The 72,089-nt window shown below is 37.9% G+C and overlaps 2 protein-coding genes across 2 annotated transcripts; one reads left to right on the top strand and one right to left on the bottom strand.

Annotated features, from left to right (window-relative positions):
* Positions 1-31,934: 31,934 nt before the first annotated feature.
* LOC113275463 (putative 1-phosphatidylinositol-3-phosphate 5-kinase FAB1C) lies at positions 31,935-41,019 on the top strand. The gene is made up of 11 exons (XM_026524969.1): positions 31,935-33,601; positions 33,764-34,546; positions 34,642-34,795; positions 34,886-35,230; positions 36,463-37,290; positions 37,384-37,715; positions 37,834-37,960; positions 38,124-38,288; positions 38,448-40,067; positions 40,151-40,417; positions 40,579-41,019. Exons 1-11 carry the CDS (start codon positions 33,039-33,041, stop codon positions 40,831-40,833), a joined length of 5,439 nt encoding a protein of 1,812 aa, XP_026380754.1. The 5' UTR covers positions 31,935-33,038; the 3' UTR covers positions 40,834-41,019.
* A 1,013-nt stretch (positions 41,020-42,032) lies between these two features.
* Positions 42,033-44,398, bottom strand: LOC113275462 (uncharacterized protein At1g66480-like). Its single transcript, XM_026524968.1, has 2 exons — positions 43,422-44,398; positions 42,033-42,349 (listed from the first exon to the last, which is right to left on the bottom strand). The coding sequence occupies exons 1-2, from the start codon at positions 44,220-44,222 to the stop codon at positions 42,293-42,295; spliced, it is 858 nt and encodes a 285-aa protein (XP_026380753.1). The 5' UTR covers positions 44,223-44,398; the 3' UTR covers positions 42,033-42,292.
* Between the last annotated feature and the right edge of the window lie 27,691 nt (positions 44,399-72,089).

Below are 72,089 nucleotides of genomic sequence, written 5' to 3'. Positions count from 1 at the left end.
CATGATCAAAGATCTTTATCTTTCCAACCAATGTATTTCTAGAAAGATTATCAAGGTTATTTCCCTCAATGATGGCATGCTTCTTAGACTCGTATCTAGATGGCAGGGATCTGAGAATTTTCATCACAATGTCCTTTTCAGGAATAGTCTTACCCAATGCAAAAGAAGCATTAACAATTTCAGACACTCTGTGATTAAACTCATCAAACGTATCTTCATCTGCCATACGAAGGTTCCCCTAATCGGAATTAAGATTTTGAAGTCTAGCTTCCTTTTCACTCGAGTTACCTTCAAATACGGTTTCTAAGATATCCCAAGCATCTTTAGACCTTGTGCAATTTGACACATGGTGCTGAAGATTGGGGGTAATGGCATGTATGATTGCATTCAAACCGTCGGAATTTTTATTTGCAGCAAGTATCTCGGTAGGACTGTATTCACCAATATTCTTGGGAACGTTTACATCTCCATCTGCCACAACGGGAGAAACATAGCCATTAACAACATATACCCATGATTGAAAATCACGTGCTCGAAGAAAAGCTCGCAGTAATTAGAGTCATCGAAGACTGGTGGTACGTTAATAGAGATAGCACCTCTGTCCATAGAGTCAGATCGCTAAAAACACAGACCTGTAAGGTCTAGAACGTGTTTGCCTGCTCTGATACCAATTGAAAAAGAGGGGGTCTAACAACACCATCCAATATTTCGCTTAGAAATCTGTATAGACTAACTCCAATATACTTTGCTAGAGAATCAACTAGACAGTCAGACTCAATCTAGACTAAAGTATATAGAGGAGTTAATATCTCTCTCTTGTTTTGATTTACTAAAACTAATAGAAATCAGCGAGTCTTTAATCAAACACAAGGAATAACTTGGATGGTACCAAATACCAATATCCAAGGATCAATCAATGACAATCAACAACTAAAGGTTGGATTACTCTAATTGATGATCTAATGCACAACCTGTATTATTTCAATTATAAACATAAAACAATATAATGCGGAAATTGAAATAACACAGACACCAGAAATTTTGTTAACGAGGAAACCGCAAATGCAGAAAAACCCCGGGACCTAGTCCATATTGAACACACACTGTATTAAGCCGCTACAGACACTAGCCTACTACAAGCTAACTTCGGACTGGACTATAGTTAAACCCCAATCAATCTCCCACTGATCCAAGGTACAGTTATGCTCCTACGCCTCTGATCCCAGCATGATACTGCGCACTTGATTCCCTTAGACGATCTCACCCACAACTAAGAGTTGCTACGATCCAAAATCGCAGGCTTTGACAACAAACAAATCTGTCTCACACAGACAAGTCTATCAAAGGATCAATTTGTCTCCCACAGATAAACCCTAAAGGTTTTGTTCCGTCTATTGATAATAACCAAGGTGAACAGGAAAAAATTGGTAATCCGGTCTTATATTCCCGAAGAACAACCTAGAGTTATCAATCACCTCACAACAATCTTAATCGTATGGCAGCGAAACAAGATGTTGCGGAATCAAAAACGATGAGACGAAGATGTTTGTGATTACTTTTTATATCTTTCCTATCGAAGATATCAATCTCAAGCCAATCAATCTGATTGTACTCGTACGATAGAAGATGCAATATCAGATCACACAACTACAATAAAAGTAGTATCGGTCTGGCTTCACAATCCCAATGAAGTCTTTAAGTCGTTAACCTGGTTTTAGAAGAAGAAAACCAAAGGTTAAAGGAGCATCGACTCTAGTATGCAAACTAGTATCACACGTAAGTTATGGGGATTAGTTTTGCACAATACTAGATGTCTCCTTTATATAGTCTTTCAAATCAGGGTTTACAATCAATGTAGCTTAGTAACAAAGCATTCAATATTCACCGTTATATGAAAACCTGATTTAGATTCAAGCTAATATTTCTCAACCGTTAGATCGAAAACTTAGCTTGTTATACACACTTAACAATGCACGCTTCTAGGTTTGTTAACCGTACCCAAACGTATGCACTTGTTGGTTCAACAATAGTTAACCAAAAGGTTAGCCATATGAGCATTTCATATCAACCATGTTCTTCTTCACCATAACTAGTTCAAATGACTTCAAATGAACTAGTTAAAGAGTTGTTCAATTGCAAGGAAATCTTAGGTACTACACAAGACAAAATTGAAGCAAAGATGATTTGATTCACTTGAATCAGTTCATGAACTTTTATAGCCACGGTTTGCAAACTGCATTCCTTAGTCTTTTTAAGTTTAAGTTTAGAAATCATCTTCAGATATATAAGCTTCTCAAGTTCGCAGACTAGGTTCGCGGTCTTAGGTTACCGGGCGGAATTTACAAACTCCAGCAGAAAATATCGGCAAAAGACCTTCCGCCGGTTCGCGGACTGGGTTCGCGTACTGGTACTTACGCAACTAGTTTGTCAACTCCAGCAGAATTTCTCGGGATGAGAAGTTCGACAGTTCGCGGACTTGGCAACAAGCCTTTCTTCCAGTTTCTCTTGATCAATAAAGTTCAACTTTGGTTCAAGGAATAGGACTTATACATAAATGTGTTTCCACAAAAACACTTATGTCCACCATTGGTTATGTAATCTAAACTCTCACTTCAATCATTGAAACATTCTTAGAGGACGTTATATAGTTGTTACACCATTCTCGTCAAAGAAATTTTCAAAACATATCATGACTTTCGTCACTAGGTAAAGATAAACTTGATCGAAGCGAAAAGCTTACCAACACATATTTCGATATATATATAGGCGAGGTATACTCGGCTCGAAATACCAAATGTATATAATCCAAGTCTACATATATAGCATTCGACTTCATGTCTCAAAGAGTAGGAGATAGAGTAGATAGACTTTTGAGTGATAGATAAGTTCAAGTCTTCACATACCTTTTTGTCGATAAGTTCCACCGGTTCCTGAGTAGTTCTTCTGCTTGTATGATGAATCGCCATGAAGTCCTTGAGCTCAACTACACTTTCTATCCTAGTCCGAGACTTAGCTATAATAGACAAGAAATCAAGACTTATAGTTTTGATCACTAACATTGACAAACATGCTTGAGATACCAACGCATGCGAGGTTGACCGAGCAATACTCTAACTAAAGCAATCATCTGTTCAAAACCCATTTGAAAACACTAGAAATGGAAAAATGTAAGCCGGGTATTTGGAAGAGAGAACTGAAATATGGGAATCTAGAGAAATCTAATTATTCAAAGGATTCGGGAAAAGAAAGTGAGATGGGGATTCAATCTTCTCAGAAGGAAATCGTGAACATAACCCAAAGAAATCCAAAAGCAAGGAAGTAATGGAGAAATAAGAGGTGAATAAATCTGAGAGTACAACTATCATGACCCGGAAAATCAAATTGGTCTTAACTCAATGGTGGAGGTTAGTATTACTACCATTAATTATATCAAAATCAGTAATTTACATTTTTTAGGTTTTCTTCTAATTACAATCCCCTCAATTAGAGAGCATGCTGAGAAACTAGGATTCCATAACAAATTTTATATTTGTATAGTCTTAGTGAAATTTAGCTATCCTGTGATTTCTTACTTCTGGAAGTTTATTAGTCTAATATCCGGGAACTGCCATGGATTAGGTAAATATGACACCCAAAACAGCTTGGTGGACACTCTAAACAAAGAGAATCCCGATGTTCTCTTCTTGTCGTAAACCACGCAACAAAACAAGGAAATGATTTCCATACTAAAACGCATGAATGTCTATAATTATCACCTTGTTTCTCCTAGAGGAAGCACATGAGGTCTATGTATCTTATGGAAAAGTAATGTAGACTTACAGATTAAAGACTCTGCCTTTAACAATATAAATGCTATGATCACAAACCATCAAAATGATAGTACCTGGACTCTCACCTGTTTTTATGGGAGTCCATATAGACCACATAAACTGAAATCTTGGAAAATTATTGAAGACATGTCTGTTAATATGATAATCCATGGATAGTCATTGGAGATTTGAATGTAGTTCTTCACGAAGAAGAAAAAAATAGAAACTATCCGTTTAAAAGAAACGAGGCTAGAATATTTAATAAGTTTATAAACAAATGTGAGTAAGTAAACCTGGGTTTCTCTGGTTACACGTATACTTGGAACAATCATAGGGATGGTATGGAAAACATAGAACAGAGACTCGATAGGGCTTTAGTAAACTCGATGTGGAATACAAAATTCCCAAATTCAAGCATAAAACATATAGGCTCATTGGCCTCGGATGTACCAATTAGATTAAACACCTACGACCATTGGGATGAAGGGGCTACTCCTTTCAGATACTTCAGATAGTGGATGAAACACGAGGATTGTAAACCTCTGATTCAGGAGAATTGGGATATTAATGTGTAGGGTTCTCCGGCACATAAAATAAACAGAAATCTTGTTTCTGTTAAACACATTCTAAAGCTTTAGAATAAACTTACTTTTGGTAACATTCATACCAATATTGAGAATATTAAGAAAGAATCAGATAAAACTAATAAAAGGATTGGTTATCCCAACAAAGTTACTGACTTATGTAAACTTAGAAACGAATTAACAACATGGTATGTCATAAAAGAAAAATTCTGGAAAGATAAAAGTAGGGATCAAAACATAGCTCTAGAGGATATAAACACGAAGTATTTCCATAGTAAGGATAAACAAAGGTTTCGAAGAAACAAAATTGAAATCCTTAAGTCTGAAACCAATGAGTGGCTATACAACAGAACTGAAATTGTAGATTGTATAATAAAACATTTTCAACAAATAGCTACAACTTTTAAACCTGACATAGATCAAAATATGATAAATTTTATCCCTTCTTGTATAAATCAGAGTGATAACGATATTTTAAGCATTACTCCTATGGAGCCTGAAATAAAACAAGTTATATTTTCGATGGATCCTGACAAAAGTCCAGGCCTGAATGGATTCCCGCCAAATTTTTTCCAACAAAATTAGGACATCGTTGGGACTGACCTAGTCAAAATGATCCAAACTTTCTTCGTTTCTGGGAACATCTCTAAGAAGATGAATGCCTCTTTCATCCCCTTAATTCCAAAAACTCTAAATCCTACTACTCCGGCAGAGTTCAGACCTATAGCCTTGGCTAATACTACTTACAAAATAATCTCTAAACTCATGGAAGGGAGAATAAAAAGGCTTCTTGATCAAATGATTTCGCCTTATCAATCTGCCTTCATTCTTGGAAGGCAGATTTCTGAAAACAAATCTATAGCGCACAAAATTATTCAAAAGATGCAAAACTCCAAATCAAAAAAAGGCTTTATGGGTTTAAAAATTGATATGTCGAAGGCATTCGATAGAGTCGAATGGACCTTCTTGCTTCAAATAATGACTACGTTATCTTTTCTCGGCTTCAATGAGAAGTGGTGTAATCTGATACACCAATGGATCTCAACAACTACATTATCTGTTCTCATCAATGGGTCTCCCACTAAGTTTTTTTAAACCCACTAGGGGATTGAGACAGGGATATCCTATCTCCCCTTACTTATTCTTGTTCCGTATGGAGTCTCTCTCCAGAAAAATTACGCATGCTGAAAATTCTGGCTTGATAAAAGGTATCAAAATTGTTCACAAAGCACCTTCTGTTAGCCACTTATTGTTTGCTGACGACTGCTTACTTTTCTGTAAGGTCAGTGAGAACACTTTTCATAATTTGGTTAAATTGTTTGAATATTTTGGTTTAGCTTCGGGACAACTAGTAAACCTAAATAAATCAGGGGTTTTCTTTAGTCCGAAAACTGAAACAGGTATTAGACAAAAGGTAAAACAGATATTGGGAGTAAAGGCTATACCACTAAATGATAAATATTTAGGATCGCCTCTATTTACAAATAGATCTAAGATCACTTGTTTTGAACCACTGGTTGAAAAGATGAAACATAGAGTCCAAAGCTGGAATTGGCACTAATCTGAATAATGCGCGCAAAACAGTGATGATAAAGAATTTAACTTCATCGTTATATGTCTATCAAATGAACTATTTTAAGATACCGTTAAAAATATGCAACAACTTAACAAGAATTCAAAGAAACTTTTGGTGGGGGGAAATGAAAAAGGACTAAATGATCAAGGTAAGAAATGGGTCTTTCTTAAAAATTGGGATTGTATTTCTAAATTACTTGAAGAAGGGGGGTTGGGGATAAAAAATATTAAACATTTTAACTTAGCTATGATAGCTAAAATAGGATGAGGTTAGAAGAACAACCAGACTCTCTTTGCGCTACCATTCTTAAAGCAAAATATTATCCTGACAAGGATATTCTTCACATAAACATCATCCCTAATAGAAGGGATATTTAGATTTGGAAAGGATGGTTGACTGGTATTCAACAAATTAAAACTCATAGCTTTTGGGAGCTAGGAAATGGCACAAATATAGACATATGGGAGGATTTTTGGATTCCAGACGTCAAACCCCCATACCACAAACCAACCTTGATGACTGAAAATTTGGTTAAAGTAAGCGATCTCCTCACTCCTTCTAAAGAGTGAGATGTATCCAAGTTAAAAAAGTGTTTCGAAAACAGTTTAGTTGAAAATATCAAAAAAGATAAGAATTCCAACTGTGGACAGAAACGACACCCCACTTTGGAACCTTAATAGAACATGCGTATTCACAGTTAAATCGCTTTACAACCATATCAACTCAACAGGAAATCCAATCCAAGATTGGGACAACATTTGGAGAATAAACATTACACCTTCAGTTAAGACTTATATTTGGAAACCAGCGCACTCGATACTTTCCAATAGTATGAGAGTCGCAGCCGTAATCCCAAACATAAATACAATCTGCAACTTGTGTAACAATAGACAAGAAACCTTAACCCACTTATTTATGGAATGTAATTTTATTGTCCAGGTGTGGATGCACTTTAATTTCGATATGCAGTTTATACGTAATGGCACTGCTACTTTTCATGAATGGATAAATAATTGTTTTGAAAACCCGTATAGAGGAGGCTATGGTGTATAATTGCAGGTGTTATGTAGTGTCACTATTTGGCATATTTGGAAGGCGAGATGCAAAATAACTTTTAAAAAAGAAAGACAAAACAGTGTTACTATAGCCAATAACATTGTAAAATATTTGAATAACTACTCGACAGTGAACAATCATGGGTATAACATAATGCAAACTCTCTTTTATAACCCTCTAAACGATGAAACGTTGAAAGTGACCAAGATGGAGAACACGCCAAGACAAATGGATATACAAATCAACATTGCTCTAACAATGATGAATTGTGGTGCTAAATCGGGAATTGGGCTGACTTTGTGTGATTATACAGGAAATACCAAAGAAGAAAGGGGGATGTATTCCACAGCAACAACAACAGAGCAACTTGAGATAGAAGGTGCTGAAGCAGCTTTCAAATGGGCCACAGAGTGGAGTGGACATATGATTACCTTCAGAAGTAATTCGGAACCTACTCTTTTGTTGATCGTAGGAAAGTATGCAAAGGAAATACATATGATTACCTTCAGAAGTAATTTGGGCAGCTAATATATCATCTTTTTGTAACAAATTCTCAATCAATCATGCTTGGACAGGCTATGCCTTATGGGCAAATTTAACTTTTTTGAAAATTCAGAATTGGAACCAATATGTAATGGTTCATAGAACCTTCAACTATGGAAATCATAGAACTTTATCTTATGTAACATGAGGGAAACCTCTTTTTCTATAAAAAAAATAAAGGCTTAAGACAAGGTGATTCTTTCTCACATTATCTGTTCTTGTTGGTGATAAAAGTTATTTCTAAATTGATCAATGATGTTGTGGTTAAAGGTCAACTTAACGGTTTTCCGGTGGTGGATAATGGGACTATGATTTCTCATTTACAGTTTGATGATGACACTCTAATCTTTATTGATGCTAATGTATATGAAGTTAGAAGATTGTTCATCATCTTAACTTTTTTTGAAACTCTCACTGGTTTGAAATTAAATATAGAGAAGAACACTATGATTAGTGTAGGAGCTGAGGAGGTGGTTAGTGTTTTAGAAAAGGAACTTGGTTGAAAATCAGAAAAGTTACCTTTCACTTATCTTAGAATGCCAATTGGTGCTCACTGGAGAAGTACAACTGTTTAGGAACATGTAATTCTTAGAATGCAACAAAAATTAGCTTCTTGGAAGAAGAGGAAGCTGAACAAAGCTGGGAGATTAGTTCTTATTAAGAGCTGCCTAGCCAGTGTACCCATTTACTATCTTTCTTTATCATTTACCAGTAAGCATTGAGAAAAGAATGATTAGAATAATGAGGAATTTCTTGTGGGGGGTAGTAGATGGTAAGAAGAAATTGGTTTGAGTTGGTTGGCCAAAGATTTGTCAGCCAAAGGTTAACGGTGGTTTGGGGGTGAGAAGCCTTAGAAAAACTAACCAAGTTTTGCTGGTTAAGTGGATATGGAGATACGAAAAGAATAAAGACAGCTTATGAAGGAAGATAGTTTACAAGAAGTTTAAGAAAAAAGTAGTGATGTGCTCATACCTGATGTAGATAATCATCCCCAATGCAAAATCTTGTGGAAAAATATAGTGAATATGGTTCCAACTATTCAACAGTTTGCTCATTTTACTATGAGGAACGAAAGAGGGATTCGATTTTGGAAGGACGAGTGATTGGATAGAGGGACTTTGAAAGATCTATTTCTTGTGATCTTGAAAGTGGTTGAAGATAAGGATGCAACTATAGCTGAGGTGTTGGGATCTAATGGTTGGAGTTGTACTTTTAAAAAGCAGTTGAATGCTAATGAATAGCTTGCATATGACTTACTCAGAATGGACCTTGCAGCTGTGCCGAATCTGGTTGAAGAAGATTAAGAACTGAAGATCATGGAAAATTTCAGCTCTCACAGATGCTATGAATTTCTAGCATGTGAGTGTGATTTTTGCAGTTTTGAGAAACATCTCTAGAAGACTTATATTCCCCACAAATTAAGCTTATGCTATGGGCTAGCTTCCATAACTCTCTCCCTACTAGAGATATGTTGAGACACAGAGGTGTTGATATTGAATCAGATTAATATGTTCTCTGTAACGCTGAGAGAGAATCGATCACATGTTCTTGCGCTGCTCTTTCTCTATTGTGGTATGGGATTATTTTATTAAAGATTTTGAGATATCCTGGTCGATGCTTATCTCTCTGTACAACTTTTTGAAGTTTGGGAGACTAATGTCTTGCATGGAAGAGGAGGAGAAGTCTGGAAAATGATAGACTGCGCGATTTGTTGGACTCTTTGGAATGAAAAAAATGATCGTGTTTTTGGTGCAAGGAAGAAAAGTGAAACAGAGGTGATAGATCATGTGAAGTACCTTGTTGTGTTATAGTCCTTTGATGCTGAAAATTTTAAGTTTATTAACCTCGGTTACATTTGGAATGGCTTAGGAGCTTCTTATGACAGTCACGCATTTGGTCTGTAATCCACGGATTTAACCGGGACCAACCGTTTATTTGTGGATGGATGTCCGGACCGTTCGTTAATGGGTTGGATGCGGATGAATGCCCGAACCGTTCGTTAATGGGTTGGATGCGGATGGAAATTTTGAAATCCAACGGACAACGGATCGGGTCCGTTTCCAACTTTGAAAATCCGTTGGATATCCATATCCATTAAAATAAGGGCATTTATATAGTTCTAGAAAATACTATGGATCATTTAGGAATTTTTAAGATGTTTGCTTTGTACATGACATTTTTATATTTGTATACAATGTATAGGGTACGTAGGTTTTATAAGGAGTCATTTGTGTTAATTACTATGATTTTTAACTAAAACAAATGCATTGGATTATCCGCATCCAATCTGTCTATCCGTGCATCCATCGGATATGGATTGGATGCGGATGCCAAATTTGAAATCCGTAGTGCAATGGATTGGATGCGGATGAGGGGAAAACCGGCCCATGCTCACCCTTAAGTGTAACGATCTTGATGGTCTTGTAGTGGCCTTTATGATCTTGTTCTGACCTTTTCTCTTTGTAAGTGGTCTCTTTTTCGTTTAGTATAAGTTTCTCTTTTGGAAAAAAAATAAAATACAGATTCTAGCTCAGCCTCTAATGGGCTTTGCTAATTTTCTCAAAATGACGTCCACATTTGTTATATGACAACGCCCCACCGTTACATTTAGTGATGATTGTTGCCACATTTGTAATTGTTCATAAGATGTCAAGGATCAAGAGAGATGGGGATGCACTTCTGCGAGATAGTCTTGGACAGGACACATGTTACCTAATCACATGATTCATAGCTTATGCCCGACACCATCTTTGGCCTCTTGGATTCAATCCAGATTCTAGAGTACCATTAGTTATCTATGTATCAAAAAGAAATAAAACCCATGTGGTTTAAAAAGGCAGATAAACCGCTATACAAAAACCATTAAACGACTGTCAAATTCCTCTTGTCGAATATCTTAAACATGGTGTGCTATCAGTTAATGTGATTGTTAGTGACGGATAAAGATGGGACTTTTGTATTTAGATAGATTCTTATGATATAAAACCTCGCGTTTTTAGGGGCCATCCGAAGGGATTTAGGAGCCATCAATTTATACCCAGCCAAAGACTCTAGTTAAGGGGTACCCTATATGATATTGAAGTTACATAAATGCCGTTCTGGTAAAACTGTATAAAAACCAAATCAAAAAAAATTCTACTCATTTCAACTCTTCTTCTTCCAGTTTCATATTATCTTCCGATTGTGGAAGAAAAAAAAACTTTCCCTCATTCTTGTGTTCAACCGAAACATCGCCGTGAATCGTAAAATCAAAACATCGTCGATTCGTTTATAAAACAATGGATAAGGGAAATGAAAGCCACAGACCTAGAACCAAAAACGTTGCTCGGGGTATCGATCCAAAGATCGGGATTTTAGCAAGAAATAAAGAAATTGTTGCTGCAAATGAAGAAGAACGCGAAGAACGCGAAGAAGAAGTACCCGTCGATGTAGTCGGTGGTTGCGATTCCGATAGTCAAACACTTCGTCAACTTCAAATGGCCCCAATTAGGTAAGAATCTATCATTTTTGGGGTTTATTTCGCTTTAATTCGACGAATCGAGAAAAAATTTTCTAGGGTTTTCGGTTATTTATCCAGATTCGGGCGATACTCATGCTTATTTACTTCCGAATGTAGTCGTGTTCTTCATTTCTCAAGAACATCGACAGTATTCGGGAGAAATATTTGATGGTTATCGGCCGAATATTGTTGGCTATATCTTCCTGGATACAAACTGGTAATAATCGGTAGTTTAATGAATTTTTTGGCTCCTGAATATATTTAAGTAGACACACAGTATTCGGAAGTACACTCACTACCGAATATATATATATATATATATATATATATATATATATATATATATATATATATATTGAAAAAATCTCAAAATTTCTGATATAGGAAAAATCCCATGTTGGGGCCAGTATTTATTCGGAAGACAATATAATGTTTTATACCTCAGATTGTGTAGGATAAAAGTTTAGAGTTTCTGAACTCCAGTTGATGAATATTCGATTGTAAACATGTTTAGTTATATTCCGATTGTTTTTCATTCGGGAAAAATATGTGTCTTCTTACTTCCGAATTTGTTTATTCGGGTTATAGTTTTGTACTTTTTCTTCCGATTGTGTAGGATGAAAAATTTAGAGCTTCTGAACTCCAATTGATGCATATTCGGTTGTAAATATGTTTAGTTAGCTTTCGATTGTTTTGTATTCGGGAACAGTATGTGTCTTTTTACGTCCGAATGTGTACATTCGGGTTATATTTCCATACTTTGTCTTCTGATTGTATAGTTTGTAAATATTGTTCCTTTCTTTGTTGTTTAGACAAAGTCGAGAAAGGAGGAAGAAAGTGACAGCTAGTGCTATGAGGGAAAGGAGTGCCAAAGATAATTCAAGTGCTCAACAAAGCTTACAAGAACAAAGCAGTCAACAAGGAGTGCAACCAAGTGCTGAACAAAGTGTAGAACAACAAGGCAGTGAACAAGGGGTGCAACCAAGTGTTGAACAAGCCGCTCAACAAAGTGCAGAACCAACTGCTCCACAAGTTACACCCCACCATGAAATTGAACCAGTTGATCCAGTGCCAAGAGTAGAAGAAGAAGGACAACCAAGTGGTACCCAAAAAGCCAAAAAAGGAAAAGATGGTGTAAAGAAGGATATTGCTAAGAAAGCATCACATCTTGTACCTCAGCACTTGAAGAAGAAGGGTATTCCAGCAGGCACAATCCTTGGGCTACCGGCGGATGGAGGAAAATTGTTATTTGGATACAAAGACTCATGGGCCAGAGAAATATACGAAACCGAGGTAATAAAATTACTATTTTTTATTAATGTATTGTCTATGTGTTATATCGTAATATTTGTATTAAGGATTTTTTTATGTACTTTAATAGGATCATCAAGATGCGGTCCGTCTACTCAAACCTACCGCCGCACCAACAAAAATGCTTGCGTGGCCTTTATCCGGTGAATGTGAAAGGTTCAAGTCAATTGTTGCCAACTCGGGGTTAGCTAATGCCGCCGAGAATTCATTGTTGGAACATGATCGTGTGGCCATATCGGCGTTCGTGGAGAGAATGTATCCTGAGACCGATACTTTCCATATGCCGTTTGGGGAGATGACGATTACTCCGGATGATGTTGTGCAGATTCTTAACCTTCCCGACCAAGGCACAGCTGTGAAGTTTAACTACACAAAGCAGTTAAGTTGGGCACAACTTTATGCTCTAACTAAAAAGTGCTTAGGTTGGGATGAAGAGACAACAACAACAGAGTTTAGGAGGCATGCAAGTTACAGAACAAGACAGATCAACATTACAGCTTTGATGAATATGTTCCGAGGCACCTTGGAGAAGGAAAAGAATGGAACGTTAACTGATGAGCAAGTGAACCACGCTGCCACCGCATATCTCCTTTGTGTATTGGGATGTGTCATATTCCCCAATACTTCTGGCAACCGGATCGACGCCAACCTTATACAACTTTTGGATCCTCTCCATGAAGTCGGTGACTATTCTTGGGGCACGCATGCCTAGCATTCTTGATGGAAGAGTTGAGAAAGGCTTCGAGGCTAGGAACCTGCCAAGTTGCCGGGAACGTGGCTCTATTGCAGGTTTTTTCTTTAACTATAACTCACTCTATAGTTATTCGGTAGACAATACATATGATGCATATTCATAACTCCAAATGACGCATATTCGGTAGGAAATGATCCATCTCTTTTTCCGAATGTTGGTTATTCGGTGGCTAGGTACTTATTTTGTTTTCCGATTATATATAATCGGAAATATTCTTTTGATATTAGAACCGAATATACAGGCCAAAAACTATAGGTTACTGAACTCCAAATGACGCATATTCGGTAGGAAATGATCCATCTTTTTCCGAATGTTGGTTATTCGGTGGCTAGGTACTTAGTTTATTTCCGATATATAATCGGAAATATTCTTTTGATATTACTACCGAATATACAGGCCAGAAAAACTATAGGTTACTGAACTCCAAATGACGCATATTCGTTAGGAAATGATCCATATCTATTTCCGAATGTTGGGTATTCGGTGGATAGGTACTCAGTTTTATTTCCGATTATATATAATCGGAAATAATGTTTGGAAATTACTACCGAATATACACAATCTATTTACTAAAACTTGGTTTCTTATGTATATAGGCATGGATCTATGACCACTTCCCTATCCTGAAGTTGGCCGGAGAGAACCCGGGGTGGTGCAAAGGTACTCCTAGAGGAACAAAGTATATATTTGAAGACAACCGTTCTAGGACAAAAGAGCAGCAGTTGATTCGCATGAGGGAGATTTTGGACCAATTGAAGGCCTCGGACGTATGCTTTGATCCATACAAGGAAGATCGAGCCAGTGGGCATATAAATGTTCGGTCGGACTTGTCCCTTTATTTTGGACCATTGTGGCACCCCACAGGATATGTGATGTATAACCCCTCTAGGGTGATGCGACAACACGGGTATATACAACATCAACCTGTGGAGAAAATGGGGGATTACTACAAATTGGAGTTGGAGTTGTGCTCTTCTAGTGGTGATAATCTCACGATTGTTCACACAGGCCCACCTACTGTTCTTGATAACTGGGATAAGAGGAATGACTTCATTATCGACACTGGTAGACGAACCACCCGAGGTGATGAAAATTCTCCAGACTATATGAGTTGGTATAACAACGTATCACATCCTTTGGTTATCCGTGAAATCAAATCCAACAATACTGCGGCGGGTTCAAGTTATAATTGTATCATCAAAGACAAACCAGCTGGTTATGATAGACTGGTGCGTGTTCTTATATTTTTGTTCATTTTATATTATTCCTATAAATCTTAGGTAATTACCGTTTGATGTTATGTCATTACGTATAAAAAACAAGTGAATAGGTTCAAGCGTGTTTCCAAAATATTAACTGCATGCCTGAAGAGCGGAGATCCCATGCCAGCTGAGAAGATCAAAGAGGCTAGAGACCTAGTTGATAATATGGATAACGAAGATTATGCTGCCCAGTTTGGGGATAAAATCACGAAGAGGCATCCTCCCAAGGTGGCAATATCAAAGACGGGTAAAAGAACTCGAGCTTCATCGAGCGCTGAAGGTGCTCCAACTGAAGGTGCTCAAACCCGTGGTCGTGCAGGACTGGGAGGTAGTCACGGTCGTAAATTAAAGAAGAGCAGATAAATGACAATGATTTGTGTTGTACATTCGGAAGTTTGGGTAACTAAGTTTACTTCCGATTATTGCAAGTTCAAAATTTGAAAAGTATCAGTTTTTCCCAAATTCTGATTTTTGGGTCATTGTACATTCGATACTTTACAAAAAAAAATTATCCTCCGAATATTACAAGTTCAAAACAAACCATGCAGGTTAGACAACCCATATTCGGAAGTTTGGGTAATTAAGTTTACTTCCGATTATTGCAAGTTCAAAATTTGAAAAGTATCAGTTTTTCCCAAATTCTGATTTTTGGGCCATCGTACATTCGGGACTTTACAAAAAAAATATTATCCTCCGAATATTACAAGTTCAAAACAAACCATTCCATGGCTCTAGGTGGTTCCAAGGGCCAATATAGAAGGTTAGACAACCCATATTCGGAAGTTTGGGTAACTAAGTTTACTTCCGATTATTGCAAGTTCAAAATTTGAAAAGTATCACTTTTTCCCAAATTCTGATTTTTGGGCCATCGTACATTCGGGACTTTACAAAAAAAAATTATCCTCCGAATATTACAAGTTCAAAACAAACCATGCCATGGCTCTAGGTGGTTCCAAGGGCAATATAGAAGGTTAGACAACCCATATTCGGAAGTTTGGGTTGCAAGTTCAAAATTTGAAAAGTATCAGTTTTTCCCAAATTCTGATTTTTGGGCCATCGTACATTCGGGACTTTACAAAAAAAAAATTATCCTCCGAATATTACAAGTTCAAAACAAACCATGCCATGGCTCTAGGTGGTTCCAAGGGCCAATATAGAAGGTTAGACAACCCATATTCAGAAGTTTGAGTAACTAAGTTTACTTCCGATTATTGCAAGTTCAAAATTTGAAAAGTATCAGTTTTTCCCAAATTCTGATTTTTGGGCCATCGTACATTCGGGACTTTACAAAAAAAAAAATTATCCTCCGAATATTACAAGTTCAAAACAATTCATGCCATGGCTCTAGGTGGTTCCAAGGGCCAATATAGAAGGTTAGACAACCCATATTCGGAAGTTTGGGTAACTAAGTTTACTTCCGATTATTGCAATTTCAAAATTTGAAAAGTATAAGTTTTTCCCAAATTCCGATTTTTGGGCCATCGTACATTCGGGACTTTACAAAAAAAATTATCCTCCGAATATTACAAGTTCAAAACAAACCATGCCATGGCTCTAGGTGGTTCCAAGGGCCAATATAGAAGGTTAGACAACCCATATTCGGAAGTTTGGGTAACTAAGTTTACTTCCGATTATTGCAAGTTCAAAATTTGAAAAGTATCAGTTTTTCCCAAATTCTGATTTTTGGGTCATCGTACATTCGGGACTTTACAAAAAAAAAAAATTATCCTCCGAATAATATAGTCGTGTTTAGAAATACCAACCTAATCGGTAGATAAAAATTTAAGTTCGCTACTGAATGTCTTATTCGGAGGGAATACGTGTATCGTTAGCAACCGATTGTAGTGCATCATTGATACGAAACCTCACGGCCATATTTTCAGAAACCTCAACGGCCATATTTTCAAAAATTAGAGTCGTTGGAACTCTAATCTATATAAGGAGGGTAACTGGTGGAGTATTCATGGGATGAAAATATGCTTGGATATTTTCATTATTATTTAATATATTTTAATTATCTAGAAAGATATATTGTAATTAATTAAGATGTTTTCATTTATTAATAATATTTTAGAAATATAATTGTTTATTTAGGGATTTTATATATTAGTTTAGAAATCTCGTATTTTAAGGAATAAGTATTTTGATTATTTGTCTGGAAGTTATCTATATAAAGAGCTCCATGTTTTCATATTAGAGAAGAAGATTTTGATTAATAAAAAGTAGTGTTTTTCCTTGAGAGTGGTATCTCGGAAACATGTTGTTTTGGATTTAATACTATTCGACGCTTCCGCCCTGCATCAGTTGGTTCAGAGACAGGCAACGCTCCTGCATCATGTTTCGAGGAAGAAATTATGATGTTGTTCGAAGAGCCGCTCTCAGCGATGAGAAAGAGCAAGCGGTAATAGATGATCTAGAACGGAAGGTTAAGGCACTCACCCTCCAATTGGCTGAAATGCATCATCAGCAAGAGCCCCATCATGGTCCTAGCATACAGCGAGTGGAGGAAGTGACCGGTGATGAACAAAAAAACTTCCTTGACGACAAGGAAGAAGGATTTCAAGGAGTTGCACATCATCCACGATATTCGTTGGAATCCGGATTAAAGCTTGAAATCCCAAGGTTTGATGGCATTTTTTCTTTTTCTGTGGTTGAGAAAAATAATATTGCCGTGGATTGGAATCTACCACCAATTTATGATATTTATCCTGATGATGAGATCATATTATGTTCTAGTTATATTGATTCATACTCTCTAAAAGCTTTATGTAGTCAGGTGGATCAACGACATCAACTTCACATTTTCAAAGCGCAAATATTTTTGAGTCCAATAGCAATTATGCTAAGATTATTTAAGTCGACGGATTATAAATATTTTCATCGACGAATTATTTATACAAGAACTAATACTGGCAAAATTCGAGGGCGATTTTTTTCTGAGAAGGGGAGAATGGTGGAGTATTCATGGGATGAAAATATGCTTGGATATTTTCATTATTATTTAATATATTTTAATTATCTAGAAAGATATATTGTAATTAATTAAGATGTTTTCATTTTATAATATTTTAGAAATATAATTGTTTATTTAGGGATTTTATATATTAGTTTAGAAATCTCGTATTTTAAGGAATAAGTATTTTGATTATTTGTCTGGAAGTTCTATACTATATAAAGAGCTCCATGTTTTCATATTAGAGAAGAAGATTTTGATTAATAAAAGTAGTGTTTTTCCTTGAGAGTGGTATCTCGGAAACATGTTGTTTTGGATTTAATACTATTCGACGCTTCCGCCCTGCATCAGTTGGTTCAGAGACAGGCAACGCTCCTGCATCATGTTTCGAGGAAGAAATTATGATGTTGTTCGAAGAGCCGCTCTCAGCGATGAGAAAGAGCAAGCGGTAATAGATGATCTAGAACGGAAGGTTAAGGCGCTCACCCTCCAATTGGCTGAAATGCATCATCAGCAAGAGCCCCATCATGGTCCTAGCATACAGCGAGTGGAGGAAGTGACCGGTGATGAACAAAAAAACTTCCTTGACGACAAGGAAGAAGGATTTCAAGGAGTTGCACATCATCCACGAGATTCGTTGGAATCCGGATTAAAGCTTGAAATCCCAAGGTTTGATGGCATTTTTTCTTTTTCTGTGGTTGAGAAAAATAATATTGCCGTGGATTGGAATCTACCACCAATTTATGATATTTATCCTGATGATGAGATCATATTATGTTCTAGTTATGTTGATTCATACTCTCTAAAAGCTTTATGTAGTCAGGTGGATCAACGACATCAACTTCACATTTTCAAAGCGCAAATATTTTTGAGTCCAATAGCAATTATGCTAAGATTATTTAAGTCGACGGATTATAAATATTTTCATCGACGAATTATTTATACAAGAACTAATACTGGCAAAATTCGAGGGCGATTTTTTTCTGAGAAGGGGAGAATGGTGGAGTATTCATGGGATGAAAATATGCTTGGATATTTTCATTATTATTTAATATATTTTAATTATCTAGAAAGATATATTGTAATTAATTAAGATGTTTTCATTTATTAATAATATTTTAGAAATATAATTGTTTATTTAGGGATTTTATATATTAGTTTAGAAATCTCGTATTTTAAGGAATAAGTATTTTGATTATTTGTCTGGAAGTTATCTATATAAAGAGCTCCATGTTTTCATATTAGAGGAGAAGATTTTGATTAATAAAAAGTAGTGTTTTTCCTTGAGAGTGGTATCTCGGAAACATGTTGTTTTGGATTTAATACTATTCAACGCTTCCGCCCTGCATCAGTAACCCCTCTCAGTTATTATTGAGTAAAAAATCAGAATGAAAAACCTTTTCAATGGCAAGTCCATCATCAATCGACAACATACTTCGAAGATGCAAGAGAACAACTGCATCAATTGCAGCAATGGAAGAAGAAATACAAAAAGGAAACAAACAACCCAAAAAAATTAAACCATCGTTAGTGGAAACGAAGGAGGAGGAAGAGGAAATCAAGGCTAAGAAGCGAGGTCAAGAACAATTCCATCATAGAGAAAGATTAAAACAAGTTGAGGAAGAGACCGAATGGATAAAAAATTATTACATTGTGAAAGATCTACCCAAAGAACAGCAGGACGATCGTATATTTTGGATTAACGTTTCATTGGGTCCTTTTGTTGGTAAGTACAAGAAGCCACGCCACAATTATGAACCATCCCATGTTTCTTCAAGGGTGCACCATGTTATAAAATTGTGCACCGAGTACAACCATATTCTTGCTAGGCACAGAGACGACAGGTTTGCGGCACAAGATGCTTATTCCAAGTGGAGAGGAGAGTCGTTTCTACATTTCGAAGCCGCGTTGATTGTTGCATCTCGGACTGGGGAAAAAGAATAACATGTGATGTTTGAGTGCTGTAAATTCAAATTTTTAATATTAATCGGCGGTTTGATAAAATGTGGAATTCCCGAATATGATTATCCGGATTGAAGTGTTATAATACTGTTGTTCCGATTACATAGTTTCAAAAAAAATTATAGCCGTGCCTCGAAATACCCACCAAATCGGTAGATAGATATTTAAGAGTTATACCAATTATAATATTCAGAATCAAAACGTGTATCATTACCAACCGATTATAATATTCAGAATCAAAACGTGTATCAAAGAGCCAGATTCCTACATTCGGGAGACAACATTGTATTATTTGCGACCGATTAAATCATATATCTTCACAAAAAAGTTTCCAAAAAACTTGTACAAATTACATGTTCGAAAAAAAAACGATCAAACATCGTCATCATCCGAGGGGATCAATTCGAGTAACTCAGCGGGAAAGTTGTTGTCCATAACGCGATCCCAATCAACCATGTTGGACTCATATTGTTTCACCCAATCCTTGCAATGGTTCATCGGGAAGTAATCGTGCCACTTACTCAACGGAGGTAACGGACAATCTTTCTTTACTCTTAAACCGATAAAATGCATTTCATTCACAAATGCCATTACGATTCTTCTATCTTTAACCGACTCATCGCAAGCCGTTCTTGTGGGTGCAAACGTCATGCTAAGTCCATACATAGGAGGAAAAAAAAATGTACCACGCAATTCAAAACGTCCACTAGGAGATATCCAAATTTAGGCATTGTCATCCAATACTTGGATCCGATTGTCTTCAATCCCTTTCGGCACTTCACACGCGCAACTAAGTCTTTGAACTCTTGTTCTTTGTCGTATCTATCTCCTCGCCTCATCATCTCCATATAAAAACCCTTGTCCTTCACTAGTTGTACCGCCATCTTATTTCTTAAATATTGGCATTGGGTGACATCTCCGATATCCGCCTCTCTAAAGTAACCCATTTGTTCCGTAGCAACGTGAAACCCACAATTTCCATCCCCATCAACCTCGTCGTTCGACAAAACAAATGGAATGATAAGTGGAGGGAGTTGTTCCAAATACTCTTTGTATATTGTATATGTGGATCGATTTGGTCTTCCATTAAGATCTCTAGGGCAACGAAGAGTACCTTTGTCCTCTTTTATAGTAAGAATTTCCATTGGTTGAGTTTGTTGCGAGGCGTTCATTTGCTCAACAACTTCTTCGACAACATTGGGTTGACTTACTTGAGAAGGCTCTGTAGAGATCTCTGGCCTTACTTGTCGGGTGGTTGGTCCACTTTGATCATTCTTGGACGACCTCTTTTCTTAGGTTCCGGATCATCTTCAAATTCGGCTTCCGAACGCTCGTGCCTAGACAATATTCTTTTATTAGACAAATACTCCTTCAACTCTTTTCTTTGGATGGTCCTCGACACTTTGGTGTTCGGCCTACCGGTGTTCTTTTGCTTAATAGGTTCATCAACCTCCATTAAACAAGGGTGAAGGGCTTCCTCCAAATTATGCATCAATATTTGCTTTTTGGTGCCGTTTGATGTAGCGTAACGCTCGGCTATTCGTGCACACAATTCCGACTCCAAGAAAGACGGACCATCAACTACCGGGGTGTTCGGAGTGAAACTTAATTGCTTCCAAAATGGATGAATATCATTGATGTCAATCACTTCAACATACCTACCCAACTTATGACGACACAGGAGTCCAATACCTATCATATCCTTGCAAACACAAACCGTATTCTCGTCATCATAAGTTTTATATAACTTCAATTGTTTCATCATGCGATTTATTGCCCATCTTGAACTTTATGAACAACTCCCCTTAGAAGCAATTTTTCCTTAATATGTTCCATCGGAATTGGTGTACACTAAATTGCATACATTTCCTAATCTTTACGAGATCACGATTGGTGAATTCATGGATTGCTTCTTGGATCGACACAACTCCATTTTGACTACCAATTAGTATTTTCTTTAGTCGACCATGAGACCCTCCGCAATGCTTGTCGCCTCGTTCTTGAAGTTACGATATTCATATGTCCACAACACACAACCTCTCCTTAATCGTTAACCATTGTTTTTTACAATACTCAACCGGTTTTGGGTAGTCCGTGCCGTATTCATCCTCAAATTTCTTCAATTACATTCGTAAATTTCCTCGGTCATCGACCAAACGATTTTGTCCCATGCTTTCATGAACATTTTCCAAATAATTCCATCCTCCTTCCACTTTTCTTCATAACCTATCCTCTTCCTTACGTTCTTCCACGGTTAATTTACTAATGCGCTCATCCTCTTCCTTTGACTCTTGGTACCCTTCCTTGGTCTTTTAGCTTGGAAATGATGATGGCAATTGGTTTTGAGATTGCATTGAATGTGCCACGTACATTGCAAGTTTTGGGCTTCCGGAAACACTACCGCTATTGCATGCATTAAGGCTTGATCGTTATCCGTTACAATAACCCTTGGAAAATTATCACCATTGTAAATGGACCTCAACGTCTCCAACATCCAAATGAAACTCACATTGTTCATGATCCATTAAACCCCATGCAATCGTAAACGTGTTTTTGTCCGAAGTATGGCAAGCAATGTTCAACAACGGCATGTTATACTTGTTTTCTTATAAGTAGCATCTATCAACAAAATTTGATGAAAGCATTGAGCCAATTGGATCATTTCGGGATGTGCCAAGAAAATACGAACCACTATACCATCCTTTTCTTCCCTTCTCAAGGTGTAGCCGTGTAACTCCGCTAACCACTCCGATTGTTGCATGACCGTTCTACCATCCCATTCAGTCCTTTTGATCGTAGCTAGGGCCGACTTAATTGTAGACAAAGAAGACAAGTTTTGGTGGTCGTCGTCCGCCTTTATTTTACTTAAGATCGCACTCGCTTTTTGGATCCGCATAGACCTCACCGTCTGCATTTGATGTGGTTTTAACTTGGCAACCATTACATGTCCAATTAAATCCAACGGATCATCATGGTTGTGACAACCGTTATCAACTTTATACATTTTATACTCTTTACCTTTAATACCATCGGGCTTATAGAAGACAATCTTAAATGGGCATCCTATCTTCTTGGTATTGCTTCGGTATTTCCTATTCGTCTTCCGTACGTACTTACTATTCTTTCCCTCGTGACTCTTTCGCGTCCCACCTCGCTCACAAATCATTTCAAATCGAGTGTCACTAACATGATTATTTTGAACTACCCACGCACATGTTATCTTTTGCCTTGTTCATAAGCCATTCCTTTGCCTCCTTCTTACTTCAAATGTCTAAACGTGCATAAAACAAAACAAATCTAATAAGCATAACCATTTAACATATAAATTTTGAAAAAAAAGAAAAGTAGTAATGAGTATACCAAATCGTTTGCATAGTATAGGGAAGTGTCGGGCCTCAAATAGAAATCATCAACAAACTCTTCAACGGCCTGCATATGAAAGCAACAAATTATTATACAATAATCGGAGGTTATTAAATAAGTCAAACTGCCGAATATACTATATTCGGAATCTTATCGGTTACCCAAAACACCCGATTTATGCAAATGAATGTACACAGTTTACTGAGTGCAAAAAATGATATAATCGGAATCTAAAATATATAGTAAAACAACCGAATATAAATAACTGGGAGATAACTTTAATCGATAAACATCCGATTTTCAAGTTTTCGGAAATTTTATTTTGAGGCCACTGTTATATTCGGCAGTCAAATAATGTTAAACTATTACCGATTGTAAAGGATAAGAATACTGAGTTTTGAAATTTTTTGAGGAATTCGTTTTTGGGGCCATTCGGAGGTAAATAACTCTACATAACTACCGAATGTAGATTTTTTTGGAAAACCAGTTTGGGTTTTTTTCCCATATTCGGCAGTAAACTACTATCTTGGAACTACCGGATATACATATTTGGTACTCAGTGTGTTATATTCGTAAGTTTATTCGAGAAATTATCTATCTAATCTGAGTAGTTCATGGCATTCAATGCATGCAATAATCGGTTTTTCTTGTTTACAAAAGCACACAAACGCATGCAAATCGAGTATTTTAGTTTCTTAACACAATACCTGTGTTTTACATGCATCGTTAGCTTCAATATCAGGCGATTCTCCATTTTCTTCCATGAAAGGGTCGTCTAGGTTTTCCTCTCCACAAAAGTTTGGATCATTCAACATATACCCCAAATCGTCTTCGCCATGATTCTCACCTTCTTCTTCATATCCATCCATTTTTGTAGTGATAAAATGGGTTTTCCCTTTTTTCCTTCACCTTCTTCTCTATAACTCTAACAACTCAAAAATGAAAAAGAAATGGAAAAAATGAAACAGAAATCACTCTAATACTGCACCGACTACAATCAGAAGTCTGGGTAAATTTTTGTCTTCCGATTGAAATCGGAGGATAAAAATGTTATCATATCCTCCGAATATATAAGGGTAATTTTGCCATTACGAATTACGCGAGATAAGGGCTGGCTACATTTTCCCTTTGGGTGACCTTTTTTGTTTTATTGTTGTCCCCTAAATCCTTTTGAGTGGCCCCTAAAAACGGGAAGATATAAAACCCCACAAACAGTGTGCCTACAATATTAGATTAGATGATACAAAAATACAAAGTGATAAAGCTTTTCAATCAGTATTGCATGGAATCTTGTCACAACGATGGCGAAGCTTTACCCACCATTCAAGTTATTGAAGTCTAAAGAATTGTCTTTTGTTATGATTCATGAATAAGAAAAACTAAACCGAATGAATGAGAAAAATGCATACAAAAACGGTCATTGAATAATCCTGTCATTGTCATTTATACACATTTGATATTTGTACACAGCTGATCCAGAAAGTTACCAAATCTTTTATTACGATACAGATAACCCTTTGTAGAATTCAGCAATCCCTCGTAACAACCTTGAGCTTACACCAATAAGTTTAAGCCTTTCCAAAGTAGTAGTTCCTCGGTTACTAAAAGGTTAAAGCTAGAAAAAACCTACATTCCACGAAACTGCGTACCACAAATATTAAGGTTTCGATATTTATTTATTTTTAGGTGCGGTCGTATTATCACAACCAAAAAGATTTCAACACCGTCCCTTTACAAAAGCTTGAGAAAGTCTAACAACTCTACCTAATTGTATATTCTTCCCTTTATATATATATAGTTCCTAGCCTAATTTTATTATCAAAAACATAGGCTTGCGGATAAGATTTTCGCAAAACTATGTCCTCGAAATCCGACTAGCCATTCGTCATCCTTATTTTTGTCTAAGACTATAGCTAGCTTCTAGTACATGAGATTATGAACCACAGAATATGATGCATGAAACATGGTTACAATTCTCTGATTAATTTCTAACCGAAAGTAACGGTCTGTAGGGGGTCATCAGAAGCTAATTATATATGTGAAATATTGTCAACATATGCAGAGCAGATCCTTTTGTTAAAAAGTAAAGATTAAACGTGTAGATGAGTCATGAAATGTACAGGGGCGGCACTAAGTGTTAGGTTTTACATCTCGATCTTACTGTACTAGCTTTGATTCTTTTCCTTTAGCGTTTCGTTTGGATTATATGCTTTTCTTCTTTATTATATACTGGGGATTAACCCGTGCCGTAACGGCACGGGCATATTTCTTTTTTATGTAGTTATGCATTTTACGACATATGAATATTAAATATAATATTCATTAGTATCAAGTTTACCCTTCTTATCATTACAAAAGTAAATGAAAGCCCGATAGATCTTTTTATTCTCCACTCCACAAATTCTTTCTAGTTTGTTTCACCTTGACATTCTTCCATACTATCCCTCTCCTTTCTCGAATTGTATCCTCAAGCCAGCCATGAAGGAATTAATTTTTACATATTCCCCCCCCCCCCCCAGAAAAAACATTATTCGATATGTTTTTTAGTTTACAAAGATATCTTATCGATCATTTGAAATGGTATTACTTTTCTGCATTTTCCTTATTTCACTGAACAATATTAGGATCTTCATGGACCATAGGAACCTAGTATGGGACCGACCACATAGCACCAATGTTGTCTCTACTTGACCACCTTGGGATAAGAGGTGTGCGGTTTTAATCTAAAAGGTCTCGGTGCTACGTAAGGAGATTCCCAAGCTTATTAAGCTCATCATGTACTCTTCTTTCCTTCAGGTGGGACTATCCCAAGATATACATACGCCAACAATCTCCACTTTGGCGAGATTAAACCACTTCATCAGTACAATCAGACTCCACGATTACTATCTGTATATGCTACACATCGATCATGATTATTATCACTATGCACCTTGGAATCCTACTCCCCGTTGAGTCAATGAGAATGTAAGCACTAACTCCACCTTGAGCATTTTCTTGCCCACCTAGAACCATGATCCACTTGAGAGTTAATGTGTGAGACACTAACTCCACCTTGAACGCCAATTCAACCTTGAGCATTGCCATGCCAATCTAGAACCCTGCTCCACCTGAGTTGATGGGTGAGACACTAACTCCACCTTGACATCCAGTTCAACTTTGGACCTTGCCTGCTCCACCTTGGGTCTGACTCCACTTGCGCCTTAAATTGGGTGACATCCACAACCACTTCTACATTCGGACAGTCGCCCCAACCATGAGCTTTGATACCAATTGTTAGAATCTTCAAGGACCATCAGACACTACTCAGGGGACAACCACATAACCTCGAACCCTACTTGACCACATTGGAATAAGAGGTGTGGGATTTTTAACTAAAAGGCCTCGGTGCTATGTATGGAGATGCCCAAGCTTATTAACCTCTACATGTATTCCTCTTTATTCCATGAGGGACTATCCCTAGCTATACACATTTGGTTTATCGTGCCACATAATCCAACAACCGAGCGGAACCAAAAAATTAAACTATGTAAGTTGTAACAAAATTACAACACCTGAACCCATTCGTCTCAGGAATAATTGTGTAGATATTAACAGTGTTCGGATCGTTGTTTCCTTTTTGCCCTTTAAGAATAGTCTATAAAGAGTAAAACTCAGAATTGACTCAACAATACATATCGTATTATATGTTCTTATTATTTCAATGACATAATGAAAAGCTAATTATATTTTAAAGTATTAAGTCATTTTCGATGGCAACCATTTACTCACATACGATGTAGGAAGAGTTCACCAAATGGAACATAGGTAATGACTTGTCTTTTCGTAATATCTTTTCAACATAGTTGGATCCAGAGTTGGTAAAAAACACTGTATTTATACGTTCTCGAGCGAAAGTAATCTAGGGATGAGCTACCTCCCAGAAAATTGTTGATTAATGACCGCATTAGTGTTAGTTGAAAATCCCACACCGTCGTACAACCGTAGTGACTAAGTGGGGACAATATTGACAGAGGACCAGGTCCTTACAAATGGTATTAGAGTCGACCACGGGTTACCTGTCAAGAGTGAAAGAGTATGCTTGATGGATTGTGTCGGGAAAGGGTCTCATGAGTGAGAAAAAAATGCCAAAGTCTAGGATTGAAGATATTCCGGAGCCGAGGACGGCTCCAAATTAAATTGATGGTATTATAGTACTCCGAATCGGCAGGTGGGATTCGTCAAATGGTATATAGGTAATGGTTTGTTCTTTCCTAACACCGAGACCTTTTCAGCATAATTGGCCTTATAGTTGGCGAAAAATCTCTATAGTTCAGCATGTTTGGTATTGAGTAATCCTGAGATGGGTGTCCTCCTGAGAAGCTGTTGTTGGATGACCGCAACGGTGACCATTGAGAACCCCATACTCTCAGATGACCGCAGTGGCTAAGTGAGGAAATTATCGGTAGAGGTTCAGGCCATTACATTCAACGACATTACACTTCCAAATGTGAGTTTACTCGTTACATAAAAATAATAAAACCATGAGTAGTTAGTAAGTCAAATCGTTAAGTACTTAACCTAATAAAAATACACGCTATTAACAATAAATTTTGTTATTCATCATCATTGAATAAAAATAACGTTAAACCATTTATCAAGAAATACGTGAGACGATGAGCAATTACTCACTGGGAACCAATACTTGCCACCGTCACTATGGTCCACTTACATAATTGTTAGCCAATCTAACTAAGTTTGGTACTGCTTTTTTTTCTTTGAAAAAAAAAGTACTTTGAAAACATATTTAACAATATTTTTTCATCCTAGTGTTTGGTAAAGATTTTATTAAGTGTTTTTTATGCAACACTTATAAAATTTATCAATTTAAAAAGTGGGGGAGAGGAGCTTTTAAAAGCTTCAAAAGCAAATGCCACAGTTCACCCAGATTTCATATTTTATTTTCCAATTATATCCCTTTTTTTTGTAACTGATAAAAATTATCCTTGAATCTATATATCACCAATTTTTATTCGTTAAATTTTATTCATCGAAGATAATTATTTTATATTTTCACAATTATGCAACCCGATATTTTGATCTTTCGGTCGCATAACTTTCATTTGTCAACAATAAATATTAAGAAATTATTGATTTTTAAAAAGTGGTTAATAAAATTTTTACTCTTTAATAATAATACTAATCAGTAAATTTAATATTACATCTATATATGTGCTCTAATAGTAGAAAAATTAATTTATTTTAAGCACAATAAAATAGAATAAACAATTTTCAGAGATATGTCTGCTTTTGTCATTTTATCACTAACTATAGCTGAACCTGATATTTTCCCATACACAATTTGTTCGCTTTTTTAAATAGTTTTACATTTAGTTTGTAATTTTTACAGAGCTCGGAACAGTAATATACATCGGAAAAACACTTTTGTAAAGCTCACAACAATACCAGACTAATCCTCAGTATTAGCTAATAACAAATATACTATTTATTATCATGATTAGTAGAATAATTTATATATTTTCATTTCTAATTTGACATTTAATAAAATATTATCATGAAAAATTAATATAGTATTTATTATGAAGAATTATGGAACCCTAATGACATGATAAATTTTTTCATTTAGATGCATGTCTAATCTCAATCATAACCATCACTTATACAAACATTACATCCCTAGATTTATCTCTTGTTAGGGCAAATCTGAACCGCCATTTACATAGACAAAATTATCTAAACTGTGTTTTATATTCTTGATGATAGTCCCCGTTAGTTTATTAAAAAGGATTGAATAGTATTAGTAAACTAATGACCAGTGGTTGCAAAGAAAAACGTTTTTCATTCTTTTTTTTTATTCTTTTGTCTGAGAGGTGGAGAAAGATGAAGAAGAAAAAAGAGTGATCAGCAAGCACGATAAGAATGGCATAATATGGGCGGGCTTAAAGCCAAGGAACCAAAAGATGCAAATGCTTTTGTTTTGTCACCATAAGCCATAGCTGATTGTGCCCTGATCCCTTAACACCGAAGCAGAAATCTTACCAACCCCATACGGCCGTGCCTTCTCTGTCTCCTTATCGTTTTGTTCTTTAAAAATAATGGACCCAATGAACCGCAGATGCAACAAGTCGACGACATACCTAGCAAGGAAAATTGCAGACACTTACAGGAAAAATTAGCACAACAAGGAGGTTTTGACCTACAGAAAAAATCCTTCAACGATCGATCGCCTTAGACATTTGAAAGATGTCTAAAATTAATTGACTTCAGAAAGAATGTCTCACATTTATTTCTTTGCTCCACCTAAGAGTTTAGGTGCCAATAGATAGGCTTTATACATAACACATAATGTTGCTCCATCAAGCAGGATGTCAAGCTGAGGTGAGCACCGACGTAGCGCACTGAGAGTTTGAGAATCTAGATATTTGGTCACACCAACCATGCATCAAGCTAATTATATAGAACTAGAAATTAAACTTTTCATTGTACCCGGGCCGGGAGTAATAAGAATTCAAAAACGGCAACCGATTCGGTCCAACTTGACCATCAAATGTATATACATCGAAAAGTTAGTTATACTATTCACTGACTCTTCCAAAACGACCTCATATCTAGTCATATATATTCACAATACTAGTAGGTTGGGTTGTTGCACTCGTAGAAAGACGTCGATAGTGACTTGTATACAATATTTAAGAAAAACCACGGAACAAGGCGGCATCAAGCATGAATAAGTAATAATTTCCTCTCAGAAGAAATAATCAGGAATAATTGTCCTCGCTTACCAACTAATTCAAGCTCTCGGATGTATATATTCTCTCAAATTCCTCTAAATTTGCTTTTTCTATCACCTGCAAGTCTCTTCTTACCTTAGGAGCCGATTCCGTCAATAACACATGCGTTCCTCGTCTGAAACAGGCTTCTCCTTTGCTAGTGCAGTGATGCTACATGGAATTTGTTTGCCGATCACCATCATGATCCCAAGTCCCAACGTCCATACTTTAATAATTTCATTAGGATTAGTGAATCGGGTGTGGACCTCCCCATAACATTCTTTTAATCACCAGACGGATAAAACGATTGATTTTGACGTACTAGCCCCATCATCTTCCACATCGGATGTCATGGTCAATCAATTTTCCAACGCCATCTAGTTTTGCATACTGTAGTTTCTAAAATGACTTCTCTAACCTTGACCATATAGACAAAATTTTGTCATATATTTTTCTTTTGTATTTCTCAAAGATCTATGATCAGAGATATACAAAGCTTGGATTATCTTTGACGTTGAGGAGCTTGAAAGTGTTCTCTCATACTACTTAGAAGTCGACACTGTAGATATTTGGGGCTTGAGTTAGCGGTAGAACAGGTTGGGATATTTCAATCTCTTTGAAAATATCGGTTAGTAGGGCTCAATTCATCTCCAAAGCGCACACGACTGGCCGGTCATACTGTCATAGCTCACATTATGCAACTCTACATGAATATGATATATCATCTGTCTTTTTCCTTGGTTGCATTTGGACCCGGTTTCGAGTGTCTAGTAGCCAATGCAAACTGAAAAAGAGTGGAAAATAAACGTTTGGTGCCACCAAAAGATTTAGGTACTAGGATTTTGAGGTATATGTAAAACTTGTTTTCTAGATAATAGGTGATTTTTACATGTTTATTTTTGAAATTTTTTGTTCTTAATATTAAGTTATATTATCTCTGTTTCCAGAAAAAATATACTATTATTTTTTCACCTTAACCTAAAAATAGGCCGAACTATAAAAACCATAGTATTTTTTTCCCAAAGGCGAAGAGACTATGATTTATTATTAAACATAACGACGTATATATGGTTGTTATTCTAAAAATTAGTGACATCATTTTGTGTCACTTTGAACTAAAAATGTTATAAAAATCCAAAAAACAACAGCTACGCCTCTAGAGCTAAGTAGTTGAAACGCTAGCTAAAATTGGATTAAATGTTAATTTCTGCTAAAATTGGGTCAATGCAACACACCTCCCCATAGCCTGAAGGTGGCCCTAATCGTAGTGTCAATCTTGGATTTATTTAAGTTAACCCAAAAATCCATCTCCAAAAGAAATATTACCAGAAAATGCAAGACTTATTTTATAAACTGTTGGATTACATCCCATAGATCGTTCTTTCTTTTCCAAAGGATCCCTTAGGGCGTACACAATGGTGCGAGCATAACTAAAGACCAAAGACTAAAAAAAAAGATCAAATTTGGGCTTAGTCCGTCCTGTGGTGTAATGGGTGACGAGTAAATTTGGTCGCGCGTTGATATAAAGTCCGCTTCATCGTCCAGCGTAGATAAAGATTACGCCTGGCATGGGGCGTTGATAAAGATAACGCCTGGTATGGGGCGTTGATAAAGATAACGTCTGTATGGGGCGTGAACTATAGCAACGCCTGGTGTGTGGGACGGAAATTATATGTTCGCCCGAGTTCAAAAAAAAAATAAAAATGGGGCGTTGATAAAGACAACGCCCCAAGCAAAGTTTTCAAAACTTTGTGAAGGTGGGATCATGACTATATCAACGCCTCAAGAGAGGCGTTAACATTATGTACGCCTGGGTGTCCGGCGTTAACTTTACGTACGCACCGTTCAGGCGGACATTATACCAACGCCCATCCAGGCGGACATTAGGCGGACATTATACCAACGCCCTGCATCAGGCGTTAACTTTACGAACGCGCGGTTACAGGCGGACATTATACCAACGCCCGTCGGGTAGGCGGACATTATATAAACGCCCGACTATATTTGGATTTGGTCTTAATCGCCGATCAAATTTGGTCCGAATTTTACTCTTTGATCAAATTTTGATCGATGGTCCGTCCCACTACACCAGCCCACTCGACACCAAATTTGGGTTTAGTCGTCCACTGCAGTTGCTCTTATTTTTAAAATTTATTATATAATAACATAATTCAATGAAATAAGCTTAAAAAGGTTATTGATATTTAGGAAAAACATATTATTCTATGATAGTGTGATTGTTCTGAAATTAACTCCGTTATAAGTACTTTTAATTTTAAATTCCCCAAAATCTAGTCCATAAAATCCTTTCCATTTTCTTCCCCAACACTATCACGTACATATTATTTTTTCTACTTTTTTGTTTTTTCACCTACTACTGTCAAAGACAGTTAATACTGTTAAGTGGGTAATTACGTCTTTTCAAGTCCCTGGCTGCTTCTCTACAACTTTACCCAATCCAATTTCTTCTTCTCTCTGCTCTGAAGTTTTCTCCAATTCTTTTTCTGACAAGTTTCTTCTACTTCTCTCCCAAAAAGTCTTCTCCTTTCAAAGTCTAAAAATACTCTCTAGAGTCTCTTTCTCTATGTACCAAGTAATTAGAAAAAGGATTTGGAGAAAGAGAGAGACAGAATTTGTATAATTAATTAATCAAAATATTATACAAAATTCCTGGAATTGTACTTACTAGGAGAAGAGAGAATGAAGAAGAAGATAACTTTACCTGCAAATTTGGTAAAGGCAGCAGAATAATTGAGTATAATTACTTCAACTTCATTTTCCCCTCATGCCCCAATTCTCTCAAAATCAAAACCCATTGTTTTTTTTTTTTTGACCAATGAACAAAAGTCAGATAAGTTTCTTTCTCTTTTCTTTAGATCTTAAATTTTTTTAGGGTTCAGATGAAACGTGATTTAAATCCTAATTCCAATTTGTTGTTTTTATTGTTGTTGTTGTTGTTGATTAAAGTTTTTCTTTCTTTTGATGATTTAGAGATCTAATTTTTACTTAATTTCTTGTTTAAAGTTTGGGTTTTTAATTACCCCCTTTCTAATACTGAAATTGTTATTATTCGAACAATTTGGGTATTGGTTAGGGTTTTATAAATTGGGGGTGTTTTTATCTGTTAGTTGTTTGCTGGTAGGTGAATTCTAGAGAGGTGCTGATTATTGTTATGTGTTTTTCTGAATTTACTGTAAATAGTTAGGGTTGGCGTTTGTTTTATTGACTTGCTACTCCTTGAAAGATATTTTCTACTTCTCTCAGGAGAGATTTCTGCTTTGTTTTTTCTTTTAACTTTAACACAGTTAACATATATACTGGATCACTAAAAAAAATTGCTTCCTTTTTTAAAAACTGAAAAAAAAAAAAAACGCCCACCAATTTTTATTGTGGGTTTTAAGATTTGGGTCTTTACTGTTCAACAATTGATAATTTTACAACAATTATTGGATAATTGATAGTTTTCAGCTTCTTTTGTTCAACCTCCTTTGAACAATTAATATACGTTTAGTGAAGATACTAGAATTAGGAGAAACAACACATAATAGTCAGAAGAAGGGGAAATTCTTGTGTTATGATTGGGAGGAGTTCTTTCTATGGGAATACCAGATAGATCACTTTTGGATTTTATTGAGAAAGTTAGATCTTGGGTTCCTTGGGGAGTCAGCGACATATCCGGTGTATCGCAGGAATTTTGTGTACCCTTACCGGACAGCTGCATGATGTGTTTGGAGTGTAAAACTCGTGTTACAGAATTCAGCTTTAAGTTCCGCTGTAATCGTTGTGGTCGGGTAATGTGTGGGAATTGCCTTCAAGAGAAAAGCACTTTTTTCGGTGCATCAGATGGGTTGAGAAGCAGTGTGGAGGTTGAGGAAAATATCTGCAAGTTTTGTTTACAGGATGGAGATGGACATGATGACATGGGAGATTTCAGCGAGTCGATTGATCCTTCTTCACCTCGGCAGAGCCCAGAACGTGAGTTCCAAAGTTATGATAGAGATAAGAGCAATAACTATGATAGTGCAAAGCCTTATCAGAGTGATCATCTTGCCCGTTTTCTTGAAGCGCAATATCATGGTTCTTCACCCCACGCGATGGGTAGCAGCAGTTCATCAGCAGATCATTTGTCGCCAATTTCTTTTCGTCACTCTTCCAGCAGGTAAGCTTTTTGTTTTTAATGCTAATTTCCTTGAGAAAAGTTTGTGCTGTTGTGTCTATATTTTAAGAGGTTTGCGAGCTTGTGTTTCTAGTCTATTTTGTTTACCAGAAAAGGGTCATTTGTTTGATAAATGTGTTCATTCCCCTTGATACTGTGGTGTAGGAGCGACGAAGAAGATGCAGAGGATTCCCGGAAACATTATTTCAGTCCGTCAAGTGAATTCTCTCATGATATTTCTGATATAGATTCCAGTAGTATTAGTGTTAGGAACGATTTCTGCAGTTGTAAGTCACTTAGTTCAAGTCCTCTAGACAGCCCCTGTGGAGTGACTACAACTCCCACTAGAGCTGGTTACTTGGTTCAGGGTGGGAGCCCAAATTCTATGAAAGATGTTCATTATTTTCGCAAAGAAATGAAGGCCACTGTAAGAAGACCCCAGGTGGAGCACGAGGAACTAGAAAACGGTGATGAGTGCTCTGCTGTTATCTCAGTAACTTCAGACCAGAATGAAAAGTTATCACAGCCGTTGGATTTTGAAAACAATGGTCTTATTTGGTTTCCACCACCACCCGATGAGGAAGAGGATGGTGACTTCTTCAAATATGAGGATGACGATGAGGATATTGGAGAATCAGGCATGATGTTCTCGACTAGTAGCCTCAACCTTGATGCAATGTTAGTTGAAGATAAATCTGTTGAGGAACACAAAGAGCCCCTTAGAGATGTGGTGCATGGGCATTTCAGGGCTCTTGTGTCACAGTTATTGCAGGGAGAGGGTATTTCAGCGGGTAATGAGAGTGGTGGAGAAGACTGGCTTGACATAGTCGCTTCACTTGCTTGGCAAGCTGCAAATTCTGTCAGACCTGATACCAGCATAGGAGGAAGTATGGATCCCGGTGACTATGTAAAGGTTAAATGTATAGTTTCAGGAAGTCCAATTGAGAGGTATGGCTTCAAACATATGAGTTTTTAACAGAGCTTGATCATTTTTCTTGTAATACAGTCACTTGAAATGCTAACATCGGAACATATTGCAACAGCACCCTTGTTAAGGGAGTAGTTTGTACAAAAAATATAAAGCACAAGCGCATGACATCACAATACAGAAATCCCAGACTGCTGCTTTTGGGAGGATCTATTGAATACCAGAGATCTGCAAATCAATTGGCATCTTTTGATAATTTGCTCCAACAGGTCATTTCTTGTTTGCTTACTTTTTTGCAGAAACTTTTGTTAGACTAGTGTGTTGGATCGATTTTTGAATTCCAGAGTTTCATGTAACAGGAAATTGATCATCTCAAGACAGTTGTTTCAAAGATAGAGGCTCATCGCCCAAATGTTCTGCTGGTGGAAAAAAGTGTATCTTCATATGCCCAAGAGTATCTGCTAGAAAAAGAAATATCTTTAGTGTTAAATGTTAAAAGGCATCTTTTAGAGCGCATAGCAAGGTGCACTGGTGCACATATTGTTCCGTCCACGGATAATCTTTCTGCAGTGCGGTTAGGACATTGTGAAGTCTTTCGACTAGAAAGAGTCCTTGAAGATTGTCCTGCTGCCAATCAGCTGAACAAGAAATCAGCTAAAACTCTGATGTTTTTCGAAGGTTGTCCTAGGCGTCTAGGTTGCACGGTAATGTTTCACATATCCTCAGTTTAGTATTTGAGATTAATGCATGTAAAGATATGAGGTGAAAAATTTATGCAACAGAGTCATTTTGCTGTTTCTTCTTTGTATTTCTTTTAAGGGCTGATTTAAAGTTTCATTTCTGATTGACTTGGTATATATCTTTAGTAGGTGCTCGACCTTTTAAAATCTTTTGGTTCCATAGTTGCACTAGGATATGTATAGTAAGACGAGGAATGGGTGCTCTTTTGTGGTGCTTCAGTCGGAGCTCCTGCATTTTATATCTTGGGCAAATTTTTAGTTAACCCTTAACATAAAATATTACTATTCATAAATAGGTGAAGCATCTTTGCACCTCCATTTGACTTTGTGTAGGATTGTGTCTCACGCTTCATTTATTTCATTTTACTTGACTTCTAGTGGAAACCCAAAAAATAATGCAAATGAGCTCCAGCCTTGCACATAAACCTAGCGAAGTTGTATCCTCAAATGACTGTCTTTACGACTGTTGTACTTCGGAACTGTGACTCAAGCTTTAGTAGACCTTGTCATCACAAACGTCCTGAATGATCAACTTTTTTTTGTTTGTCTGTTTGGAAGTTTTGTTTGTCTGCTTGGAAGTAAGTTATGGTTTAGCATCCCAGTGTATATGAAAGAAACAAGTTTAAAGCTGGTAAAAATAAAATTGCTAAGCTCATTTTCTTGCTGTTTTTGACTTTTAAATCAGATAGACAGCGGTGCACCTCTTTTGATTGATTGTGTTGTCTGATCTAGCTTATGATAAATTGTCTTTTCGTAGTTAAAATGGGCCTTTTATATGGCATCTGCAATAAACAATCTCAAGTTGATGCTTTTTGATTGGATTCATCGAAATATCGTTGAATATATACATACAGATAGCAAAAGTTGATCATCCTTGCTTGTATTGATATCACTCCAGGTTCTCTCTAGTGGGATTTTCTATTTTCTGATATGTAAGATCACTTACATGGTCATATCAGAATCGGAAATTTGTACATGGATTGTTCACTATATTTCCTCTGTCTAAACAAATGAATAGGATTGTTACTATTGTCTTTGTCATCAAGTAAGTGGTGAACTCATAAAAAATATCATAATGGGTACCCGTCTTGGGAGGTGTACCTGCAACATAATGTTTTATGGACTCATAACTTTGTCGTTTTCTGCTAGAAACTGTATACAGTTACTAATGATTTGAATATACTGCTATTCTTCAGGTACTTCTGAGGGGCGCATCACGGGAAGTGCTTAAGAAGGTTAAACATGTAGTTCAATTTGCAGTATTCGCAGCTTATCATTTATCCCTAGAAACCTCCTTCCTCGCGGATGAGGGTGCTACCTTGCCTAAAAACCACATGAAACCTCCAGCAGCTATCCCCGAAAAGCTGATGATCACTGACGGTGCTATTTCAGTTATCTCTAATTCCGCCGTTCCTTCTGTTTGCTTAACAGTAGCATGTCAACCTGAAGCTTTGGGTGACTGCGACACTTCTAGTATTCCAGCTTTTCATCTGACATCAGATGAAAAGCAGAATGATCAAACCACAAGCCTCATTTTAGAAAATCAAGAAAGGGAACCGTCTGGTGGTAATTTCAGTTCTGAAGATGTAAGCGTTTCATATCCTGGCGTTATTGAAGCTGGGATTGGAAGTGAATGGTCTGATGCATATGATGCTAATTCAGTTTCAAATGTGTCTCCGCTATCATATGAGCAGCAGCAATGGAAGGAGAGGCGGTTCTCTGCAATTTCTTCTGAACATCTGTTACCGAGCTCTGTCCAAGAAGAAGGAAGCACATTTGAAAATGTTTTGCAATCTACTGAAGTTACTGAGCTGGCAAGTACTACCGATAGGGTTGATTGGAGTGATGTCTCAAGCGAATACTTTTCAACTGCCGACAACAACCAAAGCATATTGGTTTCCTTGTCGAGCCGGTGTGTACTGAAAGGGACAGTATGTGAACCGCCTACGCTTAAGCGCATACGGTTTTACGGAAGTACCGATAAGCCACTTGGAAGGTATCTGCGAGATGACTTGTTTGATAAGGTAATTCCTTTGTTCAATATACTTCTGATTTTTTGTTGATGAGATGCTCGAGCTAGAATTCAAACTGAATTTTCAATTACTTGTGATTGGAAGGCATCTTGCTGTTGGTCCTGTAAAGAGCCAAAGTATTCCCATGTTCTATGCTATACCCACCAACAAGGGAATCTGACTATAAATGTCAAACGTCTACCATCACTGAACTTACCTGGGGAGCGTGATGGGAAGATATGGATGTGGCACCGATGTTTGAGATGTGCACAGAAGGATGGGGTTCCACCTGCAACGAGGAGAGTGGTTATGTCCGATGCTGCTTGGGGACTTTCTTTTGGAAAGTTCTTGGAGCTTAGTTTTTCCAATCACGCCACTGCTAATCGAGTTGCAAACTGTGGTCATTCCCTACAGAGAGACTGCCTCCGTTTCTATGGGTGCATTTTTCTAACTAATTTGGTCTTCCTATTATTATTATTCTTATTTTTTTTTAGTTCTAGTTGAGTGATCCTATAATTTTGTGGTTTTTAAGACTGACATATTTTTATCTCACAGGTTCGGGAGCATGGTTGCTTTCTTTCATTATTCATCTATTGATATTGTTTCTGTTCGCTTGCCTCCTGCAATGCTGGAATTCGATGGCCATGGTCAACTGGAATGGGTCAAAAAGGAAGCAGCTGAGGTACTTCATTTATGGCTCTTTGATTCTAGGCACACTGTTACTCGTCTCTCTTTGGCCTAACTGTTGGTGCTTGTGTTTATACCCTATGTTCACGTGCTATTTTGAAATTTGGTTTGTTGGATCTTATGATCATATATGCTTTCTTTCTTTCTTTCTTTTACAGCTTGCCAAAAAAATGGAAGTCCTGTATGCAGAGGTGTTTGATGTACTTCACAAAATTGAACAAGAAGGCACATCTGCAGGGCACCAACGTTCTGATGGAGGTGAATTTTATGATCACATTGCTGATTTGAAGGCTTTGCTGAAAAGGGAGAGAAATGCCTATGAAGTAAGTTCCAGCTTAGGATTAGTAATTTTATGCATTTCATATGTTAAGTTCCAGCAAAGGATGGGTAACTTTATGCATATTATATGATTGTCACTCTTCGATGCCTTCATCAGGTAATTATTGACCAACCTTTTGAGTTGTTCTGGATTATGTTAACAGGATTTGCTACAACCACTTGACAATGAGGATTCAGAACCTTGTCAGACATTAGACGTTCTAGAGCTTAATCGTTTGAGGCGCTGCCTCTTAATCGATTCTTACTTTTGGGATCGTAGACTGTATGCATTAGATTCCCATGTCAGAACAGATGGTTCTCTTCACATGTTCGATTCGTGTAAGCTGGATTCCACAACTTACATCCAGTTGAAAGAATGGAGAAATGAGTCATTTTCTAGGGATAGCAAGCTAGGTGGTTCTTCCGAAGAAAGTATGTCGATATGTTTGACGTCATTGAATAGTCCCAAGCATAACCTAAACCAAGAGGCGAAGATAAATTCACAATCTTTTGATCCAATATCAAAAGAATTGACCATGGACCAGAAGATATGCAAGTCAGATGTGGGCAGTAGCAATGAACTTGTTGACTTGATTGTTGACCCTCATAGCAGAAATGAAGATTCATTTGCAGAGCTTACTACCTCTTTGGATAAGACACCCTCAGAATGCCTCCAATCACCCATGCTGTTATCTAGCCTTTCTGATAAAATAGATTCAGCATGGACAGGTACAGGTCATCAACCTTCGCAGGATTCACAACCAAATGGTACCCATGTTGAGTCAGTGGGGACATTTACTCGGATTGAGAATCCATCTCTTAGACGGCTCATGGCTCCAGCAAGAGTTTATTCCTTTGATTCTGCAGTTAGACTCCAAGAGAAGTTTAGCAGAGGATTGTCCCCAAGGTCTTTGCATTTGTCTTCACTCAGATCCTTCCATGCTTCTGGAGATTATGTCAGTATGGTTAGAGACCCAATTCCGAATATGCTGAGAACCTTCTCTCAGACCTTTCCAAGTGAGATGCAGAAAAGCGAAACTCAAAAATTGAAGTTTATCTTTAAATCAGTACCCTCGTTTACCTCTTCTGCATTTCAAGTGGTTGGTGAAGGGGTTCGTTTGCTACTTCCACAAACAGGTCATAATAATATTGTTATTCCTGTTTATGATAACGAGCCCACAAGTGTGATATCATATGCCCTAGGTTCAAAGGAGTATGAAGATTGGATTGCTAATAACTCAGGTGACCACGGCAGAGCCAGGGGGAGAAGTGATGGCCATAGTTTTGGAGAAAAACTTAGCAAACTATCAAGCTTTAACTCTGCCTGGCAGCTGGCAAACTCTATGGACTCGGATGATATTCTCTGTAGACATTACGCCTCTGAAGATGCTTCTTCAACTATAGGCGGCATTTTTTCAGATCCCAAAAGATCTCCTCATGCAAGAATTTCTTTTGGGGATGAATCCTCATCTTTCGCAGACAAAGCAAAATTCTCTGTGATTTGTTATTTTGCTAGTCAGTTTGATGCTCTTCGGAAAAACTGTTGCCCTAGTGAAGTGGATTTTATCCGTTCATTAAGTCGTGGCAAAACATGGCAGGCCCAAGGTGGAAAGAGCAATGTGTATTTTGCTAAGTCATTGGATGACAGATTCATCATAAAGCAAATCACAAGAACAGAGTTGGATTCATTTGAGGAATTTGCCCCACAATACTTTAAGTATATGATCGAGTCCCTTAGTTCAGGAAGTCCAACTTGCCTTGCTAAAGTTCTTGGCGTTTATCAGGTAAGGTTTAGCTATCTCTGTTTTCTTATTCTAGTCATATTGTTGGCCTTGTACTAAATTCAATGGTATTGGTTCGGCGATAGGTGTCTGTAAAGCATTTGAAAGGTGGAAGAGAAACCAAAATAGATTTGATGGTGATGGAGAATCTCTTCTTCAAGAAAAATATTTCACGGGTGTATGATCTCAAGGGTTCTGCAAGATCGCGGTACAATTCTGATACAACAGGAAAGGATAAAGTTCTGCTTGATCTGAATTTGTTGGAAACACTTCGGACAAACCCCATATTTCTTGGTAGCAAAGCGAAGAGAACCCTGGAAAGAGCAGTTTGGAATGATACATCTTTTCTGGCGGTAAACTCCCAAACTTATCTTGCTATGAAATTTGGAGTTTTCCACCCTTCTCGTGTTATAACTAAATTACTATGTTGTAGTTTTTGCGGTTTTGCATATCAATTTTAAGCCTTTGGAATACCCAAATTTAATTTTCTCTTATATTTTGCTTGTATTTTCAGTCAGTCGATGTTATGGATTATTCCTTGCTGGTTGGAGTGGATGAAGACAACAACGAGCTGGTGTTGGGGATCATCGATTTTATGCGGCAGTACACATGGGATAAACATTTGGAAACTTGGGTGAAGGCTTCTGGTATTCTTGGTGGTCCGAAAAATGCAGCACCCACGGTTATTTCACCCAAGCAATACAAGAAAAGGTTTAGGAAAGCAATGTCCAGTTATTTTCTTACTGTACCTGATAAATGGACCTCATGAGTTGGCCCCCAAAAGGAGGACCATGAGTTTTTTGTTTTTTTTCATTTTAAGCCGTCCTAGTCCACAGTGATGATTCGAAAGTAACTATGTAAACATTGTAAACACTGATATCTACCTCTTGTAATCGATCAATTTTTTTTTTGAAAAGTTAAAAAAATTAAAATAAGAAAAATGAAAATTTTATGTCTGTCGAAGTCTGTAATCTTCTTGGTCGACGTTATCTAGGGGTTATCTTGATAGCCCACCTTGTGTGAGTGGAGGTGTAGGATAACTTGGTAATATCTTGCGGATATTACTGACATTATCGATGGGTTCTTTGTAATGTATCATTTTGCGTGAGAGGAATGTCAGAAGCTAACAAAATATCCAAGAGATGAAGGCCTACCTGAAAATATAAACAAGCTAAATGTCTCTCATGATACAAACTGGAACAGTGGAACTGACATGATTGAGACTCTTATAACTTATAAGAGATATATAAAGAAGTTGGCAAGTTGTGAGAATCAACCTATAGGAGCCGAGTTCTTTTGGTTTGTTTATGGTTGGCATAGTGGCACTTAGCTTTATGGAGCCTGCCCACAAGACAAAAGCAGAAACAATGCATTATTCTACAGTTGCATTTTTAAATAATGTCTGCAAATTCTCGTATCACCTTCACTCTTACCCCACTGAAGATGCTCTCTTTTTCTCATCTATCTTTTCTTTCCTCTAATTGTCGCACCATTTCGGTTACTAACCAGACCCGTGCATCTCAAGATATTGAGTTGCTTCTAAGAACTTTGATTTGGCAGACGCAGATATACCCCAGCTAGAATTTTTAGTTTGTAATTGAGAATTTTAACATCCCTTCTGTTTGGAGATAAGCATCAATTATTTCAATCTATTGTTTATCCGATCTTTTTTTATATAAGGTTATTCTTATATAAAGGTTCCACTGTACGCGATGCTGCTATACCTATAATGCAGTTTGACGTCTAATGAATTTTCATAGCCAATTAAATTTGCAGCTATTTGGTAAGCGCAAGTGCAAATGCAAAGGTTATGGAAGTGTTCCAGTGATTCTTGTGAAATCATCCTAAAGACAAAAGTATGACGGATTCACATGTGATTAGTTAACGCATAAATTGTGTGAATGCAAAGGGAATTTAGATAAATAGCGTACACCGGAAAAGTAAATCACAAGCTAACAAACGTCAAGATATAACCAACACCAGTCATGTTTAATGGAATTAATGTTCCTGTAAATTTTATGACGAGGTTGTAAGTTGAAATCTCTGTTAAGATTACATATAACTTAAATTAAACGAAAGAACTAAACCTACTACCTAACACAAGATGAAACTACTGTTTCTTTTTACATAGTACATTCAACTGTCTTGTCTGCAAATTGTTAACTGAGGAGAGAAATGCTTGATTTCTTCTACCATTCATGACATAGTAAAGATGGTTCTTTTTCGGGTTATTGAATATGTTCTTCATCTTTAGTTGTTGTCAAGAAACCCACTTTTCTTCTACTCTGCAAAAATTCAACAAAACCAAAAAGTAAAAAATCATGCATCAATTAGGCAACAAAATCATCCTCGAGTTGAATTGGTGCCTACCACTTTCTTTCGGTTAGAAGTAGTCAAAAGCAAATCCTCCAAAACTAGTAAATTTGATTTTTTTTTTTACCTAATGATTATTCCTAGTTTTTTTCTTTACAAACAATGATAACAATAATTATGAACACAAATGACTAACCGGCCGAAAGATATTTTTGGTGAGTAAATTTGGTTGTTGGCTGTGAAAACTCTTACTGATTCATAGTTTTAATAATTAATAAGCCTCAAATCCAAAATAATTCGAGAAATTTCTGTCGGTGTGTAAAACCGCTAGCTACAAGATTATGAATGTCATGCTAGCTGATGCACAAGTTGAAATCGAAGTTTTTGGACCTAACCAAGACATATGACCTTTGGACTTTTTATAGGTTCTGTGTTGCATGGAAGATATATCCTTTAACAGTTGAATTGTGTATGAATGTAGGAAATTTCTTCATTTTTTTTTTTCTTTGTACGCAAATAGTTGTCTAAAAGAGACAGAAGTAATGCATGCTAGACTGAATTTCGGCAACAAATTATGAGACTATGAATAGGGCGACGACAAATAACAAAAAGAAAATTCCACTTAAAATCTGCAGAAAACTAAAATATTATGCTGATGCTATTATTTTACCATAACAAAGAATTTTTGTTTTTTGTTTTTGTTCTGAAGATAAGCTCCAAACAAGTAATATATATCCCAATCTGATTTTATGTCCTTGTCAGTTGTTTAGCAAATTGAACTTAATTAGGTTAGCGAACTAATTTTAGATTTTAAAACAAGCCAATTTGTTCAAAAGAGAGTATAATATTAGTTTCATCTCGAACACATTTTGTTCAGATACAAAGTGCAACTAATTTTGGACTATTATCTTATTCTTATTTATTGTTTCCTAATTAAAATTAGTTACAAACTTGGGTTATTATCAGGGCGGTTTAATGGTCGGTTGTGATATGCTAGTTTAAGAATGCTTCAGCAGGAATGAAGAGATGTGTGCACGCACATACCTTAGTTTTTTCTTCAATGCCCCGAAGACAAGGTTTCCATGGTTGCTGGTGCGAGAACAGTTCGCCACTCTTGCTAATTGGTTGGCCGTCATACCTCAACTCACCACTGTTGCTATATTGTTGGCCGTCATACCGCAATTCACAACTCTTGCTAATTGGCTGGCCGTCATACCTCAATTCACCACTCCTGCCATATAGTTGGCTGTCATTCCTCTCTTCATAGTTACTGTTACCGTTGTAATAAGCATCAGCCGCGTTATTATTAACGTTGTCTGCAATACAAAGCCCCATAATCTTCTCAGCAGCTTCCAACCCATCTTTACTTTCTCGAACTAGTTTCTCCACCTGCGATCTAGGCAATCTGACTCTGATCCTCATCGTCCCGGACGACCCTCCGACTTCAGACGACGTATCATCAACATCATGATCAATAATTGACGCTTTCGAGTTTAAGATGGATGATAAATCAGATACATACCTTTTCGATAACTTTAAACTCTCTAATCTATCTTTCGCCGTCATTTGTAACCCGGAACGTACACGTCTTGGTAGCTTATCTTCTTCTTTAATCTTTGGCATCTCTAATAAGAAATAGATTTTTTTCGGCTTCAGTTGTTGGTATTCCTCTAATGGTTTTGCTCGTAAACCGTAATGTTTTACAGCTCCTGATTCTATTAAGACATGGCCTGGATAGTCTTTAACTATGTCTCGAACCATCACTGGAGTATGAATCTTCAGTGTTTCGCCATTAACTTTCATAACTTTGGCAATCTTTCTTCCACCTCCGATAGTGTTTCCCATTTCAGATGATTTTTTCAGCTCTATCTACAACTTTTCTTTTGATTGGAACTGAAAATTTGGGTTGGCTTTATATTGACAAAATGTTATGGATATCTCTCTTTCTCCTTGCTTTCTCTCTTTGCTTTATGCTCTGTTACTTTATCTCTAACATATATACTTAAAGCAGGAGGTTTCAATAGTGGAGGAAGAATGATAGAGAGGGCCTATGTGTTCAAAATATGGACTAACAGAGGTAGTTAATCTTGTCTGGTTATCAATTAATTAATGATTGTTGTTTTAAGGGTCAGGAGTCAAAATAAGATCGCCAATTATAAAATAAGTCAAGTTAAAGTTTCAACTTCAAACCAAGAAAAATTGGTGTTTTTTTACTTACTGATTCTTTTGAGATATTGATCCGCACAAATTGACTGGTTTTGTATTCTAAATAAAGCTAAACCGAATGCAGTTACGGCGCAATTCTGCGAACTTAGCCCCCTGCCTTAGATACACGCGGGTGCTGTTAAAAAGTAAAAAGTATCTTGCTTGCTTGAGTGGTATGCCGGTAACACCTATAATTAACGTAGACTAATTAGTAATTAGTGATAGTGCGTAAGATGATTAAAGGTTAAAACTTAAAGTACACTTCCTTTATAAAGCAGGTTAACCCTTTCAAGTCAAATTGAATGATATTATTATGAAAAAAAATTTATTAAAATATGCATAAATATGCTTTGAGAATCGGTGACATGTTGAGCATTTGTCCCTATTTACCAATAATGGCTCCTCCTAATATCTCTTTCGTCTTAACAACGTGACTTTGAAGATTTGGATAAACAGAAAACCTGCATGTAAGATAGGATTCAATTAACATACAACTCTTTTAAGGGTTTTACCGTAAGATAGAAATGTGCATGACATATTGCTACGTAATGTTTATGAAACAAGTACGACAGACAGACCGCGGCAACATCCAGAATGGAGGGATAATTTTTGTTAAGAGTAAAAGACAATTAGTAGCAGATGCCCGTGATAAGTGGGGTTTGTAATTAGTTGTAATAGATTATCATTATATTAAAACAGAAAGTAATGTTTAGATTTGGAATTAGTCTCATATTATAAAACCAAGTGTGTACTCAAGAAATTCTGGAGAGATTCCTGCTTTGGGAGCATGCGGTGAGTGAGTGATTGATTGATGATGATGACGACTTTGATGATATCAAAACATGAATTTGTTGGCTACTCAATTTCGTCACGGAAGAATTCAGTCTTATTTTTTAATACAGTTAAAATCTACTTTTTACTGTTAATTTTCTATATCTTTTTGAATATTTTCTCAGCTTCTTCTGTTTTTGCATTGAATTAGGTCTTAATTGATGTACTACCCATGCAACGACCCGGAACTGATTGGTGATACTGTTCTTGATAATTATCTTTTCATTAGTGTCATATACTAGCATGTGAAGGAAAACAACAATTTGCTCTGTCAAAATTAGCTTTCCCATGGGAATTTAAACTAAACTAAGTGGGTGTTAGAACCAGACACCCTTTTGTTAAGGGTTTTGGAAATGCAAAATTGAGTAACTCATGGATATTTCGTATTTCGAGAAGGCAACCAATTCTGACCTAACTGAATACACTAACATGTGTTATTAGCCTAAAATAACAATCAAATACACCAGCATGTTTTTTAAATAGTGCATATGCTATTCATACTGAGAGCAAGATAAGATGGTATTTTATTCTGGAAGAGTAACGAAAATGCTATTGGACTCCCTCTTTTTTACCTCCTATAATATGGCTCATACATTTAGATTTTGATCCACATTCAAATATTAGTAGGATTCACCATTTTTTAGAAGTAGGATTTAGATTGTAGGAAGGTGAATAGAGATCAGGTGGGAAAGAGGGAGTTGAATAACACCCTTCTGAATGAAAGAATAATTTCAAAATGAATGCGGAAAATTTAGTGGAAAATTGATATTCTTGAGTTAGAGATATATTAATGATCTCGTGAAGAATGTAGTTGGTACATTCATGACTTAAATTAAGCCATAATTTCAAAGAATTCCGGCGAGATAATTTTAGAGATTTCGTGTAAAAAGATTATTCGTAATTAAAATGGTAGAAAGGCCAAAAATTAGCCGTATACGGTTTAACAACGATTTTGAATGTGATATACATAGACGGTCTTCATTGAATGCCGTAAAACAAAATCATGAAAAATTGACCGTATACCAACAACAACATTGGATATATACTACATTTTAGTGTTCTGCATGCATGGTTTCCATGTGCCTAATCGGAAAGTAGTAACCAAGACCAAAATGTTCTCAAACTGACCAGAAAAAATGTTATGCACTCTAGTTTCTAAACGTTCATCTCCTCAGAGCGACTGCAATGGTACGACTAAACTCAAAGATCAAAGACCAGAAAAAAAGACTAAATATGAATTTAATCTGTATTGTGACGTTATGGGGAGAAGACCAAATTTGGTCGCGCGTAAAACAATTTTACGCATGAAGACGGGCGGAAGTATTAGTTACGTTTCATTTCTGCGCGCAAATATAAATTACGTTTCAAACGGGCGTAAATATAAATCACGTCTGTTATCGAGCGTAAATATAAATTACGTTTCGTATGGGGCGGAATCTTAAATTCCGCCCGTTGATCAGACGGATTCCAAATGACCGCTCGAAGAAACGTAAAAATAAATTCCGCCCGAGTTAAACACGGTCACACAGCACGTGTGAGATCAGACGGGCGAACATCTGGTGTCCGCGTGATGAATTGTACGGACGGACATCTGCTGTCCGCGTGATGAATTTGTCAGGCGTAAAATATTTTTACGCCTGAGACGGGCGTATCCAAAATTTCCGCCCATTAGGTTTTCATTAGGGCGTACTCTTCCTGTCCGTCTGATGAAATCGGGCGTACTCTTAAGCAACCGCCCCTTCCACAAATACCGCCTCTCCTTCCCAACCACAACCCATCTCTTCTACACGAGCCTTCTTCTTCTCAGTTCATATTCTTCCACAGTTCATATTCTTCTTCTCTTCACCGCCCCTCTTCAGTTCATATTCTTCTTCTCCATTCCCATCTACCAACCGCACAAAAACCCTAAAAACTCCACAAAACCCCTAAAAACTCCATTATAAGGTATGTATTTTCTACTTTCTTTATTCAATTTGTGTAATAATAATATCATGTATTGTATTTTTTGTTCGAATTTATTTAGGGTTTTTACGTTGAAAATTGAATCAGACTTTATTACTAATTGGATATTCATATTGGGTTAATCAAATCTTATTAAAATTGGGTTAATCACATCTTAATCCAATAGTATGTTAATGTTATTACTTTTGTTACTGTTTCGGAATTTAATTTAATTTTTTGTTTTATTTAATAGTTATAAATATTAATAATTGGATAATTATTTTTTGTTAATTTAGTTACGTGATTTAATTTAATATATTTTTTTGTTAATTTAATTTCGTAATTTAATTTATTTTTTTGTTAATTATAAATAGTTATAAATATAGTTAATTGGATAATTATTTTTTGTTAATTTAGTTACGTGATTTCATTTAATTTATCTTTTTGTTAATTTAGTTTCGTAATTTAATTGAATTTTTTGTTAATTATAAATAGTTATAAATATAGTTAATTGGATAATTATTTTTTTGGTTAAATTTATGTTTATGGAATTTTATGATGTTGAAATTTTGTTCGGTTAAATTTATGTCTATTATGGTTCGTGGATTGGTCTTTTAATTATGTATTTAACATGTTTGTGCGTAGAATGAACAAGTTTATATCGAGGTTTAGTGGTCGCCAAAAGACCAACAAGAGACAAAAATCTACCGAAGCTGATTACAACTTAATCTCTACCGGTCAAATTGAGGAGGTCGATGTTCCCGGGTTAGGGAGGTTTCCTATAGTGGAAGATGATAAGCCGCACGCTACTGAAGACATTACATTTTCAGACGCACCAACATTTAAGTTTAAACATCGTGGATGTCTGGCATCGGTAATTCATTATTATAAATTTATTTCAATACATTGTCCTAGAGTTAAATATTTGATTGAAAAAGCGGGGTGGGAAAAATTGTTGAACATAGAGTGTAGCGCTACCCAACATGCCGTTGTTGATTATATTGTTGAGAGGTTTTGGGATACAACCAACACGTTCCATTTTTCCATTTGGTGAGATGGGGTTCACGCCATTAGATTGGGTCATGTTAACTGGACTGAGTATCGGTGATGGTTATGTAGTTCCGTATGATTCGAGCCTATACCAATTTGACTATGTCCGTGAGAAGATTTTTCCGGATATCACACAGGGAACAAGAGGCGCGTCGTGGGTATCAAACTCAATTACAATTACATATTTAAGCTCATACTTCAAAGAAGATAAGTTGGTGGCGGCTAATGAAGATTCTCTCCTCGCCCATAGAATAGCAATTGCCTTTTTTATGTATGTTTTGGGTCAATTTTTCTTTTCTAATGCAAAGAACTATATTGATGCTGGATGGTTAGCTGCTTTCGAAGAAATTGATAAAATACCCGACCTTGACTGGGGCGGTAGTGCCTTTTCGAGATTGTATGCAGGTCTCCGAAAAGCTTGTAGGAAACAACAGAAGGCACTAAGCGGGCCCTTCCAAATATTAGAGGTATATGTCGACCAGACATCTCAATGACCGGTAATGAACAGAAATGGCCTGTAATTTCTAGATGGAATGGAAGGAGGTGTCAGAATGATATTATTCGTTGTAGGATTTTACTGAATCAGCTGACGATTGACCAAGTGACATGGCACCCATGGGAATCATACACCGACGTCCTCAGTTCTGAGATGGGAAAGTCTGCTAGGAAGCTGTCGGACTCGAGATGGATATTTTCTTGGAATGGCGTTGTGAGTTAGACATGATTTTTTATATTATATCATTAATATTAATCGTCAATAACATAGTTTTTTATTTTTCGTTATTTATCTAATTAATAACGTACTCACTACAATTATATTCCCTTTTGGTTATACAGCATAATGTTTACATGGGAGAAAGATGTTGGAGGCAAAACCATCCCTGGTTTGCTGTTCCCATCAAACTACATGTAATTATTGGGCATTTGGGTGATGACCAAGCAAAACTCCTGCTAGCGGACGGTTTTGTTGATGCAACCGAGGTGGTGCAAGTTGTGCAGTATGAAGTATATTTAGAGTATTGGAAAAAGGTTACTAATTTCAGAAAATATGTGACACATCCTGATTGGGAGGTCCAAACATTTGGGTACGGCGGTGACTTCTATTCTACCGAACTTGGAAAACCAGATGAACATGTTCTTATTCCACCGCAACAACAATTATCGCCCGTAAGTGTTCGTTCAACTTTACATTGCTAATTCCAAAAAAAAAAAAAATCTCATCTATCTCATTTTTTTCATGACAGGGCGATAGTTATGCATTATTCCAAGAATATGCTGATTTTACTAAACAATTTCGAGATTTTACATTACGAGAAACGAAAGATAGGATGGAGTGTCTATTAGCGAAAGATGAACTTATAGGAAACCAGAATAATAAGATCACGGAATTGGAGTATCAACTGTCACTTTTCCGAACGCCACACACCATCCAACCTTCCATTGGATTCGGCGCCTTTTCCCAAACATTGCCACCACAAGTGTGGAGTTCTATGAGTCAAGGATCATCTTCAACGTCCTCGGTCAGGCCCATTCCGAGAATGGCTTTTATCCCACCGCGATCGGCGCCTCCGGATACGGGAAATGTTTAGCCTGTGATGACTATTTATATGGTTTAGCTTTGAATTTATTATGTTATTTATCTTTGTTATGTGTAGTCATACTAGACATTTATTATGTTATTTATCTTTGTTATGTGTAGTCAACGAGTAGTCATTTCAATACTCTATCAAATTTCTATCAAATTTCAGCGAGTGGTTATTTGAATCCTTTATCAAATTTCAGCGAGTAGTCATTTCAATACTTTATCAAATTTCAGCGAGTAGTCATTTCAATACTTTATCAAATTTCTATCAAATTTCAGCGAGTAGTTATTTGAATACTTTATCAAATTTCAGCGAGTAGTCATTTCAATACGACAAACAGCTCACTGACAAACAGTTTACAAAATTTGTCAAATACTTTATCTTATTTTATTTATTAATCCTGATGGAAAATGGAAGCATGTGATCTCCCTCACTCACTCTATAAATACCAACATACCTCTTTTTACAATCACACACTTATTCTGATTCGGATAGAATATGGAAGCATATGAGAATACCGCTCACTATTGTTCTTCTTCTTCTTCTTCTTCTAATAGTAGTTTTTATTCCTCGGATGATGATTCAATAGCAATTATGCAAAATAACATGGCCGTTAGTATGGGAGTCCTTGTTACCAATTCTAAATGGCCTCAAACTCGTATCAAAATACCAAGAGATCGTGAGACTGGTGCTGAACTTCTGTGGAACGACTATTTTTCTCCGTATCCAAACCATCCACCTAATGTTTTTCGCAGAAGATTCAGGATGCGTCGACAATTGTTTAACAGAATAGTGGAAGGTGTTACAGCCGAAGACATATATTTTGTGCAAAGGCCCGATGCGTGTGGAGTTTTAGGATTAAACCCTCATCAAAAAGTAACTGCAGCGGTGCGAATGTTAGCTTATGGATGTGCAGCAGATGCAATAGACGAGTACTTACGCATAGGCGAAACCACGGTGTTGGAAGCAACTCGGAGGTTCTGCAAGTCGATTGTCAATGTGTATGGGAAAGAATATTTGCGTGAACCTACGGCTGGTGATGTTGAGTTGTTGCTCAACCAAAACAAAGATAGAGGATTTCCAGGGATGATAGGTAGCCTAGATTGCATGCATTGGAAATGGGATAAATGTCCATCTGCCGAATCAGGGGCTTACACCGTGTATAAAGGGAGCGAAAGTATCGTGTTGGAGGCGGTGGTGTCGTATGATCTATGGTTTTGGCATGCATTTTTTGGTATGCCAGGCTCTAACAACGATATTAATGTGATGAACCGTTCATATGTTTTTCGAAGTCTGGTCACGAGAAAAGCACCACCGGTGAACTATGTGGTAAACGGTCATTCTTATGACATGCCGTATTATCTAGGTGATGGAATATATCCAGAAATTGCTACTATTATTATGGCGTTTAAACATCCGCTTGGTAGGAAAAAAGAGATATTTTCAGCGATGCAAGAGGGTGCAAGAAAAGACGTAGAGCGGGGATTTGGTGTACTTCAACAACAGTTTGGAATCATCAAACAACCTGCTAGAATGTGGAATCCAGATGTGCTTGCCTATATCATGAAAACGTGTATTATCTTACATAATATGATAGTCGAGGATGAGCGTCTACCCGGTGAATGGCCACATGTTTATGATCATCGTAGCAACCCGACACCGGTTAATATATTAAGAGGCAACAGTGAGGAGTTTTCCCAAATTAGAGCTGAGCAACGCCGACGTCATATGCGCAGCAAAGATAGGCATATTCGCTTGCGCGATGACTTAATCGAACATATATGGGCAGAATATGGGAATTAAAAGGTTGGAGACGAGGACAAAATATTGGAATTAAATGTTGTTTCCCATATGAAAAAATTATGTGATTTTATTTTAACGAATAATTTTATTGAAATGTATTAACTCTATTTCATATACTCATCACTTGGTAAATTAAAGTAAGATGTTACAAAATAAGTTAAAGTTGATTAAATTAAATGAAGATAAAATTAAATCCCAAATATTACATAATAATACGACTAATGACAAAATTAATACATATTAAAACGTAAATAAACTACTAAAACTAATATCACTTATTATTAGACTTAATACTTAAGGTTCGAACTATCCCGTTTTGACGATTATAATTGGCTCCTTTTGTCCCGTACTATTAAAGCCTTTCGAAGTTCGAAGTACTCCTTTTGTACATGATCCAATTTGGAAAGATCCATCATCATGATGCGAAATTCATCGTCTGCGGCCTCCTTGGCTATTTTAGCCGCATGCTCAGCTTGTTTTTGTGCAAACTCGGCCGTTTTTTGTTCCATCTTGAATCTTGATTGTTCCCGGTATTGAGAATTGAAATTTTCTTGTTGTGTAATAATTATTCCCATCAATTCCTCTTGGCGGTTGGATTTCTCTCGCCCGGTTTTCTTCAGTCGTTTAGCTGCTTTTTTTCCCATCTGACGAAGGTATGTATTCTCTATGTCTCCTTTATCTGTGTCGTTACCGGACTCGACTTGAGTGCCATCTTCCTCGGTATTCACGCTACTATCCAAATCGTGCGTCGTATCAAAAACAAAAGTCGATCGACGATTATATTTTATATTTTCTATGACAATTGGGTAGCACTCTTCGTGCCTAAATTTTCTTCCATGATTGCATTCCTTAAACCGTTTTTTTTACTTCTTCGAGTTGTTAATGTTTTTAAAAACAATTAGGTTCATGGGCATCTCAATATTAGAAAATAATTGTTTCAAAACAGAAAGAATACTCACGGTCATTTCCGGGCCCCATCCCGTATGATATTCACCTTCCACTTCCGCCTGTTTTGCCGAAAACAACGCAACTTCTTTACTTATTCCCTGAAATCGTTTTTGCCAGGAACTCCAAGACCGCTCTGGTTTATCCGGTAAATGAGCTTCAATATCATCCTTGATACGAGTCCACAACGCAATCTCTGATTGATCGGCTCCAACACCGGGATCTTGAGATATTGATAAATGAATTTTACACATCGTGACATCTTCGATTGTCGTAAAATTTGGACCTCTTGCTATTCGTGGTGGTGCCATTAAAAACGATTCGATGAAAATTTTCAAAATGATTTGAAATATGGAAAACTATTTTTTCTTCCTGATACTATTTTTTTCTTGCCGAATACAACGAATGATATGAAAATGTTAAAGGAATTCATCTGGTATATATAGGTATAAAATAAACCCGTTATTAACATTCAATTTCAAACGTTCGAAAAAGATAAATATCTTACCAACGGTCAAAAATCTGCTACGCAATCTCCAACGCCAACGTTCGAAAAATTTATCATTCTAACGTTCGAAAATTTTCATTTCATGTTTCATAATTTTTCTGATAACAGTTACTGGGCGTAAAAAAAAAGTCCGTTTGAGAGGGGCGGAATTTTGGTGTCCGCCCCAGAGAGGCGGAATTTTGGTGTCCGCCTGGCAACGCGCGGAATTCTGCTGTCCGTCTCATCAGGCGTAAATTTATGTTACGCCCGCAACAAACATAAATTTAAATTCCGCCCCACCAACATACGTAAATTTGGTTTACGCCCGTTAACAAACGCAATTTAAGTTTACGCCTGACAACAAACGGATTTTAAATTTACGCCCGACTATATTAGGATTTGGGATTTGGTCGCGACTAAATATGGTCTGGGTTTTGATCGTGGGCTGGGTTTTGATCTTTACTCCGTCCCGCTGCGTTAGAAAATCAACCCAAATTTTTAGTCTTCCTCGCCCACTGTGGATGCTCTCGGAGACTAACCCAGCCGATCGTACGTTTACTTTTACTCCACTCAATCTCAAAATATCTGGTATTCATTTTCTTTTAGTTTTTGGATACAAATATCTGCTGTTCTTGTAAAGTTGTACGAGTAGTAATCTTCTCTTTTAACTTTCGGTAGTTTTTTCCCCACTTGAGGTCGGTCACTGTTTCTACTTTCCGCTCTAGATGTGTCCTTGTTGCATTTCTTTTTGCTCAAGTGGCCGGCAACAAAACCATCGTATCTCAATTGCGCATGCTTTACTTCTTCTGGTAACATTTTCTACTTTTATTTGTCATCCCCAAGATTTTAGAACAGATTAATTATGGGTTCAAATAACAGTTTTATTAGGTATACAATCACATGTACAATCGCGTTAGATATGCGTTCTTTTTCGCACTTACGAAAGTTCTAATATGATGTTTCTATGTTCATTGGTGTTTGTTGAAAGTTGAACTGTACCACCAGCATGCACTGACGATATATTTTGTACTATGGTCTACAATTATTAGGAAAGAGTTGAGTAGCTTCCTACTAGCCTTATACCCAACGAGATTGACTAGTTCCATGACCGGAATGCATGACTTAACATTTTTGTAGCTAATTAGATTGTGTAATATTCTTCAGCATCTAGGTATCAATATCATTTTGAATATGTATACTGGCGGTTTCTCTGTTTTCTTTAAATTGGGATGAAATGATGCATGAGTGTGCTTGTCGGTTTGTGTTGTGTTCGGGCATTTCACATTTGATGTATTTTTATCAATCTTGTTAAAGGGGCCGTGGATTCCTTGGAGGGGGCGGCAGTGAATATGACAAAAAAGGTCGTTACATGGTAATTCGAAGTGGCTCTTATAAAAAAAACTGAAAATGACTAATTAACACTTACATAGTGTAGTGTTGATAATCAAATTTCACTTATATTAACTCTAAACCAAATCAAAATAAGATTTTTAGAGTTTAAAGAAAAAGTTTAGAGGAGAAGAAAAGAAAAACTTTTGTGATATTTGTGAAACCCTAAATTTTGATTCACTCAACCAAAATGAGTGATTCCAGTGACAAATTTGAGATGGGCGAATCTCTAAATTAGTTCTCATTAGCTTTTTGTCGCTCAAAATTATCTAAAGTACGTAAAAAAAATCGAAAATTTTAAAATTTCAGAAGAACTTACGGTTGGAATTTAGCTCGTTACCAACCGTAACTCTCAGTTGCGGTTCCAAAAGTATCGAATACCAACCCTAACTGGTTCAATTTGGGGAAAACCTAATCGTAATACCAGTTACGGTTGGTAGAATGACAACATATAGCAACCGTAACAAATTACGGTTGGTAACTAATGAATCGAGATCAACCGTAACTAACCTACGGTTGGTAAGGTTATTTGAGTTACAAGTCGTAAGTAATTTACGGTTGATAACAGTGATGCAATTACAAACCGTAAAAAGAAAATGAAACATCCAGGACAACTTACGGTTCGTAACTTAAGTAACGAGACCAACCGTAAGTAATTTACGGTTGCAAAAAAAATCGTAACTGAACATTTTATCTCAAAATCAAGAACTTACTGTTGGTATTTGAGTTAAATGAACCGTAACATCAACCAAATCTATGGTTACGGTTCCAATTGGAGTTATTACCAACCGTAACTCACATGCAACATAGAAATTTCAATTTCAGTTTTGATCCAAAACCCTAATTTTTGATACAAAACTAACTTAAATCAAACACAATAAACTAAACCCTAACTGGGTCTATTCGAAATATAGTTTTCAATCAACAATTATCAATTTTTCAAATTGCTGATTAATCGAGGATGATGAAATTTCAATTTTAAAGGAGGAGGAGAAGAGAAGAGAAGATGAAAAAATCAAAAAAAAAATTGATTTTTCTGATTCCATTAGGTTAAAAATTGGAGAGGGTAATCTAGTCAATTTACACCCCCTATAGAACACCCCCTAACCAGTAAGAGGGACATTGCTATCACACTTGCCGCTCCTCTACTGGAACATGCCGCCCCTATAACAGGGTTGATTTTTATAGAGAGGCCTAAACATGAGTTTAATGATGGCAAAATGACATCAACGTATAATTTTGGCGCTGGATTTATTATACATGTAATCTGGTTTTTATTAGTCAGACCGAAGGGAGATTTTTTTATATGGTAGGTGCGAGATTATTCTATAAATGTTGGAGGACCCGGAGAATTTGGGATTATTTCGTTGATGGATGCCATTTTCGATGGTTTAATTCTAATGTCACCACGAATATAGTTTTGGAAGTTTAATTGAGGTGACGACATATTTAGTCGAATATGGAATAATATTGTAGTTGTGATATAATAGGGATAGCGAAATAGAAGAGTCTTTGAAAATAAAAAATAATAATTTAGTAAGCCTAGTTAGAAATGTTAAACTATAAACGTTCTTTTGGTCCAAAGCAAACACAAGGATGTTACGTCTTTGCTAATATGGTAATAGTGTTATTTCTTTATTTCGGTCTTTGTGAGCTTGTTTTTTTGTCTTCAGTTGCCGAATTCCCTTTCACTTCCCTTTTCTTTTTTTTTTTTGTTCCCGTTTATATTCATTGGGTTGAGGTATCCCTTTTAAGTACATCTTGTTTCAATGAATTTTTTTTTTGACCGATAAAAAAAAGAAGATAATTTATCAGTAACGATTTGGTTCAATTTTTTTTTATTTTTCACAATTCAATTAAATTGGAAGCCTATTGAAAGTCAATTTTCATATATGATACAGTTTAATTTTATCAAATAAATTCAATTTTATCAATTTTCATAAAATTGACACTGTAATCAGATGGATACAGTCCCTTTTCATATATGATCCATAAAATCCATCAAAAATTATTGAGTTGATCTTCAATTGATCCAAATTAGAAAACTCAAAAAAAACTGAAATTGATCTATGTATGTTGCTAACCGATAAACTATAAAAACAGATAGCAATACTTATATGCGATGCAAAATTCATATTTTAAAAAAAATAACCACACAGTTGAATCTTGGACTCGGCTCCAATTTTCGGTCGGCCGACACTGTGGACACGGTCATCTAGTGTTCTTGATTTTCTCATATGTTCTGCACTTTTGCAGGAAGTTAAAAAGTGCGGTACTGATTTAAGAATCTATCATTTGCGATGCCCTCAAGTAAGGAATTTGCCTTGTTAACCAAAAACTCCTCTGCCCAAATGTCAATCACGGGATCCAAAAATTTCTTTATACCCGAAATTTCTCTAGATGACTTAAATCTTGTCATTGTAGTTCGAAATCTGTCTCATAACCATAGATTTAACATTTGATTCAAATTAAGTGAGCCTCATGCCCAAAATCTACATCGTAATTCAAAATTTACATCTTGGACCAATGTTTGCAGCACCAAACTTTCGTTTTCTTTTATGTATTTGCATGAAAATCATGGATTCAAAACAAAATAACCAAATTCAGGGTAACTGCAGTTTAATCTCGATATATGAACAAATAATTTTTACCATTCCGACTTAGACAAGAAGGCTAAATAAATAATAATTTTTCTAAATACATTAATGAATAAAATAAATTGAGTCCTTAGAAATCCTGTGAAAACATTTATGAATATTTACTAAATTTTATAAAGAAAAGTTATATAAACCGAAATAATTTATTCAATTAACAATATCAAAATTTTCATGGAAAAATCATGTCCTGGATGTAAAAATGTGAGGTGAACCTCTAACTATTCATTCGTAATTTAAATCAAACCATATTCCTAGAAGTTCTCGTATAGTTCTGAAAATTTCCCACCATAGGTACGGACGAAAGGAGATTGCTGCTAGAGAGCTAGAACGAATATGGAATTCTAATCCACCTGAATGTTTAGTGAGAGTCATTTATGATGACAGTATTGGGGGCAAGGTATTCAAAGCGCGAAGCGGAGCATGAAGCGGTAGGGTTGTTTATGATCGGTTTTGGTTCGGTTTCTAGCCAAACCAAAACCGAAACCAATACTATTGGTTTCTAAAAATCTAAACCAAACCAATCCATTAACCATTGGTTTGGTTTCCAAATGGTTCAAGTTGGTTTCGGTTTGTCCCAGTGGTTTTTGGTTAACCAATAATTATGTCAAACAAAAAAAAAACACAAATTTACAGATAAAAAATCGTAGTTGCCGATAGTATTAATTTACACAAATTTACAGAAAAAAATACAAAAAATATCAAGAATAGTTAAAGCTTACTCTAATTCTAGAGATCAAAAGAAGATATATAATATATCTTAATTTAGTTATTGACAAATAAAAAAGAAGGAAGACGGAAAGAAAAAAGTCGAGTAACAGCGGCTGTAGTTGGGGGTGGGGAAGGGAGGCGACTGAGAGAAGGAGAAAGAGAAAGAGGGAGAGTATCATAATGAAATATTAGATTTAGGGTTTCTAATTATCCTCTAAATCAATGGGTAGAATCTAATACTTGTAAATTAACGGTAGAAACTAAGTTTAAAAATTAATCGGTTTTCTAATGGTTTTTGGTTCGGTTTTGGAGGTCAAACCAAACCAAAACCAACACTATCGGTTTTCCACTTTCTACACCGTAACCAATCCATTAATAAATGGTTCGGTTTGGTTTCATCCTAATTGGTCTGGTTTGGTCCGTTTCCAGCGAAAAACCGAAACCATGTTCAGCTCTATGAAGCGGAGCGTGTAGCGTTTTTCTTTTAGGAAGCGAGGCGTCCATCGAAGCGTGAAGCGTCGCTTCATGGTTGATGTTTGAAACAGATGTTTTCTTATAAATAATTAGTCGTAACTAGTAATTATAAATTTATTAGGAAGTGTAGATGGTGGATTTTCAACAAAGGGAAAAAATCGTAAAATCATGAGGCATGTTTTTGACACGGCTTTCAGGCATGCAACGATTCATATTTTACGAAGCCATGATGAATATGTTTTCGAAAAGCCTCCACCAGCTGAGCGTTCGATCCTGGCATTTCATCGTGACCTCTATGCAGAATAAATTATTTGGGCGATTCTCCGTAGATTGAGAGCTTAACGCCTTCAGGACGTCGGTGATAGTCATTGTTCCCTGACTGCATGAGAGAGACCCACCTCCATATAGAAGAATAGTTGGGCGGCGGACGCCTTCAGGACATCGGTGACACTCATCGTTCCCTGATTATGTGGAGACACTGTGCATAGATTCAGGCGGTTCTCCGTAGATTGAGAACACTAACGCCTTCAGGTCGTATACAACATCGTGACTCCCTGACTATACACCATTCAGAATAGATGTGACGCTTTAACTGGCTAATATCTTTTCTGCAATAGATTAATCATGTCGTGACATTCACTACTGAATTCCCAGAATAATCTATTATTGCTCATATTCCATGATCAAATCCACGGCCTGATCCCATGGAATGGCAATAACAATTGCTCATATTCCATGGTCGAATACACGGCCTGATCCCATGGAATGGCAATAACAATTGCTCCTATTCCATGGTCGAATCCACGACTTGATCTCATAGAATGGCAATAAAAAAACTGTGCTATCTCATTACTCCAATTTCATGACCGAATCCACTGATCTCATGAAATGGTAATAGATAATCTTAATTACTCCGATTCTATGGTCAAATCCACGATCCCATAGGATGGTAATGCTTGTTTTATTATTCTGAATTCGTAGTCGAATCCACAGATGATCTTGCGAATTAATAATGAACAACTATTCATTTTTATTACTCAGTTTCATGGATTATTCTCCACTGAATTCATAGATTAGTAATAGATACTCAACAACCGGTCATCTGGACCATCACTGAGTAAGCCCCACAAAAATGGTGCGAGTGTACTCGACAATGATGCACGACTAAGCACCCGGATGCACGAACGAGTGTCCAAAAATATGAAATAATGAGGAATCCTTCGCAAAACATGAGAAAAAATAAATATTAATAAAATAATAAGAGACGCCCATGGCCGAGCCCACCAGCCGGCCGACCGGCCGTGCCCTAGCCATGGTCGGTCCGTGCCTCTCCCATTATTTTCCTTATTTTTTGTTATTTCGTGAACTCAGGAAAACTCCTTGGTTTTAGCAACTTTCATTGTTTTTGCAAAACTCGTGAATTCTCCATAACTTGGTGGATTCACGAAATAATATTATAAAATAAGGAGATGTGTGCGGGATCGGGCAACCTAATCGGCCGGCCATGCCTAAGCCGTGGCCGGTCCTACACCTCACAATCCTTAGCTTTTTATAATTATTATTCCCTAATCTCACGAAACTCCTCCGTTTCAACAAAAACTCGTGGATTCTCCATAACTTCAAGGATTCTCCATAACTTCAAGGATTCATGAAAAATAATAAAACAGGGAAAGGTGTGCGGGACCGGGAAACCTAGCCGGCCGGCCATGCCCTAGACATGGACGGTCCCACACCTTGCAATCCTTAATCTTTCATAATTATTATTTTCCTTAATTCATGAAACTCCTGGGGTTTGAGCAAAATTCATGATTTCTCCATATTTTCTCGAATATTGCTCAAATCACGAAAAACCAAAAGCCAACATAGTCACACGACTTGCTAGCCTTTCACGGAAATTTTAAATATTAAAACAGATTTATTTTAATATTCTCAAAATATTGATGAATTGAGTATACATGCTCATTACAACAAAAATCGAGAATACCCAGTCAAGATGAAACTCTTCTGAAAATTCACTATGTTGCTCGAACGCGCATCAGAAAATACTGAAACTCTCAGTATGGAAACATGGACACCACGGCAACATGTGCATGCCTTCATGACCGACCAGAGTCATTCCTAGGTCTTGCACAAAGCCGGTCTCATAGGTTTTCATAATTCTGACATAATTTGCTCAATTGCTCATACTGGGCACGAACTCTCTCCAACCAACTGGGGGATTCTCCAAATGACCAACAACTGGTCCCGTGACCACCAAGAGACGGTCCCATTCTCTCTTGGTCGGTCCTCATCTCTCATACCTAGGTTTTATCACCTAATGCTGAATCCAGCAATATTTCAATAAATGATGAAACCTGCATTTAATCGTAGTTCTTTCACCAACTCTCAAACTGAGAACCCTGGTGCGTGCTCACTCGAGAACTGGGCACCCATGGACGCTCATCATCCCATGTGGTCGGTCCCTCCTCACTCATGACCAATTTTCAGCAATTCACCAATTGATGAAGGATTGATGAAAATTAGGGTTTCGAACAAACGCTCCACGAATCACCATTCTGAGCAAGTTCAAACACAAAATAATGTTGATTTAGCAATCAACATCCAAATTAATATTATTCCGTAAGTCACCAATATTTTTGATTAATATTTTATTGGGTCACGGCACCAGTAAATAATTCGTCGAATTGAGCAATACTTGCTCAGTTGCTCGAATATTGATCCAACCATCAATGTTCAGTAATTCATCAGTAGTTTGTTGAATTGAGCAACAATTGCTCAGTTGCACGCCAAAATTATCAAATTCGTCGAATTGAGCAATACTTGCTCAATTGCTCGACAAACTCTCAATATTCAGCAATTCGTCGAGTTGAGCAATACTTGCTCAGTCGCTCTAGTCAGTAATTCATTGACATCTCAGAGAACTACATGTTCAATCCATGAATCATTGAGCATTTACCACTTATGCTCGATTCAACAAAACTAAACTCACAATCTAAATCAGTCAACAACTGACTAACTAATACACGTCTGCCTTGCAGACTCCACGATTCGTGAAATATCAATCACGTCACAAATGGGGGGATATCACTTAGGGTTTTGGTCTGGCGGTCTACGGCACGTGGATTCATCCACAACGAGAAATGTGCGTAAGTCGTGTAAACGGTTGAAGGAGTTAGCAAAGTAGTGGGTGAACGATCAGTCAAGTCTCCGCACGACATTGAACTGACTTTACCACGATCTCCCACTTTCCCACTCTTTCACTCAAGAAACCATCACACTTACAGGATCAGTGGTACATCATTCTGGAAATATAAATAAGTCTAAATCGAGGACATCGGGATATCATCAATCATCGATTATCATCATTATCCGTCAACAACTCGATATAAACTTATTCACAGAACTCAACTTCAGCAGTTCAACAATATTGCTGAAACCTTCAACATACCCACAATCCTTGATCATCACTGATCCCACACAACTCTCAGCTTCCCTCCTACAGATCAACCCATCTCCCTCTTTGCGACCGAATTGACTCTGGAACGTCCATTGTCTTGGTTTAGGCCGGAGTCATACAGATTTATTTCCCGAATCTAAGCACCCCCTTTGCAGCGGTGCATCTGTGTGAGGTTCAACAGTTCGCTCGGTTGAGGAGTCTCGACAACACGCTCGACTCTCCACTTTCCTAGAAAACCAGCAAACCGTTTTTCCCCATCTACATATTGGCGACCACAGTGGGAGATTAATCTCTCGGTTGCAATCTCATATTTTCGCAAAATGGTTGATCTTCGGTCAGGTTCAGTTATAAATCCTAACGCGAACATCGCTAGCACTAGCAACAACGGTGGTATTCCAGAAACCATTCCTGCTTACATCAATAGTGGTGATAATACTCCTCCTCACACCAACAAAGAAAATCAACCTCTCTTCGGCCGACGTCCTGAGGAAGTCAGGGAGAATCCACCTACCGTAGATGATCTCATGAAGGTGCAAGGGACTCCCGCCAAAAATCAGATTGACATGGCCACCACTCAGAAAGAGCTGTGCAATTTTCTCAAAACTCCCACTGACAAGATGTCAGGGAAAGCTCAGGAGAAAGGAAAATCCAAAGAAACATCTCCGACGGATGGTCCTGAAGTCATTCTGATCCATGTAGTAGATGGTGATGAAGTCCACAAGGCTGCAGATAACCCGCCAACAAAGAAACCTACAGGCTTCATCACTCGTGAGGACATGAAACACTTCATGGAGGATCGAGGAAAAGACAAGACACCATTTTTCCACCGTCATCAACCTCCATATCCTGCTGCTACTCAAATAATTACTCTCCCAAAGAGCTACACTTCCCCAACGTCCACACTATACAACGGAACAGGGAACGGTCAAGAACACGTGATTCATGGAGGCACCGGGAGAGCATGAACACAACGGAATGATCCCAATCTACAGAGTCTTGTTGGAGAATCTGCGATTCCAGACTTTCTCAGAACTCCATGGAGCAGCCAAGCGATCGGCAATGCTTTACTAGAAAGAGCAAAGTCTGGAAGGTCGAGGAATCCCGAAAAATTAGACACCTAATCAAAAATCAGTACAATCTCCAACCTTCCACAGATGTTGTTGCAGAAAGGAGAAAACAGAAAGTCGAATCACAGCGCATGCACGCTTCTCTAGCTCCTCCGAAATCACCAAAAAAGGGGTAGTCAAATCCGGGATGCACAAGCTCCAACTCAAAATGCAGATCCAGCAGAACTTGATTTCCCTTTCTCCATCGAAGAGGTGTCGAACTACTGGATGTCTGGATCCAGGATAGTGCAATCAAGCTGTCATATGTCAGAAAAGAACCAACTGAAGAAGAAATGGAGAACCCTCGCTACTGCCGTTTCCATAGGTTCGTCAATCATCCCACCAGCGACTGCAGGATCTTGAAGCGCATATTCAAGGAAAAGGTCGGATCTGGGGAACTTAACTTGGGGACTGAAAGAGTACACAGACACCCTCTTCCAATCAGAACTTTCACAATCTCCTAACAACCAGTTAAAGAAGCAGTTCAGTCAGGCATGTATCCGAATTGCTTTATCTGTCAAAGGCTCAAAAGGGAGACCATTTTAAATATTAAAAAAAATTTATTTTAATATTCTCAATGTATTGATGAATTGAGCATACATGCTCATTCCAACAAAAATCGAGAATTCTCAGTCAAGATGAAACTCTTCTGAAAATTCACTATGTTGCTCGAACGCGCATCAGAAAATACTGAAACTCTCAGTATGGAAACACGAACACCACGGAAACATGTGCATGCCTTCATGACCGACAAGAGTTATTCCTAGGTCTTTCACAAAGCCGGTCTCACATGTTTTCATAATTCTGACCTAATTTGCTCAATTGCTCATACTGGGACTGAACTCTCTCCAACCAACTGGGGGATTCTCCAAATGACCAACAACTGGTCCCGTGACCACCAAGAGACGGTCCCATGCTCTCTTGGTCGGTCCTCATCTCTCATACCTATGTTTTATCACCTAATGCTGAATCCAGCAATATTTCAATAAATGATGAAACCTGCATTTAATCATCGTTCTTTCACCAACTCTCAAACTGAGAACCCTGGTGCATGCTCACTCGAGCACTGGGTACCCATGGACGCTCATCATCCCATGTGGTCGGTCCCTCCTCACTCATGACCAATTTTCAGCAATTTACCAATTGATGATGGATTGATAAAAATTAGGGTTTCGAACAAACGCTCCACGAATCACCATTCTGAGCAAGTTCAAACACAAAATAATGTTGATTCAGCAATCAACATCCAAATTAATTAATATTCCGTAATTCACCAATATTTTTGATTAATATTTTATTGGGTCACGGAACCAGTAAATAATTCGTCGAATTGATCAATACTTGCTCAGTTGCTCGAATATTGATCCAACCATCAATGTTCAGTAATTCAGCAGTAGTTTTTTGAATTGAGCAACACTTGCTCAGTTGCACGCCAAAATTATCAAATTCGTCAAATTGAGCAATACTTGCTCAATTGCTCGACAAACTCTCAATATTCAGCAATTCGTCGAGTTGAGCAATACTTGCTCAGTCGCTCTAGTCAGTAATTCATTGACATCTCAGAGAACTACATGTTAAATCCATGAATCACTGAGCATTCACCACTTATGCTCGATTCAACAAAACTAGATTCACAGTCTAAATCAGTCAACAACTGACTAACTAATACACGTCTGCCTTGCAGACTCCACGATTCGTGAAATATCAATCACGTCACAAATGGGGGGATATCACTTAGGGTTTTGGTCTGGCGGTCTACGGCACGTGGATTCATCCACAACGAGAAATGTGCGTAAGTCGTGTAAACGGTTGAAGGAGTTAGCAAAGTAGTGGGTGAACGATCAGTCAAGTCTCTGCACGACATTGAACTGACTTTACCACGATCTTCCACTTTCCCACTCTTTCACTCAAGAAACCGTCACACTTACAGGGATCAGTGGTACATCATTCTGGCAATATAAATAAGTATAAATCGAGGACATCGGGATATCATCAATCATCGATTATCATCATTATCCGTCAACAACTCGATATAAACTTATTCACAGAACTCAACTTCAGCAGTTCAGCAATATTGCTGAAACCTTCAACACACCCACAATCCTTGATCATCACTGATCCCACACAACTCTCAGCTTCCCTCCTACAGATCAACACATCTCCCTCTTTGCGACCGAATTGACTCTGGAACGACCATTGTCTTGGTTTAGGCCGGAGTCATACATATTTATTTCATGAATCTAAGCACCCCCTTTGCAGCGGTGCATCTGTGTGAGGTTCAGCAGTTCGCTCGGTTGAGGAGTCTCGACAGCACGCTCGACTCTCCACTTTCCTAGAAAACCTGCAAACCGTTTTTCTCCATCTACAGGAAGATAGTACCTATATAAATTTTATATAAGTCTAATTAATATCAAAAACAAAGTGTGTGCACACCAGTTCAACCTTCTCCAGGCGAGTGGGAGGTGGGGTGTTTGATTCCCTCTTAAAACATTCATGTTTTTCTTTCAAAAGCTTTAAAAACTAGGCGGGAAAGGAGTTGACTAAGTCAAAAAGCGCACTTCACATAACCGTTTCGGAGCGAAATATAGAAATTTGAAACGAAGCGTACGTTCCGAAGTGGAAGCGTACGCTTAATGAAAAATGCGCTTCACATAACCGCTTCAGAGCGAAATACTGAAATTTTAAGCGAAGTGTACGCTCCGAAGCGTGAAGCGTACGTTTTTAAAAACCATGATTGGGGATCTTTCTCTCAGAGTTAGTTGTTAAACCATGATTGGGGGATCTGCTTTGCTTATCACGAAAAAAAAAAATAAAAAAGAAAAATAAATGTTAGCCGCAAACGGTTTAACAACATGGAATGTAATATAGATGGATGATGGATGGCCTTCATTAAACATTGAATCGTACCACTGACGAGATATTTGTACTTCCATCTTTTTTTCCTCAAGGACGAGATATCTTACTAGTTTTGTGTACACATATATCTCACTATCGGACACGTGTATACAGAAAGGTACGTGGAAAGCATGCAAGCCAAGACATCAAAACACGATGCGTCGCGAAGCACCAAATAAACCCCTAGGAGTTGCTTTATCTCATCCCCAGAAGAGGAGCTAAGATCAACGGTGGGGAGAAAGTCAGCTGACACGGACTGACAGGGGCAGAAGACACTTGTCTGACACGAGCAGACCCCTCAACCACCCGCATTAAACACTCTGAGCAGTGCACGTGTCGACCGACCTATGGAACGAGCGAAGATGCCTCCGCGGGATCGAGGGGGAAACGCAGACCCCTGCGTGATGGACACAAGACACTAGAAGATAAGGTTCCAACGGTCTTCAGAGATGGGTCCCACATTCCTACCTTATAAATACCCAATCTCCACAAAGGGGGAGGGGGATCGAAAAAACATCAGGAAAGAGAGAGAGAGAGAGAGAGAGAATAGCAAAGGTAAGGAATCCCATAGTGGAGAGAAATATGTAAACCCCAAGTCATTCAACTATTCGTGTAACCGTGAATAATATAGCAGAACAACAAACCCCGTGGACGTAGGCCTTAGTGCTGAACCACGTAAACCTTGGTCTTATTTACATTTCAGCACTTTACATTCATTTAGTTCCGCATGCATTTGCTTATATATGTTGTTTTCCTTTTATATTTGTACCCCATGCATAATCGCTACGCATGGGGAAGTTGGAGGAGGCCATGATAAACCCGTGGGTTTTGAGCCAATGAACCCACATCAGGATATCATCATCGTAATCTCTTTAGACTTTAAAAATTGATTGCGGGCATTCGGACCCCGCGTAGTTCGTGTGTCCACAATTTGGCGCTAGAAACAGGGACTTCGTCCCGGTAAAAGATTTATCTTGTCCTGTGATTTCATTCTAATTTGGCATACGATTGCTCCGATTTTATCAGCTCTGACTGTATAGATCATTCGTCAACAGTATTACATTCAAAAACCCACCTTTTGCCTTCGATAAGAGTTAGTGTTCCAAGCATGGGTTATTGTCCTAATCCGTCGGATTTACAATTTTCATAGTTTTCTTTTATATACTAAAGATCGCCTTTAATAAACCCGCTTTTGAAAAATTGTATTTCGACAACTAACCCGCTTCACGCGGATATTCCCGTTTCTGTTTGAATAAATTTATACAGAGAGAACGTGTTGTGAGTAAAGAAGGCGAGTTTACGCTAGATTTCGTCAACAAAAAGGCACGTGATGGAGAAGACGCAGGAAGCAGGAAAATCCAAAGCTTTGTCAAAAGAAACACCCCGGACAACCCCGATCATCACCCGAAGCAAGCAGAAAGGAGATAAAACTAAAATGACCAATCGAAGGCAGGATACCACTGAAATCACTTCACCCATGAACGCTAATTCTGTTGCAATGGCGGCTCTCAGAGCAGCAACGATAAAATACGGGGAAGCCGCGGTAGTCCCGAAGGCTGCGGAGGCTAGCAATACCTTCGCCATGAGTCAACTTAACCAACCGAGGGAAAGGGTGGATGAATCCAGAACATTCCAACCCGCGCCTCTGCTAACCTTTGGAATGCCGCTAACAAATAACCAGAATCAAACCATACCGACGGCTCGGGGACCGCAGAAGGGCGCTCACTCCAATTTGGAAACACCAGCAACAGAAGTTGAACCCCTGCCACCTTTAGTACAGACCATGGAGGAGGGTGGCGCCACGGCTGTAGCGGCACGTGCGGGGACTCCCAATCAGGGGTCCAACCAATCACACCAACTAATGGCTGAGCTCGAGGAACTGAGAAGGAACCAACAGGTTTACGCAGAAGATGTAGCACTTTTGGCCAGAGAAAATCAAGATTTAAAGGAGCGGATTGCTCTAAGCACAAAGACCAACCAACAACTTGATGAAGCAAGCTCCAAAGCACCAGAGCCAAACCAAGACTGCAGAGTCGTCCTAGCGACTAATGAAGACGCGACAAGGAGACATAGCGTATCCGACCCGGATTATGACGATGGAGAATCAAACGGAAATGATCTGAAGAATTTAGACACCAACGCGCAATGGAGGAACTGCGAGATGAGATGATGGCAGAGATCAGGCAATTGAAAAATAAACAAGGAGGGGGAAGGTTAGAAGAGGTTATGAGAGAAGCTAACTCCACGCCCCTGACGCATCGCTTGGCCAACACCCCTATTCCCCTGAAATGCCCTGTCCCGACGTTCGAATGCTATGATGGTCCAGCGACCCTGCTGCACATGTTCGGTACTACAACCGCGTCCTAGCAAGATGGGGACAGAACGACGCCGTACTCTGTAGATACTTCCCGTCAAGTTTGAAGGGATCGGCGTTATCATGGTTTGATAATCTGCCACCAAACTCCATACACTCATACGACCAACTGGCAGAGAAATTCTTAAGAACATACATGTACAACAAGACTGTAAACACTGGGATGGATAAGCTTTTTCACTAGCAATCGGCTACAAGGAAACCACGAGAATACACAAACAGATGGCATAGGATCTGCCAAGCCATAGGAAGCGTGGACCCAGTGGTAAGCATCAATTGCTATAAGTGGGGCTTGGACCGAATGAGTCCCCTATTTGTTGAAATTCACGGGAGCGTGCCCAAGACAGAAGGCGATCTCCGAATAATTATCGAGAAGCACGCTCGACTTGAAGAAATTCAACGGGAAAACCCGAGGGCATATCCGCAGAGGTCTCACCGCACCAATTCAGCAGAACAAACCAATGGGGCCAAAAGGGGTTCCTCAGATGAGAGACCTCACGAAGATAGAAAGGAACGGAGGGATGAACGAAGAACAGGCGACCGAAAATTCGAAGACCAAGTTTACACGAAACTCAACGCTAGCTATGCTCGTATCCTGCGGGAGATCAAAGGGAGGGAAAACTTAGAATGGCCATGGTCTAAGGGAAAGCAGCCCCCAAGATCCGAGAAGTCTAAAGATTACTGTGAGTATCACTGTTTCAACGGACACCAGACCGAAAAATGCAAGAACCTTAAAATAATGATCCAAAAATTAATTGATGCGGGAGAGCTCAAACATTACATACGGAAGGAGGTTACCGAGGACAGATCCAAACGAACCAACCAGTCCAACTTCCGGAAGAAAACCGAACAATCAACACCATCTCGTGTTCCGAAGCCACAGGACCCTCGCTCACAGCACAGATTGGAAAAAGGTTACGGAAGCAATTCGAAGATCGCTGCGAGTTATATAAGGTCGATGGGATAACAGTGGACGAACATGAAAAATGGATGGAATTACCGTCATCTTCGATGCCGAGGATATCGAAGAAGATATGGAAGACCATAACGATCCCTTGGTCCTGACATTACCAATAGCGGGATGTAACCTCAAAAAATCCTCATAGACGGGGGAAGCTCTGTGAATGTCCTATTCTATGACGCATTCAAGCGGATGAAGCTCCATGATGAACAGTTGATGACCTCTTATCACACCATCTACGGATTCAATGGAGCGGCCACGAAGCCCTTGGGAGACATTGTGTTACAGGTTAACGCAGGGCCCATGAAACTGGATACCCGATTCAGTGTGGTGGATACCCCTTCCCCCTACAACGCCATTATTGGACGACAGTGGGTACACAAGCTCAAAGGAGTTGCGGCAACATACCACCAGTACCTCAGATTTCCAACACCTGAGGGAATTATGGAGATCAAGGGAGATCGAATCGCTACACGAGAATGCCAGGCCACTCAGGATCATATCAACAACGAGCAAGAAGAACAGCGAAAAATCCGAAGAGTAAGAAATCAAGAAACCACGCAAGAGAAAGCCGTAGAACTATTCCTTAAGGAAACCACAGGAAAAGGCTTGACGAAAGAGGGTAATGTCCGAGGCTCGGAAACAAGTACCTCAACAATCAACAAAGAGCAGAAACACGCCAAATAGCAATTAAAGAGCGCCCCAGTCCTCGGAAACCCAAGCCTATGTTCACACCCGTGGAACCCACTAAGGAAATCAACATAGGAACGGAAGAAGACCCGAAGAGGGTCAAAATCGGGACCATCATGGGCGAAGGGAGAGAACATTCCTTAACCAAATTACTTAAGGAATATGCGGATGTGTTCGCCTGGAAGTTAGGAGATATGCCAGGGATCGACCCAAAAGTAATCCAACATGAACTACGCATCAAACAGGGCACACCCCCGTTCAGGCAGAAAATACGAAAAGTGGCTCCAGAATATCATGAGGCGGTAGAAACAGAACTTCGGAAGCTACTAGACGCAGGATTTATCAAGGAAGTCAAGTATCCTACCTGGATATCCAACATGGTCATTGTTCCTAAGAAAAATGGAGGGGTTAGAATATGCATCGACTTTACTAATCTCAACAAGGCGTGTCCAAAGGACAGCTATCCCCTGCCGAGCATAGATCAACTGGTTGAAGCAGTTGAAGGGTACGAGGAGCTGTCGTTTATGGACGGATACTCTGGTTACAACCAAGTAGCCCTGGCAGAAGAAGATCAGCAACACACAGCATTCTATACACCACATGGCCTTTATTGCTATACCAGAATGCCTTTCGGGCTCCGAAACGCAGGGGCAACATACCAAAGGATGGTCGATGCTATCTTCAAACCATGGATTGGAGGAACCCTAGAAGTCTACGTGGACGACATGCTCGTCAAAAGCAAGCTGCGTAAAAATCACCACCAGGACCTGAGGAATATTTTCAATGCAATGAGACACATCACATGAAAGTAAATCCGGAGAAATGTACTTTCGGTGTCACCTCAGGGAAGTTCCTCGGTTATCTGGTGACGAAAAGGGGCATCGAGGTAGACCCAGCTAAGATTCAAGCCATAGTAGAGATGCCGTCACCAAAGAATCTAAAGGAAGTGCAGAAGCTCAATGGGTCCATAGCAGCGTTGGGCAGATTTATTGCACGGTCTTCGGACAAGTGCAAACATTTCTTCAATATTCTTAAGAAAGGGAGCAGGTTCGAATGGACCGCCGATTGCGAGGAAGCATTCCAAAAGATCAAAGAACATCTAGCTTCGATCCCTATCCTGCAGAAACCTGACCCTGATGAAGTTTTGGCACTGTACATAGCAGCAACGGAGGACGCAGTCAGCGCGGTATTAGTCAAAACCAATACAAAGATAGAACAGCCTATCTATTACGTCAGCAAGACACTCAATCCCGCGGAAAGAAATTATACTAAGATTGAACAACTCATCCTCGCACTGGTATGGGCTACCCAAAAACTGAGAACCTACTTCCTAACTCACTTCGTCAGGGTACCATGCAGAGCACCATTGGAAGCAGTCCTCAAAAGCACAGGAAAAGTGGGCCGAATAGCCAAATGGAACACCCATCTGGACCAATTCAACATCATTCATGAAATTCAACATTCTCAGAAGTCCCAAGTTCTGGCAGATTTCTTAGCAGACCTCCCTCTAGACAACGACGAAGAGATCAAGGGAATACCAGAAGCCGAGGAAGCAATCAAGGATCCAATGGATATCCTCGAACCTGCGAGTCATAGACAATGGGAAGTCTTCGTCGACGGATCTAAAAATAAGGAAGGGGCAGGAATAGGTATTGTCATCATCACCCCAACTGGAGAAAGGATCATACAGGCACTTAGATTGGAATTCAAAGAGCATACCAATAACATTGTTGAATACGAAGCTGTCATACATGCCCTACGTATAATAATAGAGATGGGGGTAACCGATGTAAGGCTGACAAGTGATTCGCAGCTGGTCATACGGCAAATCGCGCTCGAATATAATGTGTACGATGACACCCTTTCAGCTTACATGGCATTGGTCCAAACATTGGCTTCACAAATCCCGAACATTAAGTTCCGGCACTTATGCAGAAGGGACCTCAGGCATGCGGATGCCCTAGCATACATATCATCCATGTTGAGGGATAAAAATGCCGAAGGTATTAAAATAGCAAGGGTATACGAGCCTTCGATTGCATCTCAATTCTCCTTCGCTACCAATCAAGATACGATGGAAGAATATATGAAGACCAAGTAGGAGAAGACATCCATAACGACTTTGATGAAGAAGACATCTTGTCAAAAGCAAATCA

Source organism: Papaver somniferum, chromosome 4 (assembly GCF_003573695.1).
Source record: "Papaver somniferum cultivar HN1 chromosome 4, ASM357369v1, whole genome shotgun sequence".
Taxonomy (NCBI): domain Eukaryota; kingdom Viridiplantae; phylum Streptophyta; class Magnoliopsida; order Ranunculales; family Papaveraceae; genus Papaver; species Papaver somniferum.
The sequence above is the reverse complement of the archived record's forward strand: the minus strand, read 5'-3'. Positions and strand labels throughout refer to the sequence as shown.

Bases quoted from the DNA above. Each gene is read 5' to 3' on its own strand.
- LOC113275462 (XM_026524968.1), bottom strand. From the start codon at position 44,222: ATGGGAAACACTATCGGAGGTGGAAGAAAGATTGCCAAAGTTATGAAA. The intron at 42,350-43,421 runs GTATGTGCGTGC...GAATTTTTGCAG, and splicing joins GCATTGAAGAAAAAACTAAG to AGTAGAAGAAAAGTGGGTTT.
- LOC113275463 (XM_026524969.1), top strand. From the start codon at position 33,039: ATGGGAATACCAGATAGATCACTTTTGGATTTTATTGAGAAAGTTAGA. The intron at 37,291-37,383 runs GTAATTCCTTTG...TGTGATTGGAAG, and splicing joins GAGATGACTTGTTTGATAAG to GCATCTTGCTGTTGGTCCTG. The intron at 37,961-38,123 runs GTACTTCATTTA...TTTCTTTTACAG, and splicing joins TCAAAAAGGAAGCAGCTGAG to CTTGCCAAAAAAATGGAAGT.